The sequence below is a fragment of the Fringilla coelebs genome, assembly GCF_963513975.1.
Source record: "Fringilla coelebs genome assembly, chromosome: 9".
NCBI lineage: Eukaryota > Metazoa > Chordata > Aves > Passeriformes > Fringillidae > Fringilla > Fringilla coelebs.
In genome coordinates, this window is record NC_140067.1 from 31,933,180 (window position 1) to 32,000,493 (window position 67,314).

Here is a 67,314-nt window from a genome sequence, read left to right on the forward strand (position 1 = left end):
ATTTAGCAGCCAGAGCTTCAGGAGGAGCAGCAGCGAGCACAGCATCGCTTTTGCAGCAGCTCCTTCCATGTGCATGTTTTTGGGAGTGGAAAGGCTTGCAGAGTGTTCAAGTAGCTTTTTCTCTCCGCTGGAAAGCTGCAGGCTCAGTGCCAGTGTTCTGCAGCTTCTTTCTTCACGTTTCAGCAGCTAGCACGCTCTCCGTGTGCAGGAGAAGCGGCTGAGGCTTCCTTGCCGGAGAAGCGGCACCTTCGCCGGCAGAGAGCATCCTGCCGGCCGCGGTGCGCTCCGGAGCGGGGGCTTGTGCCGAAAGAGGCCGGCAACAGGCGCTTACCTTCGGACAGCTCCGGATGCCCGTCTAATGCGTCTCTTGTCGCCTACACGGCAGGGAAAAGCTTTTCCACTCTGTCTAGGAAGGAGAAAGTGTGCCAGCACAGCAAATGCCTCCCGGACTTTCCCTGCAATTCAGCAAGTGCTTTGCAGCTTGAAATTGGAAGGAAAGCCTCCGATTTAGCAGCCAGAGCTTCAGGAGGAGCAGCAGCGAGCACAGCATCGCTTTTGCAGCAGCTCCTTCCATGTGCATGTTTTTGGGAGTGGAAAGGCTTGCAGAGTGTTCAAGTAGCTTTTTCTCTCCGCTGGAAAGCTGCACGCTCAGTGCCAGTGTTCTGCAGCTTCTTTCTTCACGTTTCAGCAGCTAGCACGCTCTCCGTGTGCAGGAGAAGCGGCTGAGGCTTCCTTGCCGGAGAAGCGGCACCTTCGCCGGCAGAGAGCATCCTGCCGGCCGCGGTGCGCTCCGGAGCGGGGGCTTGTGCCGAAAGAGGCCGGCAAAAGGCGCTTACCTTCGGACAGCTCCGGATGCCCGTCTAATGCGTCTCTTGTCGCCTACACGGCAGGGAAAAGCTTTTCCACTCTGTCTAGGAAGGAGAAAGTGTGCCAGCACAGCAAATGCCTCCCGGACTTTCCCTGCAATTCAGCAAGTGCTTTGCAGCTTGAAATTGGAAGGAAAGCCTCCGATTTAGCAGCCAGAGCTTCAGGAGGAGCAGCAGCGAGCACAGCATCGCTTTTGCAGCAGCTCCTTCCATGTGCATGTTTTTGGGAGTGGAAAGGCTTGCAGAGTGTTCAAGTAGCTTTTTCTCTCCGCTGGAAAGCTGCACGCTCAGTGCCAGTGTTCTGCAGCTTCTTTCTTCACGTTTCAGCAGCTAGCACGCTCTCCGTGTGCAGAAGAAGCGGCTGAGGCTTCCTTGCCGGAGAAGCGGCACCTTCGCCGGCAGAGAGCATCCTGCCGGCCGCGGTGCGCTCCGGAGCGGGGGCTTGTGCCGAAAGAGGCCGGGAACAGGCGCTTACCTTCGGACAGCTCCGGATGCCCGTCTAATGCGTCTCTTGTCGCCTACACGGCAGGGAAAAGCTTTTCCACTCTGTCTAGGAAGGAGAAAGTGTGCCAGCACAGCAAATGCCTCCCGGACTTTCCCTGCAATTCAGCAAGTGCTTTGCAGCTTGAAATTGGAAGGAAAGCCTCCGATTTAGCAGCCAGAGCTTCAGGAGGAGCAGCAGCGAGCACCGCATCGGTTTTGCAGCAGCTCCTTCCATGTGCATGTTTCTGGGAGTGGAAAGGCTTGCAGAGTGTTCAAGTAGCTTTTTCTCTCCGCTGGAAAGCTGCACGCTCAGTGCCAGTGTTCTGCAGCTTCTTTCTTCACGTTTCAGCAGCTAGCACGCTCTCCGTGTGCTGGAGAAGCGGCTGAGGCTTCCTTGCCGGAGAAGCGGCACCTTCGCCGGCAGAGAGCATCCTGCCGGCCGCGGTGCGCTCCGGAGCGGGGGCTTGTGCCGAAAGAGGCCGGCAACAGGCGCTTACCTTCGGACAGCTCCGGATGCCCGTCTAATGCGTCTCTTGTCGCCTACACGGCAGGGAAAAGCTTTTCCACTCTGTCTAGGAAGGAGAAAGTGTGCCAGCACAGCAAATGCCTCCCGGACTTTCCCTGCAATTCAGCAAGTGCTTTGCAGCTTGAAATTGGAAGGAAAGCCTCAGATTTAGCAGCCAGAGCTTCAGGAGGAGCAGCAGCGAGCACAGCATCGCTTTTGCAGCAGCTCCTTCCATGTGCATGTTTTTGGGAGTGGAAAGGCTTGCAGAGTGTTCAAGTAGCTTTTTCTCTCCGCTGGAAAGCTGCACGCTCAGTGCCAGTGTTCTGCAGCTTCTTTCTTCACGTTTCAGCAGCTAGCACGCTCTCCGTGTGCAGGAGAAGCGGCTGAGGCTTCCTTGCCGGAGAAGCGGCACCTTCGCCGGCAGAGAGCATCCTGCCGGCCGCGGTGCGCTCCGGAGCGGGGGCTTGTGCCGAAAGAGGCCGGGAACAGGCGCTTACCTTCGGACAGCTCCGGATGCCCGTCTAATGCGTCTCTTGTCGCCTACACGGCAGGGAAAAGCTTTTCCACTCTGTCTAGCAAGGAGAAAGTGTGCCAGCACAGCAAATGCCTCCCGGACTTTCCCTGCAATTCAGCAAGTGCTTTGCAGCTTGAAATTGGAAGGAAAGCCTCCGATTTAGCAGCCAGAGCTTCAGGAGGAGCAGCAGCGAGCACAGCATCGCTTTTGCAGCAGCTCCTTCCATGTGCATGTTTTTGGGAGTGGGAAGGCTTGCAGAGTGTTCAAGTAGCTTTTTCTCTCCGCTGGAAAGCTGCACGCTCAGTGCCAGTGTTCTGCAGCTTCTTTCTTCACGTTTCAGCAGCTAGCACGCTCTCCGTGTGCAGGAGAAGCGGCTGAGGCTTCCTTGCCGGAGAAGCGGCACCTTCGCCGGCAGAGAGCATCCTGCCGGCCGCGGTGCGCTCCGGAGCGGGGGCTTGTGCCGAAAGAGGCCGGCAACAGGCGCTTACCTTCGGACAGCTCCGGATGCCCGTCTAATGCGTCTCTTGTCGCCTACACGGCAGGGAAAAGCTTTTCCACTCTGTCTAGCAAGGAGAAAGTGTGCCAGCACAGCAAATGCCTCCCGGACTTTCCCTGCAATTCAGCAAGTGCTTTGCAGCTTGAAATTGGAAGGAAAGCCTCCGATTTAGCAGCCAGAGCTTCAGGAGGAGCAGCAGCGAGCACAGCATCGCTTTTGCAGCAGCTCCTTCCATGTGCATGTTTTCGGGAGTGGAAAGGCTTGCAGAGTGTTCAAGTAGCTTTTTCTCTCCGCTGGAAAGCTGCACGCTCAGTGCCAGTGTTCTGCAGCTTCTTTCTTCACGTTTCAGCAGCTAGCACGCTCTCCGTGTGCAGGAGAAGCGGCTGAGGCTTCCTTGCCGGAGAAGCGGCACCTTCGCCGGCAGAGAGCATCCTGCCGGCCGCGGTGCGCTCCGGAGCGGGGGCTTGTGCCGAAAGAGGCCGGCAACAGGCGCTTACCTTCGGACAGCTCCGGATGCCCGTCTAATGCGTCTCTTGTCGCCTACACGGCAGGGAAAAGCTTTTCCACTCTGTCTAGGAAGGAGAAAGTGTGCCAGCACAGCAAATGCCTCCCGGACTTTCCCTGCAATTCAGCAAGTGCTTTGCAGCTTGAAATTGGAAGGAAAGCCTCCGATTTAGCAGCCAGAGCTTCAGGAGGAGCAGCAGCGAGCACAGCATCGCTTTTGCAGCAGCTCCTTCCATGTGCATGTTTTTGGGAGTGGAAAGGCTTGCAGAGTGTTCAAGTAGCTTTTTCTCTCCGCTGGAAAGCTGCACGCTCAGTGCCAGTGTTCTGCAGCTTCTTTCTTCACGTTTCAGCAGCTAGCACGCTCTCCGTGTGCAGGAGAAGCGGCTGAGGCTTCCTTGCCGGAGAAGCGGCACCTTCGCCGGCAGAGAGCATCCTGCCGGCCGCGGTGCGCTCCGGAGCGGGGGCTTGTGCCGAAAGAGGCCCGCAACAGGCGCTTACCTTCGGACAGCTCCGGATGCCCGTCTAATGCGTCTCTTGTCGCCTACACGGCAGGGAAAAGCTTTTCCACTCTGTCTAGGAAGGAGAAAGTGTGCCAGCACAGCAAATGCCTCCCGGACTTTCCCTGCAATTCAGCAAGTGCTTTGCAGCTTGAAATTGGAAGGAAAGCCTCCGATTTAGCAGCCAGAGCTTCAGGAGGAGCAGCAGCGAGCACAGCATCGCTTTTGCAGCAGCTCCTTCCATGTGCATGTTTTTGGGAGTGGAAAGGCTTGCAGAGTGTTCAAGTAGCTTTTTCTCTCCGCTGGAAAGCTGCACGCTCAGTGCCAGTGTTCTGCAGCTTCTTTCTTCACGTTTCAGCAGCTAGCACGCTCTCCGTGTGCAGGAGAAGCGGCTGAGGCTTCCTTGCCGGAGAAGCGGCACCTTCGCCGGCAGAGAGACTCCTGCCGGCCGCGGTGCGCTCCGGAGCGGGGGCTTGTGCCGAAAGAGGCCGGGAACAGGCGCTTACCTTCGGACAGCTCCGGATGCCCGTCTAATGCGTCTCTTGTCGCCTACACGGCAGGGAAAAGCTTTTCCACTCTGTCTAGGAAGGAGAAAGTGTGCCAGCACAGCAAATGCCTCCCGGACTTTCCCTGCAATTCAGCAAGTGCTTTGCAGCTTGAAATTGGAAGGAAAGCCTCCGATTTAGCAGCCAGAGCTTCAGGAGGAGCAGCAGCGAGCACAGCATCGCTTTTGCAGCAGCTCCTTCCATGTGCATGTTTTCGGGAGTTGGAAGGCTTGCAGAGTGTTCAAGTAGCTTTTTCTCTCCGCTGGAAAGCTGCACGCTCAGCGCCAGTGTTCTGCAGCTTCTTTCTTCACGTTTCAGCAGCTAGCACGCTCTCCGTGTGCAGAAGAAGCGGCTGAGGCTTCCTTGCCGGAGAAGCGGCACCTTCGCCGGCAGAGAGCATCCTGCCGGCCACGGTGCGCTCCGGAGCGGGGGCTTGTGCCGAAAGAGGCCGGCAACAGGCGCTTACCTTCGGACAGCTCCGGATGCCCGTCTAATGCGTCTCTTGTCGCCTACACGGCAGGGAAAAGCTTTTCCACTCTGTCTAGGAAGGAGAAAGTGTGCCAGCACAGCAAATGCCTCCCGGACTTTCCCTGCAATTCAGCAAGTGCTTTGCAGCTTGAAATTGGAAGGAAAGCCTCCGATTTAGCAGCCAGAGCTTCAGGAGGAGCAGCAGCGAGCACCGCATCGGTTTTGCAGCAGCTCCTTCCATGTGCATGTTTTTGGGAGTGGAAAGGCTTGCAGAGTGTTCAAGTAGCTTTTTCTCTCCGCTGGAAAGCTGCACGCTCAGTGCCAGTGTTCTGCAGCTTCTTTCTTCACGTTTCAGCAGCTAGCACGCTCTCCGTGTGCTGGAGAAGCGGCTGAGGCTTCCTTGCCGGAGAAGCGGCACCTTCGCCGGCAGAGAGCATCCTGCCGGCCGCGGTGCGCTCCGGAGCGGGGGCTTGTGCCGAAAGAGGCCGGCAACAGGCGCTTACCTTCGGACAGCTCCGGATGCCCGTCTAATGCGTCTCTTGTCGCCTACACGGCAGGGAAAAGCTTTTCCACTCTGTCTAGCAAGGAGAAAGTGTGCCAGCACAGCAAATGCCTCCCGGACTTTCCCTGCAATTCAGCAAGTGCTTTGCAGCTTGAAATTGGAAGGAAAGCCTCAGATTTAGCAGCCAGAGCTTCAGGAGGAGCAGCAGCGAGCACAGCATCGCTTTTGCAGCAGCTCCTTCCATGTGCATGTTTTCGGGAGTTGGAAGGCTTGCAGAGTAATCAAGTAGCTTTTTCTCTCCGCTGGAAAGCTGCAGGCTCAGTGCCAGTGTTCTGCAGCTTCTTTCTTCACGTTTCAGCAGCTAGCACGCTCTCCGTGTGCAGGAGAAGCGGCTGAGGCTTCCTTGCCGGAGAAGCGGCACCTTCGCCGGCAGAGAGCATCCTGCCGGCCGCGGTGCGCTCCGGAGCGGGGGCTTGTGCCGAAAGAGGCCGGGAACAGGCGCTTACCTTCGGACAGCTCCGGATGCCCGTCTAATGCGTCTCTTGTCGCCTACACGGCAGGGAAAAGCTTTTCCACTCTGTCTAGGAAGGAGAAAGTGTGCCAGCACAGCAAATGCCTCCCGGACTTTCCCTGCAATTCAGCAAGTGCTTTGCAGCTTGAAATTGGAAGGAAAGCCTCCGATTTAGCAGCCAGAGCTTCAGGAGGAGCAGCAGCGAGCACAGCATCGCTTTTGCAGCAGCTCCTTCCATGTGCATGTTTTTGGGAGTGGAAAGGCTTGCAGAGTGTTCAAGTAGCTTTTTCTCTCCGCTGGAAAGCTGCACGCTCAGTGCCAGTGTTCTGCAGCTTCTTTCTTCACGTTTCAGCAGCTAGCACGCTCTCCGTGTGCAGGAGAAGCGGCTGAGGCTTCCTTGCCGGAGAAGCGGCACCTTCGCCGGCAGAGAGCATCCTGCCGGCCGCGGTGCGCTCCGGAGCGGGGGCTTGTGCCGAAAGAGGCCGGCAACAGGCGCTTACCTTCGGACAGCTCCGGATGCCCGTCTAATGCGTCTCTTGTCGCCTACACGGCAGGGAAAAGCTTTTCCACTCTGTCTAGGAAGGAGAAAGTGTGCCAGCACAGCAAATGCCTCCCGGACTTTCCCTGCAATTCAGCAAGTGCTTTGCAGCTTGAAATTGGAAGGAAAGCCTCAGATTTAGCAGCCAGAGCTTCAGGAGGAGCAGCAGCGAGCACAGCATCGCTTTTGCAGCAGCTCCTTCCATGTGCATGTTTTCGGGAGTGGAAAGGCTTGCAGAGTGTTCAAGTAGCTTTTTCTCTCCGCTGGAAAGCTGCACGTTCAGTGCCAGTGTTCTGCAGCTTCTTTCTTCACGTTTCAGCAGCTAGCACGCTCTCCGTGTGCAGGAGAAGCGGCTGAGGCTTCCTTGCCGGAGAAGCGGCACCTTCGCCGGCAGAGAGCATCCTGCCGGCCGCGGTGCGCTCCGGAGCGGGGGCTTGTGCCGAAAGAGGCCGGCAACAGGCGCTTACCTTCGGACAGCTCCGGATGCCCGTCTAATGCGTCTCTTGTCGCCTACACGGCAGGGAAAAGCTTTTCCACTCTGTCTAGGAAGGAGAAAGTGTGCCAGCACAGCAAATGCCTCCCGGACTTTCCCTGCAATTCAGCAAGTGCTTTGCAGCTTGAAATTGGAAGGAAAGCCTCAGATTTAGCAGCCAGAGCTTCCGGAGGAGCAGCAGCGAGCACAGCATCGCTTTTGCAGCAGCTCCTTCCATGTGCATGTTTTCGGGAGTGGAAAGGCTTGCAGAGTGTTCAAGTAGCTTTTTCTCTCCGCTGGAAAGCTGCAGGCTCAGTGCCAGTGTTCTGCAGCTTCTTTCTTCACGTTTCAGCAGCTAGCACGCTCTCCGTGTGCAGGAGAAGCGGCTGAGGCTTCCTTGCCGGAGAAGCGGCACCTTCGCCGGCAGAGAGCATCCTGCCGGCCGCGGTGCGCTCCGGAGCGGGGGCTTGTGCCGAAAGAGGCCGGCAACAGGCGCTTACCTTCGGACAGCTCCGGATGCCCGTCTAATGCGTCTCTTGTCGCCTACACGGCAGGGAAAAGCTTTTCCACTCTGTCTAGCAAGGAGAAAGTGTGCCAGCACAGCAAATGCCTCCCGGACTTTCCCTGCAATTCAGCAAGTGCTTTGCAGCTTGAAATTGGAAGGAAAGCCTCCGATTTAGCAGCCAGAGCTTCAGGAGGAGCAGCAGCGAGCACAGCATCGCTTTTGCAGCAGCTCCTTCCATGTGCATGTTTCTGGGAGTGGAAAGGCTTGCAGAGTGTTCAAGTAGCTTTTTCTCTCCGCTGGAAAGCTGCACGCTCAGTGCCAGTGTTCTGCAGCTTCTTTCTTCACGTTTCAGCAGCTAGCACGCTCTCCGTGTGCAGGAGAAGCGGCTGAGGCTTCCTTGCCGGAGAAGCGGCACCTTCGCCGGCAGAGAGACTCCTGCCGGCCGCGGTGCGCTCCGGAGCGGGGGCTTGTGCCGAAAGAGGCCGGCAACAGGCGCTTACCTTCGGACAGCTCCGGATGCCCGTCTAATGCGTCTCTTGTCGCCTACACGGCAGGGAAAAGCTTTTCCACTCTGTCTAGGAAGGAGAAAGTGTGCCAGCACAGCAAATGCCTCCCGGACTTTCCCTGCAATTCAGCAAGTGCTTTGCAGCTTGAAATTGGAAGGAAAGCCTCCGATTTAGCAGCCAGAGCTTCAGGAGGAGCAGCAGCGAGCACAGCATCGCTTTTGCAGCAGCTCCTTCCATGTGCATGTTTTTGGGAGTGGGAAGGCTTGCAGAGTGTTCAAGTAGCTTTTTCTCTCCGCTGGAAAGCTGCACGCTCAGTGCCAGTGTTCTGCAGCTTCTTTCTTCACGTTTCAGCAGCTAGCACGCTCTCCGTGTGCAGGAGAAGCGGCTGAGGCTTCCTTGCCGGAGAAGCGGCACCTTCGCCGGCAGAGAGCATCCTGCCGGCCGCGGTGCGCTCCGGAGCGGGGGCTTGTGCCGAAAGAGGCCGGCAACAGGCGCTTACCTTCGGACAGCTCCGGATGCCCGTCTAATGCGTCTCTTGTCGCCTACACGGCAGGGAAAAGCTTTTCCATTCTGTCTAGCAAGGAGAAAGTGTGCCAGCACAGCAAATGCCTCCCGGACTTTCCCTGCAATTCAGCAAGTGCTTTGCAGCTTGAAATTGGCAGGAAAGCCTCCGATTTAGCAGCCAGAGCTTCAGGAGGAGCAGCAGCGAGCACCGCATCGCTTTTACAGCAGCTCCTTCCATGTGCATGTTTTTGGGAGTGGAAAGGCTTGCAGAGTGTTCAAGTAGCTTTTTCTCTCCGCTGGAAAGCTGCAGGCTCAGTGCCAGTGTTCTGCAGCTTCTTTCTTCACGTTTCAGCAGCTAGCACGCTCTCCGTGTGCAGGAGAAGCGGCTGAGGCTTCCTTGCCGGAGAAGCGGCACCTTCGCCGGCAGAGAGCATCCTGCCGGCCGCGGTGCGCTCCGGAGCGGGGGCTTGTGCCGAAAGAGGCCGGCAACAGGCGCTTACCTTCGGACAGCTCCGGATGCCCGTCTAATGCGTCTCTTGTCGCCTACACGGCAGGGAAAAGCTTTTCCACTCTGTCTAGCAAGGAGAAAGTGTGCCAGCACAGCAAATGCCTCCCGGACTTTCCCTGCAATTCAGCAAGTGCTTTGCAGCTTGAAATTGGAAGGAAAGCCTCCGATTTAGCAGCCAGAGCTTCAGGAGGAGCAGCAGCGAGCACAGCATCGCTTTTGCAGCAGCTCCTTCCATGTGCATGTTTTTGGGAGTGGGAAGGCTTGCAGAGTGTTCAAGTAGCTTTTTCTCTCCGCTGGAAAGCTGCACGCTCAGTGCCAGTGTTCTGCAGCTTCTTTCTTCACGTTTCAGCAGCTAGCACGCTCTCCGTGTGCAGGAGAAGCGGCTGAGGCTTCCTTGCCGGAGAAGCGGCACCTTCGCCGGCAGAGAGCATCCTGCCGGCCGCGGTGCGCTCCGGAGCGGGGGCTTGTGCCGAAAGAGGCCGGGAACAGGCGCTTACCTTCGGACAGCTCCGGATGCCCGTCTAATGCGTCTCTTGTCGCCTACACGGCAGGGAAAAGCTTTTCCACTCTGTCTAGGAAGGAGAAAGTGTGCCAGCACAGCAAATGCCTCCCGGACTTTCCCTGCAATTCAGCAAGTGCTTTGCAGCTTGAAATTGGAAGGAAAGCCTCCGATTTAGCAGCCAGAGCTTCAGGAGGAGCAGCAGCGAGCACAGCATCGCTTTTGCAGCAGCTCCTTCCATGTGCATGTTTTTGGGAGTTGGAAGGCTTGCAGAGTGTTCAAGTAGCTTTTTCTCTCCGCTGGAAAGCTGCACGCTCAGTGCCAGTGTTCTGCAGCTTCTTTCTTCACGTTTCAGCAGCTAGCACGCTCTCCGTGTGCAGGAGAAGCGGCTGAGGCTTCCTTGCCGGAGAAGCGGCACCTTCGCCGGCAGAGAGCATCCTGCCGGCCGCGGTGCGCTCCGGAGCGGGGGCTTGTGCCGAAAGAGGCCGGCAACAGGCGCTTACCTTCGGACAGCTCCGGATGCCCGTCTAATGCGTCTCTTGTCGCCTACACGGCAGGGAAAAGCTTTTCCACTCTGTCTAGGAAGGAGAAAGTGTGCCAGCACAGCAAATGCCTCCCGGACTTTCCCTGCAATTCAGCAAGTGCTTTGCAGCTTGAAATTGGCAGGAAAGCCTCCGATTTAGCAGCCAGAGCTTCAGGAGGAGCAGCAGCGAGCACCGCATCGCTTTTACAGCAGCTCCTTCCATGTGCATGTTTTTGGGAGTGGAAAGGCTTGCAGAGTGTTCAAGTAGCTTTTTCTCTCCGCTGGAAAGCTGCACGCTCAGTGCCAGTGTTCTGCAGCTTCTTTCTTCACGTTTCAGCAGCTAGCACGCTCTCCGTGTGCAGGAGAAGCGGCTGAGGCTTCCTTGCCGGAGAAGCGGCACCTTCGCCGGCAGAGAGCATCCTGCCGGCCGCGGTGCGCTCCGGAGCGGGGGCTTGTGCCGAAAGAGGCCGGCAACAGGCGCTTACCTTCGGACAGCTCCGGATGCCCGTCTAATGCGTCTCTTGTCGCCTACACGGCAGGGAAAAGCTTTTCCACTCTGTCTAGCAAGGAGAAAGTGTGCCAGCACAGCAAATGCCTCCCGGACTTTCCCTGCAATTCAGCAAGTGCTTTGCAGCTTGAAATTGGAAGGAAAGCCTCCGATTTAGCAGCCAGAGCTTCAGGAGGAGCAGCAGCGAGCACAGCATCGCTTTTGCAGCAGCTCCTTCCATGTGCATGTTTTTGGGAGTGGAAAGGCTTGCAGAGTGTTCAAGTAGCTTTTTCTCTCCGCTGGAAAGCTGCACGCTCAGTGCCAGTGTTCTGCAGCTTCTTTCTTCACGTTTCAGCAGCTAGCACGCTCTCCGTGTGCAGGAGAAGCGGCTGAGGCTTCCTTGCCGGAGAAGCGGCACCTTCGCCGGCAGAGAGCATCCTGCCGGCCGCGGTGCGCTCCGGAGCGGGGGCTTGTGCCGAAAGAGGCCGGGAACAGGCGCTTACCTTCGGACAGCTCCAGATGCCCGTCTAATGCGTCTCTTGTCGCCTACACGGCAGGGAAAAGCTTTTCCACTCTGTCTAGCAAGGAGAAAGTGTGCCAGCACAGCAAATGCCTCCCGGACTTTCCCTGCAATTCAGCAAGTGCTTTGCAGCTTGAAATTGGAAGGAAAGCCTCAGATTTAGCAGCCAGAGCTTCAGGAGGAGCAGCAGCGAGCACCGCATCGCTTTTGCAGCAGCTCCTTCCATGTGCATGTTTTTGGGAGTGGAAAGGCTTGCAGAGTGTTCAAGTAGCTTTTTCTCTCCGCTGGAAAGCTGCACGCTCAGTGCCAGTGTTCTGCAGCTTCTTTCTTCACGTTTCAGCAGCTAGCACGCTCTCCGTGTGCAGGAGAAGCGGCTGAGGCTTCCTTGCCGGAGAAGCGGCACCTTCGCCGGCAGAGAGCATCCTGCCGGCCGCGGTGCGCTCCGGAGCGGGGGCTTGTGCCGAAAGAGGCCGGGAACAGGCGCTTACCTTCGGACAGCTCCGGATGCCCGTCTAATGCGTCTCTTGTCGCCTACACGGCAGGGAAAAGCTTTTCCACTCTGTCTAGCAAGGAGAAAGTGTGCCAGCACAGCAAATGCCTCCCGGACTTTCCCTGCAATTCAGCAAGTGCTTTGCAGCTTGAAATTGGCAGGAAAGCCTCCGATTTAGCAGCCAGAGCTTCAGGAGGAGCAGCAGCGAGCACAGCATCGCTTTTGCAGCAGCTCCTTCCATGTGCATGTTTTTGGGAGTGGGAAGGCTTGCAGAGTGTTCAAGTAGCTTTTTCTCTCCGCTGGAAAGCTGCACGCTCAGTGCCAGTGTTCTGCAGCTTCTTTCTTCACGTTTCAGCAGCTAGCACGCTCTCCGTGTGCAGGAGAAGCGGCTGAGGCTTCCTTGCCGGAGAAGCGGCACCTTCGCCGGCAGAGAGCATCCTGCCGGCCGCGGTGCGCTCCGGAGCGGGGGCTTGTGCCGAAAGAGGCCGGCAACAGGCGCTTACCTTCGGACAGCTCCGGATGCCCGTCTAATGCGTCTCTTGTCGCCTACACGGCAGGGAAAAGCTTTTCCACTCTGTCTAGGAAGGAGAAAGTGTGCCAGCACAGCAAATGCCTCCCGGACTTTCCCTGCAATTCAGCAAGTGCTTTGCAGCTTGAAATTGGAAGGAAAGCCTCCGATTTAGCAGCCAGAGCTTCAGGAGGAGCAGCAGCGAGCACAGCATCGCTTTTGCAGCAGCTCCTTCCATGTGCATGTTTTTGGGAGTTGGAAGGCTTGCAGAGTGTTCAAGTAGCTTTTTCTCTCCGCTGGAAAGCTGCACGCTCAGTGCCAGTGTTCTGCAGCTTCTTTCTTCACGTTTCAGCAGCTAGCACGCTCTCCGTGTGCAGGAGAAGCGGCTGAGGCTTCCTTGCCGGAGAAGCGGCACCTTCGCCGGCAGAGAGCATCCTGCCGGCCGCGGTGCGCTCCGGAGCGGGGGCTTGTGCCGAAAGAGGCCGGCAACAGGCGCTTACCTTCGGACAGCTCCGGATGCCCGTCTAATGCGTCTCTTGTCGCCTACACGGCAGGGAAAAGCTTTTCCACTCTGTCTAGGAAGGAGAAAGTGTGCCAGCACAGCAAATGCCTCCCGGACTTTCCCTGCAATTCAGCAAGTGCTTTGCAGCTTGAAATTGGAAGGAAAGCCTCAGATTTAGCAGCCAGAGCTTCAGGAGGAGCAGCAGCGAGCACAGCATCGCTTTTGCAGCAGCTCCTTCCATGTGCATGTTTTTGGGAGTGGAAAGGCTTGCAGAGTGTTCAAGTAGCTTTTTCTCTCCGCTGGAAAGCTGCACGCTCAGTGCCAGTGTTCTGCAGCTTCTTTCTTCACGTTTCAGCAGCTAGCACGCTCTCCGTGTGCAGGAGAAGCGGCTGAGGCTTCCTTGCCGGAGAAGCGGCACCTTCGCCGGCAGAGAGCATCCTGCCGGCCGCGGTGCGCTCCGGAGCGGGGGCTTGTGCCGAAAGAGGCCGGCAACAGGCGCTTACCTTCGGACAGCTCCGGATGCCCGTCTAATGCGTCTCTTGTCGCCTACACGGCAGGGAAAAGCTTTTCCATTCTGTCTAGGAAGGAGAAAGTGTGCCAGCACAGCAAATGCCTCCCGGACTTTCCCTGCAATTCAGCAAGTGCTTTGCAGCTTGAAATTGGCAGGAAAGCCTCCGATTTAGCAGCCAGAGCTTCAGGAGGAGCAGCAGCGAGCACCGCATCGCTTTTACAGCAGCTCCTTCCATGTGCATGTTTTTGGGAGTGGAAAGGCTTGCAGAGTGTTCAAGTAGCTTTTTCTCTCCGCTGGAAAGCTGCACGCTCAGTGCCAGTGTTCTGCAGCTTCTTTCTTCACGTTTCAGCAGCTAGCACGCTCTCCGTGTGCAGGAGAAGCGGCTGAGGCTTCCTTGCCGGAGAAGCGGCACCTTCGCCGGCAGAGAGCATCCTGCCGGCCGCGGTGCGCTCCGGAGCGGGGGCTTGTGCCGAAAGAGGCCGGCAACAGGCGCTTACCTTCGGACAGCTCCGGATGCCCGTCTAATGCGTCTCTTGTCGCCTACACGGCAGGGAAAAGCTTTTCCACTCTGTCTAGGAAGGAGAAAGTGTGCCAGCACAGCAAATGCCTCCCGGACTTTCCCTGCAATTCAGCAAGTGCTTTGCAGCTTGAAATTGGAAGGAAAGCCTCCGATTTAGCAGCCAGAGCTTCAGGAGGAGCAGCAGCGAGCACAGCATCGCTTTTGCAGCAGCTCCTTCCATGTGCATGTTTTTGGGAGTGGGAAGGCTTGCAGAGTGTTCAAGTAGCTTTTTCTCTCCGCTGGAAAGCTGCACGCTCAGTGCCAGTGTTCTGCAGCTTCTTCCTTCACGTTTCAGCAGCTAGCACGCTCTCCGTGTGCAGGAGAAGCGGCTGAGGCTTCCTTGCCGGAGAAGCGGCACCTTCGCCGGCAGAGAGCATCCTGCCGGCCGCGGTGCGCTCCGGAGCGGGGGCTTGTGCCGAAAGAGGCCGGGAACAGGCGCTTACCTTCGGACAGCTCCAGATGCCCGTCTAATGCGTCTCTTGTCGCCTACACGGCAGGGAAAAGCTTTTCCACTCTGTCTAGCAAGGAGAAAGTGTGCCAGCACAGCAAATGCCTCCCGGACTTTCCCTGCAATTAAGCAAGTGCTTTGCAGCTTGAAATTGGAAGGAAAGCCTCAGATTTAGCAGCCAGAGCTTCAGGAGGAGCAGCAGCGAGCACCGCATCGCTTTTGCAGCAGCTCCTTCCATGTGCATGTTTCTGGGAGTGGGAAGGCTTGCAGAGTGTTCAAGTAGCTTTTTCTCTCCGCTGGAAAGCTGCAGGCTCAGTGCCAGTGTTCTGCAGCTTCTTTCTTCACGTTTCAGCAGCTAGCACGCTCTCCGTGTGCAGGAGAAGCGGCTGAGGCTTCCTTGCCGGAGAAGCGGCACCTTCGCCGGCAGAGAGCATCCTGCCGGCCGCGGTGCGCTCCGGAGCGGGGGCTTGTGCCGAAAGAGGCCGGGAACAGGCGCTTACCTTCGGACAGCTCCGGATGCCCGTCTAATGCGTCTCTTGTCGCCTACACGGCAGGGAAAAGCTTTTCCACTCTGTCTAGCAAGGAGAAAGTGTGCCAGCACAGCAAATGCCTCCCGGACTTTCCCTGCAATTCAGCAAGTGCTTTGCAGCTTGAAATTGGAAGGAAAGCCTCAGATTTAGCAGCCAGAGCTTCAGGAGGAGCAGCAGCGAGCACAGCATCGCTTTTGCAGCAGCTCCTTCCATGTGCATGTTTTTGGGAGTGGGAAGGCTTGCAGAGTGTTCAAGTAGCTTTTTCTCTCCGCTGGAAAGCTGCACGCTCAGTGCCAGTGTTCTGCAGCTTCTTTCTTCACGTTTCAGCAGCTAGCACGCTCTCCGTGTGCAGGAGAAGCGGCTGAGGCTTCCTTGCCGGAGAAGCGGCACCTTCGCCGGCAGAGAGCCTCCTGCCGGCCGCGGTGCGCTCCGGAGCGGGGGCTTGTGCCGAAAGAGGCCGGGAACAGGCGCTTACCTTCGGACAGCTCCGGATGCCCGTCTAATGCGTCTCTTGTCGCCTACACGGCAGGGAAAAGCTTTTCCACTCTGTCTAGGAAGGAGAAAGTGTGCCAGCACAGCAAATGCCTCCCGGACTTTCCCTGCAATTCAGCAAGTGCTTTGCAGCTTGAAATTGGAAGGAAAGCCTCCGATTTAGCAGCCAGAGCTTCAGGAGGAGCAGCAGCGAGCACAGCATCGCTTTTGCAGCAGCTCCTTCCATGTGCATGTTTCTGGGAGTGGAAAGGCTTGCAGAGTGTTCAAGTAGCTTTTTCTCTCCGCTGGAAAGCTGCACGCTCAGTGCCAGTGTTCTGCAGCTTCTTTCTTCACGTTTCAGCAGCTAGCACGCTCTCCGTGTGCAGGAGAAGCGGGAGAGGCTTCCTTGCCGGAGAAGCGGCACCTTCGCCGGCAGAGAGCATCCTGCCGGCCGCGGTGCGCTCCGGAGCGGGGGCTTGTGCCGAAAGAGGCCGGCAACAGGCGCTTACCTTCGGACAGCTCCGGATGCCCGTCTAATGCGTCTCTTGTCGCCTACACGGCAGGGAAAAGCTTTTCCACTCTGTCTAGGAAGGAGAAAGTGTGCCAGCACAGCAAATGCCTCCCGGACTTTCCCTGCAATTCAGCAAGTGCTTTGCAGCTTGAAATTGGAAGGAAAGCCTCCGATTTAGCAGCCAGAGCTTCAGGAGGAGCAGCAGCGAGCACAGCATCGCTTTTGCAGCAGCTCCTTCCATGTGCATGTTTTTGGGAGTTGGATAGCTTGCAGAGTGTTCAAGTAGCTTTTTCTCTCCGCTGGAAAGCTGCAGGCTCAGTGCCAGTGTTCTGCAGCTTCTTTCTTCACGTTTCAGCAGCTAGCACGCTCTCCGTGTGCAGGAGAAGCGGCTGAGGCTTCCTTGCCGGAGAAGCGGCACCTTCGCCGGCAGAGAGCATCCTGCCGGCCGCGGTGCGCTCCGGAGCGGGGGCTTGTGCCGAAAGAGGCCGGCAACAGGCGCTTACCTTCGGACAGCTCCGGATGCCCGTCTAATGCGTCTCTTGTCGCCTACACGGCAGGGAAAAGCTTTTCCACTCTGTCTAGGAAGGAGAAAGTGTGCCAGCACAGCAAATGCCTCCCGGACTTTCCCTGCAATTCAGCAAGTGCTTTGCAGCTTGAAATTGGAAGGAAAGCCTCCGATTTTGCAGCCAGAGCTTCAGGAGGAGCAGCAGCGAGCACCGCATCGCTTTTGCAGCAGCTCCTTCCATGTGCATGTTTTTGGGAGTGGAAAGGCTTGCAGAGTGTTCAAGTAGCTTTTTCTCTCCGCTGGAAAGCTGCACGCTCAGTGCCAGTGTTCTGCAGCTTCTTTCTTCACGTTTCAGCAGCTAGCACGCTCTCCGTGTGCAGGAGAAGCGGCTGAGGCTTCCTTGCCGGAGAAGCGGCACCTTCGCCGGCAGAGAGCATCCTGCCGGCCGCGGTGCGCTCCGGAGCGGGGGCTTGTGCCGAAAGAGGCCGGCAACAGGCGCTTACCTTCGGACAGCTCCGGATGCCCGTCTAATGCGTCTCTTGTCGCCTACACGGCAGGGAAAAGCTTTTCCACTCTGTCTAGGAAGGAGAAAGTGTGCCAGCACAGCAAATGCCTCCCGGACTTTGCCTGCAATTCAGCAAGTGCTTTGCAGCTTGAAATTGGAAGGAAAGCCTCAGATTTAGCAGCCAGAGCTTCAGGAGGAGCAGCAGCGAGCACAGCATCGCTTTTGCAGCAGCTCCTTCCATGTGCATGTTTTTGGGAGTGGAAAGGCTTGCAGAGTGTTCAAGTAGCTTTTTCTCTCCGCTGGAAAGCTGCACGCTCAGTGCCAGTGTTCTGCAGCTTCTTTCTTCACGTTTCAGCAGCTAGCACGCTCTCCGTGTGCAGGAGAAGCGGCTGAGGCTTCCTTGCCGGAGAAGCGGCACCTTCGCCGGCAGAGAGCATCCTGCCGGCCGCGGTGCGCTCCGGAGCGGGGGCTTGTGCCGAAAGAGGCCGGCAACAGGCGCTTACCTTCGGACAGCTCCGGATGCCCGTCTAATGCGTCTCTTGTCGCCTACACGGCAGGGAAAAGCTTTTCCACTCTGTCTAGCAAGGAGAAAGTGTGCCAGCACAGCAAATGCCTCCCGGACTTTCCCTGCAATTCAGCAAGTGCTTTGCAGCTTGAAATTGGAAGGAAAGCCTCCGATTTAGCAGCCAGAGCTTCAGGAGGAGCAGCAGCGAGCACAGCATCGCTTTTGCAGCAGCTCCTTCCATGTGCATGTTTTTGGGACTGGAAAGGCTTGCAGAGTGTTCAAGTAGCTTTTTCTCTCCGCTGGAAAGCTGCACGCTCAGTGCCAGTGTTCTGCAGCTTCTTTCTTCACGTTTCAGCAGCTAGCACGCTCTCCGTGTGCAGGAGAAGCGGCTGAGGCTTCCTTGCCGGAGAAGCGGCACCTTCGCCGGCAGAGAGCATCCTGCCGGCCGCGGTGCGCTCCGGAGCGGGGGCTTGTGCCGAAAGAGGCCGGCAACAGGCGCTTACCTTCGGACAGCTCCGGATGCCCGTCTAATGCGTCTCTTGTCGCCTACACGGCAGGGAAAAGCTTTTCCACTCTGTCTAGCAAGGAGAAAGTGTGCCAGCACAGCAAATGCCTCCCGGACTTTCCCTGCAATTCAGCAAGTGCTTTGCAGCTTGAAATTGGAAGGAAAGCCTCCGATTTAGCAGCCAGAGCTTCAGGAGGAGCAGCAGCGAGCACAGCATCGCTTTTGCAGCAGCTCCTTCCATGTGCATGTTTTTGGGAGTGGGAAGGCTTGCAGAGTGTTCAAGTAGCTTTTTCTCTCCGCTGGAAAGCTGCACGCTCAGTGCCAGTGTTCTGCAGCTTCTTTCTTCACGTTTCAGCAGCTAGCACGCTCTCCGTGTGCAGGAGAAGCGGCTGAGGCTTCCTTGCCGGAGAAGCGGCACCATCGCCGGCAGAGAGCATCCTGCCGGCCGCGGTGCGCTCCGGAGCGGGGGCTTGTGCCGAAAGAGGCCGGGAACAGGCGCTTACCTTCGGACAGCTCCGGATGCCCGTCTAATGCGTCTCTTGTCGCCTACACGGCAGGGAAAAGCTTTTCCATTCTGTCTAGGAAGGAGAAAGTGTGCCAGCACAGCAAATGCCTCCCGGACTTTCCCTGCAATTCAGCAAGTGCTTTGCAGCTTGAAATTGGAAGGAAAGCCTCAGATTTAGCAGCCAGAGCTTCAGGAGGAGCAGCAGCGAGCACAGCATCGCTTTTGCAGCAGCTCCTTCCATGTGCATGTTTTCGGGAGTTGGAAGGCTTGCAGAGTGCTCAAGTAGCTTTTTCTCTCCGCTGGAAAGCTGCACGCACAGTGCCAGTGTTCTGCAGCTTCTTTCTTCACGTTTCAGCAGCTAGCACGCTCTCCGTGTGCAGGAGAAGCGGCTGAGGCTTCCTTGCCGGAGAAGCGGCACCTTCGCCGGCAGAGAGCATCCTGCCGGCCGCGGTGCGCTCCGGAGCGGGGGCTTGTGCCGAAAGAGGCCGGCAACAGGCGCTTACCTTCGGACAGCTCCGGATGCCCGTCTAATGCGTCTCTTGTCGCCTACACGGCAGGGAAAAGCTTTTCCACTCTGTCTAGGAAGGAGAAAGTGTGCCAGCACAGCAAATGCCTCCCGGACTTTCCCTGCAATTCAGCAAGTGCTTTGCAGCTTGAAATTGGAAGGAAAGCCTCAGATTTAGCAGCCAGAGCTTCAGGAGGAGCAGCAGCGAGCACAGCATCGCTTTTGCAGCAGCTCCTTCCATGTGCATGTTTCTGGGAGTGGAAAGGCTTGCAGAGTGTTCAAGTAGCTTTTTCTCTCCGCTGGAAAGCTGCACGCTCAGTGCCAGTGTTCTGCAGCTTCTTTCTTCACGTTTCAGCAGCTAGCACGCTCTCCGTGTGCAGGAGAAGCGGCTGAAACTTCCTTGCCGGAGAAGCGGCACCTTCGCCGGCAGAGAGCATCCTGCCGGCCGCGGTGCGCTCCGGAGCGGGGGCTTGTGCCGAAAGAGGCCGGGAACAGGCGCTTACCTTCGGACAGCTCCGGATGCCCGTCTAATGCGTCTCTTGTCGCCTACACGGCAGGGAAAAGCTTTTCCACTCTGTCTAGCAAGGAGAAAGTGTGCCAGCACAGCAAATGCCTCCCGGACTTTCCCTGCAATTCAGCAAGTGCTTTGCAGCTTGAAATTGGAAGGAAAGCCTCAGATTTAGCAGCCAGAGCTTCAGGAGGAGCAGCAGCGAGCACCGCATCGCTTTTGCAGCAGCTCCTTCCATGTGCATGTTTTTGGGAGTGGAAAGGCTTGCAGAGTGTTCAAGTAGCTTTTTCTCTCCGCTGGTAAGCTGCACGCTCAGTGCCAGTGTTCTGCAGCTTCTTTCTTCACGTTTCAGCAGCTAGCACGCTCTCCGTGTGCAGGAGAAGCGGCTGAGGCTTCCTTGCCGGAGAAGCGGCACCTTCGCCGGCAGAGAGCATCCTGCCGGCCGCGGTGCGCTCCGGAGCGGGGGCTTGTGCCGAAAGAGGCCGGGAACAGGCGCTTACCTTCGGACAGCTCCGGATGCCCGTCTAATGCGTCTCTTGTCGCCTACACGGCGGGGAAAAGCTTTTCCACTCTGTCTAGCAAGGAGAAAGTGTGCCAGCACAGCAAATGCCTCCCGGACTTTCCCTGCAATTCAGCAAGTGCTTTGCAGCTTGAAATTGGAAGGAAAGCCTCCGATTTAGCAGCCAGAGCTTCAGGAGGAGCAGCAGCGAGCACAGCATCGCTTTTGCAGCAGCTCCTTCCATGTGCATGTTTTTGGGAGTGGAAAGGCTTGCCGAGTGTTCAAGTAGCTTTTTCTCTCCGCTGGAAAGCTGCACGCTCAGTGCCAGTGTTCTGCAGCTTCTTTCTTCACGTTTCAGCAGCTAGCACGCTCTCCGTGTGCAGGAGAAGCGGCTGAGGCTTCCTTGCCGGAGAAGCGGCACCTTCGCCGGCAGAGAGCATCCTGCCGGCCGCGGTGCGCTCCGGAGCGGGGGCTTGTGCCGAAAGAGGCCGGGAACAGGCGCTTACCTTCGGACAGCTCCGGATGCCCGTCTAATGCGTCTCTTGTCGCCTACACGGCAGGGAAAAGCTTTTCCACTCTGTCTAGGAAGGAGAAAGTGTGCCAGCACAGCAAATGCCTCCCGGACTTTCCCTGCAATTCAGCAAGTGCTTTGCAGCTTGAAATTGGAAGGAAAGCCTCCGATTTAGCAGCCAGAGCTTCAGGAGGAGCAGCAGCGAGCACAGCATCGCTTTTGCAGCAGCTCCTTCCATGTGCATGTTTTTGGGAGTGGAAAGGCTTGCAGAGTGTTCAAGTAGCTTTTTCTCTCCGCTGGAAAGCTGCACGCTCAGTGCCAGTGTTCTGCAGCTTCTTTCTTCACGTTTCAGCAGCTAGCACGCTCTCCGTGTGCAGGAGAAGCGGCTGAGGCTTCCTTGCCGGAGAAGCGGCACCTTCGCCGGCAGAGAGCATCCTGCCGGCCGCGGTGCGCTCCGGAGCGGGGGCTTGTGCCGAAAGAGGCCGGCAACAGGCGCTTACCTTCGGACAGCTCCGGATGCCCGTCTAATGCGTCTCTTGTCGCCTACACGGCGGGGAAAAGCTTTTCCACTCTGTCTAGCAAGGAGAAAGTGTGCCAGCACAGCAAATGCCTCCCGGACTTTCCCTGCAATTCAGCAAGTGCTTTGCAGCTTGAAATTGGAAGGAAAGCCTCAGATTTAGCAGCCAGAGCTTCAGGAGGAGCAGCAGCGAGCACAGCATCGCTTTTGCAGCAGCTCCTTCCATGTGCATGTTTTTGGGAGTGGAAAGGCTTGCAGAGTGTTCAAGTAGCTTTTTCTCTCCGCTGGAAAGCTGCACGCTCAGTGCCAGTGTTCTGCAGCTTCTTTCTTCACGTTTCAGCAGCTAGCACGCTCTCCGTGTGCAGGAGAAGCGGCTGAGGCTTCCTTGCCGGAGAAGCGGCACCTTCGCCGGCAGAGAGCATCCTGCCGGCCGCGGTGCGCTCCGGAGCGGGGGCTTGTGCCGAAAGAGGCCGGCAACAGGCGCTTACCTTCGGACAGCTCCGGATGCCCGTCTAATGCGTCTCTTGTCGCCTACACGGCAGGGAAAAGCTTTTCCACTCTCTCTAGGAAGAAGAAAGTGAGCCAGCACAGCAAATGCCTCCCGGACTTTCCCTGCAATTCAGCAAGTGCTTTGCAGCTTGAAATTGGAAGGAAAGCCTCCGATTTAGCAGCCAGAGCTTCAGGAGGAGCAGCAGCGAGCACAGCATCGCTTTTGCAGCAGCTCCTTCCATGTGCATGTTTTTGGGAGTGGAAAGGCTTGCAGAGTGTTCAAGTAGCTTTTTCTCTCCGCTGGAAAGCTGCAGGCTCAGTGCCAGTGTTCTGCAGCTTCTTTCTTCACGTTTCAGCAGCTAGCACGCTCTCCGTGTGCAGGAGAAGCGGCTGAGGCTTCCTTGCCGGAGAAGCGGCACCTTCGCCGGCAGAGAGCATCCTGCCGGCCGCGGTGCGCTCCGGAGCGGGGGCTTGTGCCGAAAGAGGCCGGCAACAGGCGCTTACCTTCGGACAGCTCCGGATGCCCGTCTAATGCGTCTCTTGTCGCCTACACGGCAGGGAAAAGCTTTTCCACTCTGTCTAGCAAGGAGAAAGTGTGCCAGCACAGCAAATGCCTCCCGGACTTTCCCTGCAATTCAGCAAGTGCTTTGCAGCTTGAAATTGGAAGGAAAGCCTCCGATTTAGCAGCCAGAGCTTCAGGAGGAGCAGCAGCGAGCACAGCATCGCTTTTGCAGCAGCTCCTTCCATGTGCATGTTTTTGGGAGTGGGAAGGCTTGCAGAGTGTTCAAGTAGCTTTTTCTCTCCGCTGGAAAGCTGCACGCTCAGTGCCAGTGTTCTGCAGCTTCTTTCTTCACGTTTCAGCAGCTAGCACGCTCTCCGTGTGCAGGAGAAGCGGCTGAGGCTTCCTTGCCGGAGAAGCGGCACCATCGCCGGCAGAGAGCATCCTGCCGGCCGCGGTGCGCTCCGGAGCGGGGGCTTGTGCCGAAAGAGGCCGGGAACAGGCGCTTACCTTCGGACAGCTCCGGATGCCCGTCTAATGCGTCTCTTGTCGCCTACACGGCAGGGAAAAGCTTTTCCATTCTGTCTAGCAAGGAGAAAGTGTGCCAGCACAGCAAATGCCTCCCGGACTTTCCCTGCAATTCAGCAAGTGCTTTGCAGCTTGAAATTGGAAGGAAAGCCTCAGATTTAGCAGCCAGATCTTCAGGAGGAGCAGCAGCGAGCACAGCATCGCTTTTGCAGCAGCTCCTTCCATGTGCATGTTTTCGGGAGTTGGAAGGCTTGCAGAGTGTTCAAGTAGCTTTTTCTCTCCGCTGGAAAGCTGCACGCTCAGTGCCAGTGTTCTGCAGCTTCTTTCTTCACGTTTCAGCAGCTAGCACGCTCTCCGTGTGCAGGAGAAGCGGCTGAGGCTTCCTTGCCGGAGAAGCGGCACCTTCGCCGGCAGAGAGCATCCTGCCGGCCGCGGTGCGCTCCGGAGCGGGGGCTTGTGCCGAAAGAGGCCGGCAACAGGCGCTTACCTTCGGACAGCTCCGGATGCCCGTCTAATGCGTCTCTTGTCGCCTACACGGCAGGGAAAAGCTTTTCCACTCTGTCTAGGAAGGAGAAAGTGTGCCAGCACAGCAAATGCCTCCCGGACTTTCCCTGCAATTCAGCAAGTGCTTTGCAGCTTGAAATTGGAAGGAAAGCCTCCGATTTAGCAGCCAGAGCTTCAGGAGGAGCAGCAGCGAGCACAGCATCGCTTTTGCAGCAGCTCCTTCCATGTGCATGTTTCTGGGAGTGGGAAGGCTTGCAGAGTGTTCAAGTAGCTTTTTCTCTCCGCTGGAAAGCTGCACGCTCAGCGCCAGTGTTCTGCAGCTTCTTTCTTCACGTTTCAGCAGCTAGCACGCTCTCCGTGTGCAGGAGAAGCGGCTGAGGCTTCCTTGCCGGAGAAGCGGCACCTTCGCCGGCAGAGAGCATCCTGCCGGCCGCGGTGCGCTCCGGAGCGGGGGCTTGTGCCGAAAGAGGCCGGCAACAGGCGCTTACCTTCGGACAGCTCCGGATGCCCGTCTAATGCGTCTCTTGTCGCCTACACGGCAGGGAAAAGCTTTTCCACTCTGTCTAGAAAGGAGAAAGTGTGCCAGCACAGCAAATGCCTCCCGGACTTTCCCTGCAATTCAGCAAGTGCTTTGCAGCTTGAAATTGGAAGGAAAGCCTCAGATTTAGCAGCCAGAGCTTCAGGAGGAGCAGCAGCGAGCACCGCATCGGTTTTGCAGCAGCTCCTTCCATGTGCATGTTTCTGGGAGTGGAAAGGCTTGCAGAGTGTTCAAGTAGCTTTTTCTCTCCGCTGGAAAGCTGCACGCACAGTGCCAGTGTTCTGCAGCTTCTTTCTTCACGTTTCAGCAGCTAGCACGCTCTCCGTGTGCAGGAGAAGCGGCTGAGGCTTCCTTGCCGGAGAAGCGGCACCTTCGCCGGCAGAGAGCATCCTGCCGGCCGCGGTGCGCTCCGGAGCGGGGGCTTGTGCCGAAAGAGGCCGGCAACAGGCGCTTACCTTCGGACAGCTCCGGATGCCCGTCTAATGCGTCTCTTGTCGCCTACACGGCAGGGAAAAGCTTTTCCACTCTGTCTAGGAAGGAGAAAGTGTGCCAGCACAGCAAATGCCTCCCGGACTTTCCCTGCAATTCAGCAAGTGCTTTGCAGCTTGAAATTGGAAGGAAAGCCTCAGATTTAGCAGCCAGAGCTTCAGGAGGAGCAGCAGCGAGCACCGCATCGCTTTTGCAGCAGCTCCTTCCATGTGCATGTTTCTGGGAGTGGAAAGGCTTGCAGAGTGTTCAAGTAGCTTTTTCTCTCCGCTGGAAAGCTGCACGCTCAGTGCCAGTGTTCTGCAGCTTCTTTCTTCACGTTTCAGCAGCTAGCACGCTCTCCGTGTGCAGGAGAAGCGGCTGAAACTTCCTTGCCGGAGAAGCGGCACCTTCGCCGGCAGAGAGCATCCTGCCGGCCGCGGTGCGCTCCGGAGCGGGGGCTTGTGCCGAAAGAGGCCGGCAACAGGCGCTTACCTTCGGACAGCTCCGGATGCCCGTCTAATGCGTCTCTTGTCGCCTACACGGCAGGGAAAAGCTTTTCCACTCTGTCTAGCAAGGAGAAAGTGTGCCAGCACAGCAAATGCCTCCCGGACTTTCCCTGCAATTCAGCAAGTGCTTTGCAGCTTGAAATTGGAAGGAAAGCCTCAGATTTAGCAGCCAGAGCTTCAGGAGGAGCAGCAGCGAGCACCGCATCGCTTTTGCAGCAGCTCCTTCCATGTGCATGTTTTTGGGACTGGAAAGGCTTGCAGAGTGTTCAAGTAGCTTTTTCTCTCCGCTGGTAAGCTGCACGCTCAGTGCCAGTGTTCTGCAGCTTCTTTCTTCACGTTTCAGCAGCTAGCACGCTCTCCGTGTGCAGGAGAAGCGGCTGAGGCTTCCTTGCCGGAGAAGCGGCACCTTCGCCGGCAGAGAGCATCCTGCCGGCCGCGGTGCGCTCCGGAGCGGGGGCTTGTGCCGAAAGAGGCCGGGAACAGGCGCTTACCTTCGGACAGCTCCGGATGCCCGTCTAATGCGTCTCTTGTCGCCTACACGGCGGGGAAAAGCTTTTCCACTCTGTCTAGCAAGGAGAAAGTGTGCCAGCACAGCAAATGCCTCCCGGACTTTCCCTGCAATTCAGCAAGTGCTTTGCAGCTTGAAATTGGAAGGAAAGCCTCAGATTTAGCAGCCAGAGCTTCAGGAGGAGCAGCAGCGAGCACAGCATCGCTTTTGCAGCAGCTCCTTCCATGTGCATGTTTTTGGGAGTGGAAAGGCTTGCCGAGTGTTCAAGTAGCTTTTTCTCTCCGCTGGAAAGCTGCACGCTCAGTGCCAGTGTTCTGCAGCTTCTTTCTTCACGTTTCAGCAGCTAGCACGCTCTCCGTGTGCAGGAGAAGCGGCTGAGGCTTCCTTGCCGGAGAAGCGGCACCTTCGCCGGCAGAGAGCATCCTGCCGGCCGCGGTGCGCTCCGGAGCGGGGGCTTGTGCCGAAAGAGGCCGGCAACAGGCGCTTACCTTCGGACAGCTCCGGATGCCCGTCTAATGCGTCTCTTGTCGCCTACACGGCAGGGAAAAGCTTTTCCACTCTGTCTAGGAAGGAGAAAGTGTGCCAGCACAGCAAATGCCTCCCGGACTTTCCCTGCAATTCAGCAAGTGCTTTGCAGCTTGAAATTGGAAGGAAAGCCTCCGATTTAGCAGCCAGAGCTTCAGGAGGAGCAGCAGCGAGCACAGCATCGCTTTTGCAGCAGCTCCTTCCATGTGCATGTTTTTGGGAGTGGAAAGGCTTGCAGAGTGTTCAAGTAGCTTTTTCTCTCCGCTGGAAAGCTGCAGGCTCAGTGCCAGTGTTCTGCAGCTTCTTTCTTCACGTTTCAGCAGCTAGCACGCTCTCCGTGTGCAGGAGAAGCGGCTGAGGCTTCCTTGCCGGAGAAGCGGCACCTTCGCCGGCAGAGAGCATCCTGCCGGCCGCGGTGCGCTCCGGAGCGGGGGCTTGTGCCGAAAGAGGCCGGCAACAGGCGCTTACCTTCGGACAGCTCCGGATGCCCGTCTAATGCGTCTCTTGTCGCCTACACGGCGGGGAAAAGCTTTTCCACTCTGTCTAGCAAGGAGAAAGTGTGCCAGCACAGCAAATGCCTCCCGGACTTTCCCTGCAATTCAGCAAGTGCTTTGCAGCTTGAAATTGGAAGGAAAGCCTCAGATTTAGCAGCCAGAGCTTCAGGAGGAGCAGCAGCGAGCACAGCATCGCTTTTGCAGCAGCTCCTTCCATGTGCATGTTTTTGGGAGTGGAAAGGCTTGCAGAGTGTTCAAGTAGCTTTTTCTCTCCGCTGGAAAGCTGCACGCTCAGTGCCAGTGTTCTGCAGCTTCTTTCTTCACGTTTCAGCAGCTAGCACGCTCTCCGTGTGCAGGAGAAGCGGCTGAGGCTTCCTTGCCGGAGAAGCGGCACCTTCGCCGGCAGAGAGCATCCTGCCGGCCGCGGTGCGCTCCGGAGCGGGGGCTTGTGCCGAAAGAGGCCGGGAACAGGCGCTTACCTTCGGACAGCTCCGGATGCCCGTCTAATGCGTCTCTTGTCGCCTACACGGCAGGGAAAAGCTTTTCCACTCTCTCTAGGAAGAAGAAAGTGAGCCAGCACAGCAAATGCCTCCCGGACTTTCCCTGCAATTCAGCAAGTGCTTTGCAGCTTGAAATTGGAAGGAAAGCCTCAGATTTAGCAGCCAGAGCTTCAGGAGGAGCAGCAGCGAGCACAGCATCGCTTTTGCAGCAGCTCCTTCCATGTGCATGTTTTTGGGAGTGGAAAGGCTTGCAGAGTGTTCAAGTAGCTTTTTCTCTCCGCTGGAAAGCTGCAGGCTCAGTGCCAGTGTTCTGCAGCTTCTTTCTTCACGTTTCAGCAGCTAGCACGCTCTCCGTGTGCAGGAGAAGCGGCTGAGGCTTCCTTGCCGGAGAAGCGGCACCTTCGCCGGCAGAGAGCATCCTGCCGGCCGCGGTGCGCTCCGGAGCGGGGGCTTGTGCCGAAAGAGGCCGGGAACAGGCGCTTACCTTCGGACAGCTCCGGATGCCCGTCTAATGCGTCTCTTGTCGCCTACACGGCAGGGAAAAGCTTTTCCACTCTGTCTAGAAAGGAGAAAGTGTGCCAGCACAGCAAATGCCTCCCGGACTTTCCCTGCAATTCAGCAAGTGCTTTGCAGCTTGAAATTGGAAGGAAAGCCTCCGATTTAGCAGCCAGAGCTTCAGGAGGAGCAGCACCGAGCACCGCATCGCTTTTGCAGCAGCTCCTTCCATGTGCATCTTTCTGGGAGTGGGAAGGCTTGCAGAGTGTTCAAGTAGCTTTTTCTCTCCGCTGGAAAGCTGCACGCTCAGTGCCAGTGTTCTGCAGCTTCTTTCTTCACGTTTCAGCAGCTAGCACGCTCTCCGTGTGCAGGAGAAGCGGCTGAGGCTTCCTTGCCGGAGAAGCGGCACCTTCGCCGGCAGAGAGCATCCTGCCGGCCGCGGTGCGCTCCGGAGCGGGGGCTTGTGCCGAAAGAGGCCGGCAACAGGCGCTTACCTTCGGACAGCTCCGGATGCCCGTCTAATGCGTCTCTTGTCGCCTAAACGGCAGGGAAAAGCTTTTCCACTCTGTCTAGGAAGGAGAAAGTGTGCCAGCACAGCAAATGCCTCCCGGACTTTCCCTGCAATTCAGCAAGTGCTTTGCAGCTTGAAATTGGAAGGAAAGCCTCAGATTTAGCAGCCAGAGCTTCAGGAGGAGCAGCAGCGAGCACAGCATCGCTTTTGCAGCAGCTCCTTCCATGTGCATGTTTTTGGGAGTGGAAAGGCTTGCAGAGTGTTCAAGTAGCTTTTTCTCTCCGCTGGAAAGCTGCACGCTCAGTGCCAGTGTTCTGCAGCTTCTTTCTTCACGTTTCAGCAGCTAGCACGCTCTCCGTGTGCAGGAGAAGCGGCTGAGGCTTCCTTGCCGGAGAAGCGGCACCTTCGCCGGCAGAGAGCATCCTGCCGGCCGCGGTGCGCTCCGGAGCGGGGGCTTGTGCCGAAAGAGGCCGGCAACAGGCGCTTACCTTCGGACAGCTCCGGATGCCCGTCTAATGCGTCTCTTGTCGCCTACACGGCAGGGAAAAGCTTTTCCATTCTGTCTAGCAAGGAGAAAGTGTGCCAGCACAGCAAATGCCTCCCGGACTTTCCCTGCAATTCAGCAAGTGCTTTGCAGCTTGAAATTAGAAGGAAAGCCTCCGATTTAGCAGCCAGAGCTTCAGGAGGAGCAGCAGCGAGCACAGCATCGCTTTTGCAGCAGCTCCTTCCATGTGCATGTTTTTGGGAGTGGAAAGGCTTGCAGAGTGTTCAAGTAGCTTTTTCTCTCCGCTGGAAAGCTGCACGCTCAGTGCCAATGTTCTGCAGCTTCTTTCTTCACGTTTCAGCAGCTAGCACGCTCTCCGTGTGCAGGAGAAGCGGCTGAGGCTTCCTTGCCGGAGAAGCGGCACCTTCGCCGGCAGAGAGCATCCTGCCGGCCGCGGTGCGCTCCGGAGCGGGGGCTTGTGCCGAAAGAGGCCGGGAACAGGCGCTTACCTTCGGACAGCTCCGGATGCCCGTCTAATGCGTCTCTTGTCGCCTACACGGCAGGGAAAAGCTTTTCCACTCTGTCTAGCAAGGAGAAAGTGTGCCAGCACAGCAAATGCCTCCCGGACTTTCCCTGCAATTCAGCAAGTGCTTTGCAGCTTGAAATTGGAAGGAAAGCCTCCGATTTAGCAGCCAGAGCTTCAGGAGGAGCAGCAGCGAGCACAGCATCGCTTTTGCAGCAGCTCCTTCCATGTGCATGTTTTTGGGACTGGAAAGGCTTGCAGAGTGTTCAAGTAGCTTTTTCTCTCCGCTGGAAAGCTGCACGCTCAGTGCCAATGTTCTGCAGCTTCTTTCTTCACGTTTCAGCAGCTAGCACGCTCTCCGTGTGCAGGAGAAGCGGCTGAGGCTTCCTTGCCGGAGAAGCGGCACCTTCGCCGGCAGAGAGCATCCTGCCGGCCGCGGTGCGCTCCGGAGCGGGGGCTTGTGCCGAAAGAGGCCGGCAACAGGCGCTTACCTTCGGACAGCTCCGGATGCCCGTCTAATGCGTCTCTTGTCGCCTACACGGCAGGGAAAAGCTTTTCCACTCTGTCTAGGAAGGAGAAAGTGTGCCAGCACAGCAAATGCCTCCCGGACTTTCCCTGCAATTCAGCAAGTGCTTTGCAGCTTGAAATTGGAAGGAAAGCCTCCGATTTAGCAGCCAGAGCTTCAGGAGGAGCAGCAGCGAGCACAGCATCGCTTTTGCAGCAGCTCCTTCCATGTGCATGTTTTTGGGAGTGGAAAGGCTTGCAGAGTGTTCAAGTAGCTTTTTCTCTCCGCTGGAAAGCTGCACGCTCAGTGCCAGTGTTCTGCAGCTTCTTTCTTCACGTTTCAGCAGCTAGCACGCTCTCCGTGTGCAGGAGAAGCGGCTGAGGTTTCCTTGCCGGAGAAGCGGCACCTTCGCCGGCAGAGAGCATCCTGCCGGCCGCGGTGCGCTCCGGAGCGGGGGCTTGTGCCGAAAGAGGCCGGCAACAGGCGCTTACCTTCGGACAGCTCCGGATGCCCGTCTAATGCGTCTCTTGTCGCCTACACGGCAGGGAAAAGCTTTTCCACTCTCTCTAGGAAGAAGAAAGTGAGCCAGCACAGCAAATGCCTCCCGGACTTTCCCTGCAATTCAGCAAGTGCTTTGCAGCTTGAAATTGGAAGGAAAGCCTCCGATTTAGCAGCCAAAGCTTCAGGAGGAGCAGCAGCGAGCACAGCATCGCTTTTGCAGCAGCTCCTTCCATGTGCATGTTTTTGGGAGTGGAAAGGCTTGCAGAGTGTTCAAGTAGCTTTTTCTCTCCGCTGGAAAGCTGCACGCTCAGTGCCAGTGTTCTGCAGCTTCTTTCTTCACGTTTCAGCAGCTAGCACGCTCTCCGTGTGCGGGAGTAGCGGCTGAGGCTTCCTTGCCGGAGAAGCGGCACCTTCGCCGGCAGAGAGCATCCTGCCGGCCGCGGTGCGCTCCGGAGCGGGGGCTTGTGCCGAAAGAGGCCGGCAACAGGCGCTTACCTTCGGACAGCTCCGGATGCCCGTCTAATGCGTCTCTTGTCGCCTACACGGCAGGGAAAAGCTTTTCCACTCTGTCTAGCAAGGAGAAAGTGTGCCAGCACAGCAAATGCCTCCCGGACTTTCCCTGCAATTCAGCAAGTGCTTTGCAGCTTGAAATTGGAAGGAAAGCCTCCGATTTAGCAGCCAGAGCTTCAGGAGGAGCAGCAGCGAGCACAGCATCGCTTTTGCAGCAGCTCCTTCCATGTGCATGTTTCTGGGAGTGGGAAGGCTTGCAGAGTGTTCAAGTAGCTTTTTCTCTCCGCTGGAAAGCTGCACGCTCAGTGCCAGTGTTCTGCAGCTTCTTTCTTCACGTTTCAGCAGCTAGCACGCTCTCCGTGTGCAGGAGAAGCGGCTGAGGCTTCCTTGCCGGAGAAGCGGCACCTTCGCCGGCAGAGAGCATCCTGCCGGCCGCGGTGCGCTCCGGAGCGGGGGCTTGTGCCGAAAGAGGCCGGCAACAGGCGCTTACCTTCGGACAGCTCCGGATGCCCGTCTAATGCGTCTCTTGTCGCCTACACGGCAGGGAAAAGCTTTTCCATTCTGTCTAGCAAGGAGAAAGTGTGCCAGCACAGCAAATGCCTCCCGGACTTTCCCTGCAATTCAGCAAGTGCTTTGCAGCTTGAAATTGGAAGGAAAGCCTCAGATTTAGCAGCCAGAGCTTCAGGAGGAGCAGCAGCGAGCACCGCATCGCTTTTGCAGCAGCTCCTTCCATGTGCATGTTTCTGGGAGTGGGAAGGCTTGCAGAGTGTTCAAGTAGCTTTTTCTCTCCGCTGGAAAGCTGCACGCTCAGTGCCAGTGTTCTGCAGCTTCTTTCTTCACGTTTCAGCAGCTAGCACGCTCTCCGTGTGTAGGAGAAGCGGCTGAGGCTTCCTTGCCGGAGAAGCGGCACCTTCGCCGGCAGAGAGCATCCTGCCGGCCGCGGTGCGCTCCGGAGCGGGGGCTTGTGCCGAAAGAGGCCGGCAACAGGCGCTTACCTTCGGACAGCTCCGGATGCCCGTCTAATGCGTCTCTTGTCGCCTACACGGCAGGGAAAAGCTTTTCCACTCTGTCTAGGAAGGAGAAAGTGTGCCAGCACAGCAAATGCCTCCCGGACTTTCCCTGCAATTCAGCAAGTGCTTTGCAGCTTGAAATTGGAAGGAAAGCCTCCGATTTAGCAGCCAGAGCTTCAGGAGGAGCAGCAGCGAGCACAGCATCGCTTTTGCAGCAGCTCCTTCCATGTGCATGTTTTTGGGAGTGGAAAGGCTTGCAGAGTGTTCAAGTAGCTTTTTCTCTCCGCTGGAAAGCTGCAGGCTCAGTGCCAGTGTTCTGCAGCTTCTTTCTTCACGTTTCAGCAGCTAGCACGCTCTCCGTGTGCAGGAGAAGCGGGAGAGGCTTCCTTGCCGGAGAAGCGGCACCTTCGCCGGCAGAGAGCATCCTGCCGGCCGCGGTGCGCTCCGGAGCGGGGGCTTGTGCCGAAAGAGGCCGGCAACAGGCGCTTACCTTCGGACAGCTCCGGATGCCCGTCTAATGCGTCTCTTGTCGCCTACACGGCAGGGAAAAGCTTTTCCACTCTGTCTAGCAAGGAGAAAGTGTGCCAGCACAGCAAATGCCTCCCGGACTTTCCCTGCAATTCAGCAAGTGCTTTGCAGCTTGAAATTGGAAGGAAAGCCTCCGATTTAGCAGCCAGAGCTTCAGGAGGAGCAGCAGCGAGCACCGCATCGCTTTTGCAGCAGCTCCTTCCATGTGCATGTTTCTGGGAGTGGGAAGGCTTGCAGAGTGTTCAAGTAGCTTTTTCTCTCCGCTGGAAAGCTGCACGCTCAGTGCCAGTGTTCTGCAGCTTCTTTCTTCACGTTTCAGCAGCTAGCACGCTCTCCGTGTGCAGGAGAAGCGGGAGAGGCTTCCTTGCCGGAGAAGCGGCACCTTCGCCGGCAGAGAGCATCCTGCCGGCCGCGGTGCGCTCCGGAGCGGGGGCTTGTGCCGAAAGAGGCCGGCAACAGGCGCTTACCTTCGGACAGCTCCGGATGCCCGTCTAATGCGTCTCTTGTCGCCTACACGGCAGGGAAAAGCTTTTCCATTCTGTCTAGCAAGGAGAAAGTGTGCCAGCACAGCAAATGCCTCCCGGACTTTCCCTGCAATTCAGCAAGTGCTTTGCAGCTTGAAATTGGAAGGAAAGCCTCAGATTTAGCAGCCAGAGCTTCAGGAGGAGCAGCAGCGAGCACCGCATCGCTTTTGCAGCAGCTCCTTCCATGTGCATGTTTCTGGGAGTGGGAAGGCTTGCAGAGTGTTCAAGTAGCTTTTTCTCTCCGCTGGAAAGCTGCACGCTCAGTGCCAGTGTTCTGCAGCTTCTTTCTTCACGTTTCAGCAGCTAGCACGCTCTCCGTGTGTAGGAGAAGCGGCTGAGGCTTCCTTGCCGGAGAAGCGGCACCTTCGCCGGCAGAGAGCATCCTGCCGGCCGCGGTGCGCTCCGGAGCGGGGGCTTGTGCCGAAAGAGGCCGGCAACAGGCGCTTACCTTCGGACAGCTCCGGATGCCCGTCTAATGCGTCTCTTGTCGCCTACACGGCAGGGAAAAGCTTTTCCACTCTGTCTAGCAAGGAGAAAGTGTGCCAGCACAGCAAATGCCTCCCGGACTTTCCCTGCAATTCAGCAAGTGCTTTGCAGCTTGAAATTGGAAGGAAAGCCTCAGATTTAGCAGCCAGAGCTTCAGGAGGAGCAGCAGCGAGCACCGCATCGCTTTTGCAGCAGCTCCTTCCATGTGCATGTTTCTGGGAGTGGGAAGGCTTGCAGAGTGTTCAAGTAGCTTTTTCTCTCCGCTGGAAAGCTGCACGCTCAGTGCCAGTGTTCTGCAGCTTCTTTCTTCACGTTTCAGCAGCTAGCACGCTCTCCGTGTGTAGGAGAAGCGGCTGAGGCTTCCTTGCCGGAGAAGCGGCACCTTCGCCGGCAGAGAGCATCCTGCCGGCCGCGGTGCGCTCCGGAGCGGGGGCTTGTGCCGAAAGAGGCCGGGAACAGGCGCTTACCTTCGGACAGCTCCGGATGCCCGTCTAATGCGTCTCTTGTCGCCTACACGGCAGGGAAAAGCTTTTCCACTCTGTCTAGGAAGGAGAAAGTGTGCCAGCACAGCAAATGCCTCCCGGACTTTCCCTGCAATTCAGCAAGTGCTTTGCAGCTTGAAATTGGAAGGAAAGCCTCCGATTTAGCAGCCAGAGCTTCAGGAGGAGCAGCAGCGAGCACCGCATCGCTTTTGCAGCAGCTCCTTCCATGTGCATGTTTCTGGGAGTGGGAAGGCTTGCAGAGTGTTCAAGTAGCTTTTTCTCTCCGCTGGAAAGCTGCACGCTCAGTGCCAGTGTTCTGCAGCTTCTTTCTTCACGTTTCAGCAGCTAGCACGCTCTCCGTGTGCAGGAGAAGCGGGAGAGGCTTCCTTGCCGGAGAAGCGGCACCTTCGCCGGCAGAGAGCATCCTGCCGGCCGCGGTGCGCTCCGGAGCGGGGGCTTGTGCCGAAAGAGGCCGGCAACAGGCGCTTACCTTCGGACAGCTCCGGATGCCCGTCTAATGCGTCTCTTGTCGCCTACACGGCAGGGAAAAGCTTTTCCACTCTGTCTAGGAAGGAGAAAGTGTGCCAGCACAGCAAATGCCTCCCGGACTTTCCCTGCAATTCAGCAAGTGCTTTGCAGCTTGAAATTGGAAGGAAAGCCTCAGATTTAGCAGCCAGAGCTTCAGGAGGAGCAGCAGCGAGCACCGCATCGCTTTTGCAGCAGCTCCTTCCATGTGCATGTTTCTGGGAGTGGGAAGGCTTGCAGAGTGTTCAAGTAGCTTTTTCTCTCCGCTGGAAAGCTGCACGCTCAGTGCCAGTGTTCTGCAGCTTCTTTCTTCACGTTTCAGCAGCTAGCACGCTCTCCGTGTGTAGGAGAAGCGGCTGAGGCTTCCTTGCCGGAGAAGCGGCACCTTCGCCGGCAGAGAGCATCCTGCCGGCCGCGGTGCGCTCCGGAGCGGGGGCTTGTGCCGAAAGAGGCCGGCAACAGGCGCTTACCTTCGGACAGCTCCGGATGCCCGTCTAATGCGTCTCTTGTCGCCTACACGGCAGGGAAAAGCTTTTCCACTCTGTCTAGGAAGGAGAAAGTGTGCCAGCACAGCAAATGCCTCCCGGACTTTCCCTGCAATTCAGCAAGTGCTTTGCAGCTTGAAATTGGAAGGAAAGCCTCCGATTTAGCAGCCAGAGCTTCAGGAGGAGCAGCAGCGAGCACAGCATCGCTTTTGCAGCAGCTCCTTCCATGTGCATGTTTTTGGGAGTGGAAAGGCTTGCCGAGTGTTCAAGTAGCTTTTTCTCTCCGCTGGAAAGCTGCACGCTCAGTGCCAGTGTTCTGCAGCTTCTTTCTTCACGTTTCAGCAGCTAGCACGCTCTCCGTGTGCAGGAGAAGCGGCTGAGGCTTCCTTGCCGGAGAAGCGGCACCTTCGCCGGCAGAGAGCATCCTGCCGGCCGCGGTGCGCTCCGGAGCGGGGGCTTGTGCCGAAAGAGGCCGGCAACAGGCGCTTACCTTCGGACAGCTCCGGATGCCCGTCTAATGCGTCTCTTGTCGCCTACACGGCAGGGAAAAGCTTTTCCACTCTGTCTAGCAAGGAGAAAGTGTGCCAGCACAGCAAATGCCTCCCGGACTTTCCCTGCAATTCAGCAAGTGCTTTGCAGCTTGAAATTGGAAGGAAAGCCTCAGATTTAGCAGCCAGAGCTTCAGGAGGAGCAGCAGCGAGCACCGCATCGCTTTTGCAGCAGCTCCTTCCATGTGCATGTTTCTGGGACTGGAAAGGCTTGCAGAGTGTTCAAGTAGCTTTTTCTCTCCGCTGGAAAGCTGCAGGCTCAGTGCCAGTGTTCTGCAGCTTCTTTCTTCACGTTTCAGCAGCTAGCACGCTCTCCGTGTGCAGGAGAAGCGGCTGAGGCTTCCTTGCCGGAGAAGCGGCACCTTCGCCGGCAGAGAGCATCCTGCCGGCCGCGGTGCGCTCCGGAGCGGGGGCTTGTGCCGAAAGAGGCCGGGAACAGGCGCTTACCTTCGGACAGCTCCGGATGCCCGTCTAATGCGTCTCTTGTCGCCTACACGGCAGGGAAAAGCTTTTCCACTCTGTCTAGCAAGGAGAAAGTGTGCCAGCACAGCAAATGCCTCCCGGACTTTCCCTGCAATTCAGCAAGTGCTTTGCAGCTTGAAATTGGAAGGAAAGCCTCAGATTTAGCAGCCAGAGCTTCAGGAGGAGCAGCAGCGAGCACAGCATCGCTTTTGCAGCAGCTCCTTCCATGTGCATGTTTCTGGGAGTGGAAAGGCTTGCAGAGTGTTCAAGTAGCTTTTTCTCTCCGCTGGAAAGCTGCACGCTCAGTGCCAGTGTTCTGCAGCTTCTTTCTTCACGTTTCAGCAGCTAGCACGCTCTCCGTGTGCAGGAGAAGCGGCTGAGTCTTCCTTGCCGGAGAAGCGGCACCTTCGCCGGCAGAGAGCATCCTGCCGGCCGCGGTGCGCTCCGGAGCGGGGGCTTGTGCCGAAAGAGGCCGGCAACAGGCGCTTACCTTCGGACAGCTCCGGATGCCCGTCTAATGCGTCTCTTGTCGCCTACACGGCAGGGAAAAGCTTTTCCACTCTGTCTAGGAAGGAGAAAGTGTGCCAGCACAGCAAATGCCTCCCGGACTTTCCCTGCAATTCAGCAAGTGCTTTGCAGCTTGAAATTGGAAGGAAAGCCTCCGATTTAGCAGCCAGAGCTTCAGGAGGAGCAGCAGCGAGCACAGCATCGCTTTTGCAGCAGCTCCTTCCATGTGCATGTTTTTGGGAGTGGAAAGGCTTGCCGAGTGTTCAAGTAGCTTTTTCTCTCCGCTGGAAAGCTGCAGGCTCAGTGCCAGTGTTCTGCAGCTTCTTTCTTCACGTTTCAGCAGCTAGCACGCTCTCCGTGTGCAGGAGAAGCGGCTGAGGCTTCCTTGCCGGAGAAGCGGCACCTTCGCCGGCAGAGAGCATCCTGCCGGCCGCGGTGCGCTCCGGAGCGGGGGCTTGTGCCGAAAGAGGCCGGCAACAGGCGCTTACCTTCGGACAGCTCCGGATGCCCGTCTAATGCGTCTCTTGTCGCCTACACGGCAGGGAAAAGCTTTTCCATTCTGTCTAGCAAGGAGAAAGTGTGCCAGCACAGCAAATGCCTCCCGGACTTTCCCTGCAATTCAGCAAGTGCTTTGCAGCTTGAAATTGGACGGAAAGCCTCAGATTTAGCAGCCAGAGCTTCAGGAGGAGCAGCAGCGAGCACCGCATCGCTTTTGCAGCAGCTCCTTCCATGTGCATGTTTCTGGGAGTGGAAAGGCTTGCAGAGTGTTCAAGTAGCTTTTTCTCTCCGCTGGAAAGCTGCACGCTCAGTGCCAGTGTTCTGCAGCTTCTTTCTTCACGTTTCAGCAGCTAGCACGCTCTCCGTGTGCAGGAGAAGCGGCTGAGGCTTCCTTGCCGGAGAAGCGGCACCTTCGCCGGCAGAGAGCATCCTGCCGGCCGCGGTGCGCTCCGGAGCGGGGGCTTGTGCCGAAAGAGGCCGGCAACAGGCGCTTACCTTCGGACAGCTCCGGATGCCCGTCTAATGCGTCTCTTGTCGCCTACACGGCAGGGAAAAGCTTTTCCACTCTGTCTAGCAAGGAGAAAGTGTGCCAGCACAGCAAATGCCTCCCGGACTTTCCCTGCAATTCAGCAAGTGCTTTGCAGCTTGAAATTGGAAGGAAAGCCTCAGATTTAGCAGCCAGAGCTTCAGGAGGAGCAGCAGCGAGCACCGCATCGCTTTTGCAGCAGCTCCTTCCATGTGCATGTTTCTGGGACTGGAAAGGCTTGCAGAGTGTTCAAGTAGCTTTTTCTCTCCGCTGGAAAGCTGCAGGCTCAGTGCCAGTGTTCTGCAGCTTCTTTCTTCACGTTTCAGCAGCTAGCACGCTCTCCGTGTGCAGGAGAAGCGGCTGAGGCTTCCTTGCCGGAGAAGCGGCACCTTCGCCGGCAGAGAGCATCCTGCCGGCCGCGGTGCGCTCCGGAGCGGGGGCTTGTGCCGAAAGAGGCCGGCAACAGGCGCTTACCTTCGGACAGCTCCGGATGCCCGTCTAATGCGTCTCTTGTCGCCTACACGGCAGGGAAAAGCTTTTCCACTCTGTCTAGCAAGGAGAAAGTGTGCCAGCACAGCAAATGCCTCCCGGACTTTCCCTGCAATTCAGCAAGTGCTTTGCAGCTTGAAATTGGAAGGAAAGCCTCAGATTTAGCAGCCAGAGCTTCAGGAGGAGCAGCAGCGAGCACAGCATCGCTTTTGCAGCAGCTCCTTCCATGTGCATGTTTCTGGGAGTGGAAAGGCTTGCAGAGTGTTCAAGTAGCTTTTTCTCTCCGCTGGAAAGCTGCAGGCTCAGTGCCAGTGTTCTGCAGCTTCTTTCTTCACGTTTCAGCAGCTAGCACGCTCTCCGTGTGCAGGAGAAGCGGCTGAGGCTTCCTTGCCGGAGAAGCGGCACCTTCGCCGGCAGAGAGCATCCTGCCGGCCGCGGTGCGCTCCGGAGCGGGGGCTTGTGCCGAAAGAGGCCGGCAACAGGCGCTTACCTTCGGACAGCTCCGGATGCCCGTCTAATGCGTCTCTTGTCGCCTACACGGCAGGGAAAAGCTTTTCCACTCTGTCTAGCAAGGAGAAAGTGTGCCAGCACAGCAAATGCCTCCCGGACTTTCCCTGCAATTCAGCAAGTGCTTTGCAGCTTGAAATTGGAAGGAAAGCCTCCGATTTAGCAGCCAGAGCTTCAGGAGGAGCAGCAGCGAGCACAGCATCGCTTTTGCAGCAGCTCCTTCCATGTGCATGTTTCTGGGAGTGGGAAGGCTTGCAGAGTGTTCAAGTAGCTTTTTCTCTCCGCTGGAAAGCTGCACGCTCAGTGCCAGTGTTCTGCAGCTTCTTTCTTCACGTTTCAGCAGCTAGCACGCTCTCCGTGTGTAGGAGAAGCGGCTGAGGCTTCCTTGCCGGAGAAGCGGCACCTTCGCCGGCAGAGAGCATCCTGCCGGCCGCGGTGCGCTCCGGAGCGGGGGCTTGTGCCGAAAGAGGCCGGGAACAGGCGCTTACCTTCGGACAGCTCCGGATGCCCGTCTAATGCGTCTCTTGTCGCCTACACGGCAGGGAAAAGCTTTTCCACTCTGTCTAGGAAGGAGAAAGTGTGCCAGCACAGCAAATGCCTCCCGGACTTTCCCTGCAATTCAGCAAGTGCTTTGCAGCTTGAAATTGGAAGGAAAGCCTCCGATTTAGCAGCCAGAGCTTCAGGAGGAGCAGCAGCGAGCACAGCATCGCTTTTGCAGCAGCTCCTTCCATGTGCATGTTTTTGGGAGTGGAAAGGCTTGCCGAGTGTTCAAGTAGCTTTTTCTCTCCGCTGGAAAGCTGCACGCTCAGTGCCAGTGTTCTGCAGCTTCTTTCTTCACGTTTCAGCAGCTAGCACGCTCTCCGTGTGCAGGAGAAGCGGCTGAGGCTTCCTTGCCGGAGAAGCGGCACCTTCGCCGGCAGAGAGCATCCTGCCGGCCGCGGTGCGCTCCGGAGCGGGGGCTTGTGCCGAAAGAGGCCGGCAACAGGCGCTTACCTTCGGACAGCTCCGGATGCCCGTCTAATGCGTCTCTTGTCGCCTACACGGCAGGGAAAAGCTTTTCCACTCTGTCTAGGAAGGAGAAAGTGTGCCAGCACAGCAAATGCCTCCCGGACTTTCCCTGCAATTCAGCAAGTGCTTTGCAGCTTGAAATTGGACGGAAAGCCTCAGATTTAGCAGCCAGAGCTTCAGGAGGAGCAGCAGCGAGCACCGCATCGCTTTTGCAGCAGCTCCTTCCATGTGCATGTTTCTGGGAGTGGAAAGGCTTGCAGAGTGTTCAAGTAGCTTTTTCTCTCCGCTGGAAAGCTGCACGCTCAGTGCCAGTGTTCTGCAGCTTCTTTCTTCACGTTTCAGCAGCTAGCACGCTCTCCGTGTGCAGGAGAAGCGGCTGAGGCTTCCTTGCCGGAGAAGCGGCACCTTCGCCGGCAGAGAGCATCCTGCCGGCCGCGGTGCGCTCCGGAGCGGGGGCTTGTGCCGAAAGAGGCCGGCAACAGGCGCTTACCTTCGGACAGCTCCGGATGCCCGTCTAATGCGTCTCTTGTCGCCTACACGGCAGGGAAAAGCTTTTCCACTCTGTCTAGCAAGGAGAAAGTGTGCCAGCACAGCAAATGCCTCCCGGACTTTCCCTGCAATTCAGCAAGTGCTTTGCAGCTTGAAATTGGAAGGAAAGCCTCAGATTTAGCAGCCAGAGCTTCAGGAGGAGCAGCAGCGAGCACAGCATCGCTTTTGCAGCAGCTCCTTCCATGTGCATGTTTCTGGGAGTGGAAAGGCTTGCAGAGTGTTCAAGTAGCTTTTTCTCTCCGCTGGAAAGCTGCACGCTCAGTGCCAGTGTTCTGCAGCTTCTTTCTTCACGTTTCAGCAGCTAGCACGCTCTCCGTGTGCAGGAGAAGCGGCTGAGGCTTCCTTGCCGGAGAAGCGGCACCTTCGCCGGCAGAGAGCATCCTGCCGGCCGCGGTGCGCTCCGGAGCGGGGGCTTGTGCCGAAAGAGGCCGGCAACAGGCGCTTACCTTCGGACAGCTCCGGATGCCCGTCTAATGCGTCTCTTGTCGCCTACACGGCAGGGAAAAGCTTTTCCACTCTGTCTAGGAAGGAGAAAGTGTGCCAGCACAGCAAATGCCTCCCGGACTTTCCCTGCAATTCAGCAAGTGCTTTGCAGCTTGAAATTGGAAGGAAAGCCTCCGATTTAGCAGCCAGAGCTTCAGGAGGAGCAGCAGCGAGCACAGCATCGCTTTTGCAGCAGCTCCTTCCATGTGCATGTTTTTGGGAGTGGAAAGGCTTGCAGAGTGTTCAAGTAGCTTTTTCTCTCCGCTGGAAAGCTGCAGGCTCAGTGCCAGTGTTCTGCAGCTTCTTCCTTGACGTTTCAGCAGCTAGCACGCTCTCCGTGTGCAGGAGAAGCGGCTGAGGCTTCCTTGCCGGAGAAGCGGCACCTTCGCCGGCAGAGAGCATCCTGCCGGCCGCGGTGCGCTCCGGAGCGGGGGCTTGTGCCGAAAGAGGCCGGCAACAGGCGCTTACCTTCGGACAGCTCCGGATGCCCGTCTAATGCGTCTCTTGTCGCCTACACGGCAGGGAAAAGCTTTTCCACTCTGTCTAGGAAGGAGAAAGTGTGCCAGCACAGCAAATGCCTCCCGGACTTTCCCTGCAATTCAGCATGTGCTTTGCAGCTTGAAATTGGAAGGAAAGCCTCAGATTTAGCAGCCAGAGCTTCAGGAGGAGCAGCAGCGAGCACAGCATCGCTTTTGCAGCAGCTCCTTCCATGTGCATGTTTTTGGGAGTGGAAAGGCTTGCAGAGTGTTCAAGTAGCTTTTTCTCTCCGCTGGAAAGCTGCACGCTCAGTGCCAGTGTTCTGCAGCTTCTTTCTTCACGTTTCAGCAGCTAGCACGCTCTCCGTGTGCAGGAGAAGCGGCTGAGGCTTCCTTGCCGGAGAAGCGGCACCTTCGCCGGCAGAGAGCATCCTGCCGGCCGCGGTGCGCTCCGGAGCGGGGGCTTGTGCCGAAAGAGGCCGGCAACAGGCGCTTACCTTCGGACAGCTCCGGATGCCCGTCTAATGCGTCTCTTGTCGCCTACACGGCAGGGAAAAGCTTTTCCACTCTGTCTAGGAAGGAGAAAGTGTGCCAGCAGAGCAAATGCCTCCCGGACTTTCCCTGCAATTCAGCAAGTGCTTTGCAGCTTGAAATTGGAAGGAAAGCCTCAGATTTAGCAGCCAGAGCTTCAGGAGGAGCAGCAGCGAGCACAGCATCGCTTTTGCAGCAGCTCCTTCCATGTGCATGTTTTTGGGAGTGGAAAGGCTTGCAGAGTGTTCAAGTAGCTTTTTCTCTCCGCTGGAAAGCTGCAGGCTCAGTGCCAGTGTTCTGCAGCTTCTTTCTTCACGTTTCAGCAGCTAGCACGCTCTCCGTGTGCAGGAGAAGCGGCTGAGGCTTCCTTGCCGGAGAAGCGGCACCTTCGCCGGCAGAGAGCATCCTGCCGGCCGCGGTGCGCTCCGGAGCGGGGGCTTGTGCCGAAAGAGGCCGGCAACAGGCGCTTACCTTCGGACAGCTCCGGATGCCCGTCTAATGCGTCTCTTGTCGCCTACACGGCAGGGAAAAGCTTTTCCACTCTGTCTAGGAAGGAGAAAGTGTGCCAGCACAGCAAATGCCTCCCGGACTTTCCCTGCAATTCAGCATGTGCTTTGCAGCTTGAAATTGGAAGGAAAGCCTCAGATTTAGCAGCCAGAGCTTCAGGAGGAGCAGCAGCGAGCACAGCATCGCTTTTGCAGCAGCTCCTTCCATGTGCATGTTTTTGGGAGTGGAAAGGCTTGCAGAGTGTTCAAGTAGCTTTTTCTCTCCGCTGGAAAGCTGCACGCTCAGTGCCAGTGTTCTGCAGCTTCTTTCTTCACGTTTCAGCAGCTAGCACGCTCTCCGTGTGCAGGAGAAGCGGCTGAGGCTTCCTTGCCGGAGAAGCGGCACCTTCGCCGGCAGAGAGCATCCTGCCGGCCGCGGTGCGCTCCGGAGCGGGGGCTTGTGCCGAAAGAGGCCGGCAACAGGCGCTTACCTTCGGACAGCTCCGGATGCCCGTCTAATGCGTCTCTTGTCGCCTACACGGCAGGGAAAAGCTTTTCCACTCTGTCTAGGAAGGAGAAAGTGTGCCAGCACAGCAAATGCCTCCCGGACTTTGCCTGCAATTCAGCAAGTGCTTTGCAGCTTGAAATTGGAAGGAAAGCCTCAGATTTAGCAGCCAGAGCTTCAGGAGGAGCAGCAGCGAGCACAGCATCGCTTTTGCAGCAGCTCCTTCCATGTGCATGTTTTTGGGAGTGGAAAGGCTTGCAGAGTGTTCAAGTAGCTTTTTCTCTCCGCTGGAAAGCTGCACGCTCAGTGCCAGTGTTCTGCAGCTTCTTTCTTCACGTTTCAGCAGCTAGCACGCTCTCCGTGTGCAGGAGAAGCGGCTGAGGCTTCCTTGCCGGAGAAGCGGCACCTTCGCCGGCAGAGAGCATCCTGCCGGCCGCGGTGCGCTCCGGAGCGGGGGCTTGTGCCGAAAGAGGCCGGCAACAGGCGCTTACCTTCGGACAGCTCCGGATGCCCGTCTAATGCGTCTCTTGTCGCCTACACGGCAGGGAAAAGCTTTTCCACTCTGTCTAGGAAGGAGAAAGTGTGCCAGCACAGCAAATGCCTCCCGGACTTTCCCTGCAATTCAGCAAGTGCTTTGCAGCTTGAAATTGGAAGGAAAGCCTCAGATTTAGCAGCCAGAGCTTCAGGAGGAGCAGCAGCGAGCACAGCATCGCTTTTGCAGCAGCTCCTTCCATGTGCATGTTTTTGGGAGTGGTAAGGCTTGCAGAGTTTTCAAGTAGCTTTTTCTCTCCGCTGGAAAGCTGCACGCTCAGTGCCAGTGTTCTGCAGCTTCTTTCTTCACGTTTCAGCAGCTAGCACGCTCTCCGTGTGCAGGAGAAGCGGCTGAGGCTTCCTTGCCGGAGAAGCGGCACCTTCGCCGGCAGAGAGCATCCTGCCGGCCGCGGTGCGCTCCGGAGCGGGGGCTTGTGCCGAAAGAGGCCGGCAACAGGCGCTTACCTTCGGACAGCTCCGGATGCCCGTCTAATGCGTCTCTTGTCGCCTACACGGCAGGGAAAAGCTTTTCCACTCTGTCTAGCAAGGAGAAAGTGTGCCAGCACAGCAAATGCCTCCCGGACTTTCCCTGCAATTCAGCAAGTGCTTTGCAGCTTGAAATTGGAAGGAAAGCCTCAGATTTAGCAGCCAGAGCTTCAGGAGGAGCAGCAGCGAGCACAGCATCGCTTTTGCAGCAGCTCCTTCCATGTGCATGTTTTTGGGAGTGGAAAGGCTTGCAGAGTGTTCAAGTAGCTTTTTCTCTCCGCTGGAAAGCTGCACGCTCAGTGCCAGTGTTCTGCAGCTTCTTTCTTCACGTTTCAGCAGCTAGCACGCTCTCCGTGTGCAGGAGAAGCGGCTGAGGCTTCCTTGCCGGAGAAGCGGCACCTTCGCCGGCAGAGAGCATCCTGCCGGCCGCGGTGCGCTCCGGAGCGGGGGCTTGTGCCGAAAGAGGCCGGGAACAGGCGCTTACCTTCGGACAGCTCCGGATGCCCGTCTAATGCGTCTCTTGTCGCCTACACGGCAGGGAAAAGCTTTTCCACTCTGTCTAGGAAGGTGAAAGTGTGCCAGCACAGCAAATGCCTCCCGGACTTTCCCTGCAATTCAGCAAGTGCTTTGCAGCTTGAAATTGGAAGGAAAGCCTCCGATTTAGCAGCCAGAGCTTCAGGAGGAGCAGCAGCGAGCACAGCATCGCTTTTGCAGCAGCTCCTTCCATGTGCATGTTTTTGGGAGTGGAAAGGCTTGCAGAGTTTTCAAGTAGCTTTTTCTCTCCGCTGGAAAGCTGCAGGCTCAGTGCCAGTGTTCTGCAGCTTCTTTCTTCACGTTTCAGCAGCTAGCACGCTCTCCGTGTGCAGGAGAAGCGGCTGAGGCTTCCTTGCCGGAGAAGCGGCACCTTCGCCGGCAGAGAGCCTCCTGCCGGCCGCGGTGCGCTCCGGAGCGGGGGCTTGTGCCGAAAGAGGCCGGCAACAGGCGCTTACCTTCGGACAGCTCCGGATGCCCGTCTAATGCGTCTCTTGTCGCCTACACGGCAGGGAAAAGCTTTTCCACTCTGTCTAGCAAGGAGAAAGTGTGCCAGCACAGCAAATGCCTCCCGGACTTTCCCTGCAATTCAGCAAGTGCTTTGCAGCTTGAAATTGGAAGGAAAGCCTCAGATTTAGCAGCCAGAGCTTCAGGAGGAGCAGCAGCGAGCACAGCATCGCTTTTGCAGCAGCTCCTTCCATGTGCATGTTTTTGGGAGTGGAAAGGCTTGCAGAGTGTTCAAGTAGCTTTTTCTCTCCGCTGGAAAGCTGCACGCTCAGTGCCAGTGTTCTGCAGCTTCTTTCTTCACGTTTCAGCAGCTAGCACGCTCTCCGTGTGCAGGAGAAGCGGCTGAGGCTTCCTTGCCGGAGAAGCGGCACCTTCGCCGGCAGAGAGCCTCCTGCCGGCCGCGGTGCGCTCCGGAGCGGGGGCTTGTGCCGAAAGAGGCCGGCAACAGGCGCTTACCTTCGGACAGCTCCGGATGCCCGTCTAATGCGTCTCTTGTCGCCTACACGGCAGGGAAAAGCTTTTCCACTCTGTCTAGGAAGGAGAAAGTGTGCCAGCACAGCAAATGCCTCCCGGACTTTCCCTGCAATTCAGCAAGTGCTTTGCAGCTTGAAATTGGAAGGAAAGCCTCAGATTTAGCAGCCAGAGCTTCAGGAGGAGCAGCAGCGAGCACAGCATCGCTTTTGCAGCAGCTCCTTTCATGTGCATGTTTTTGGGAGTGGAAAGGCTTGCAGAGTGTTCAAGTAGCTTTTTCTCTCCGCTGGAAAGCTGCACGCTCAGTGCCAGTGTTCTGCAGCTTCTTTCTTCACGTTTCAGCAGCTAGCACGCTCTCCGTGTGCAGGAGAAGCGGGAGAGGCTTCCTTGCCGGAGAAGCGGCACCTTCGCCGGCAGAGAGCATCCTGCCGGCCGCGGTGCGCTCCGGAGCGGGGGCTTGTGCCGAAAGAGGCCGGCAACAGGCGCTTACCTTCGGACAGCTCCGGATGCCCGTCTAATGCGTCTCTTGTCGCCTACACGGCAGGGAAAAGCTTTTCCACTCTGTCTAGGAAGGAGAAAGTGTGCCAGCACAGCAAATGCCTCCCGGACTTTCCCTGCAATTCAGCAAGTGCTTTGCAGCTTGAAATTGGAAGGAAAGCCTCCGATTTAGCAGCCAGAGCTTCAGGAGGAGCAGCAGCGAGCACAGCATCGCTTTTGCAGCAGCTCCTTCCATGTGCATGTTTTTGGGAGTGGAAAGGCTTGCAGAGTGTTCAAGTAGCTTTTTCTCTCCGCTGGAAAGCTGCAGGCTCAGTGCCAGTGTTCTGCAGCTTCTTTCTTCACGTTTCAGCAGCTAGCACGCTCTCCGTGTGCAAGAGAAGCGGCTGAGGCTTCTTTGCCGGAGAAGCGGCACCTTCGCCGGCAGAGAGCATCCTGCCGGCCGCGGTGCGCTCCGGAGCGGGGGCTTGTGCCGAAAGAGGCCGGGAACAGGCGCTTACCTTCGGACAGCTCCGGATGCCCGTCTAATGCGTCTCTTGTCGCCTACACGGCAGGGAAAAGCTTTTCCACTCTGTCTAGGAAGGTGAAAGTGTGCCAGCACAGCAAATGCCTCCCGGACTTTCCCTGCAATTCAGCAAGTGCTTTGCAGCTTGAAATTGGAAGGAAAGCCTCCGATTTAGCAGCCAGAGCTTCAGGAGGAGCAGCAGCGAGCACAGCATCGCTTTTGCAGCAGCTCCTTCCATGTGCATGTTTTTGGGAGTGGAAAGGCTTGCAGAGTTTTCAAGTAGCTTTTTCTCTCCGCTGGAAAGCTGCAGGCTCAGTGCCAGTGTTCTGCAGCTTCTTTCTTCACGTTTCAGCAGCTAGCACGCTCTCCGTGTGCAGGAGAAGCGGCTGAGGCTTCCTTGCCGGAGAAGCGGCACCTTCGCCGGCAGAGAGCCTCCTGCCGGCCGCGGTGCGCTCCGGAGCGGGGGCTTGTGCCGAAAGAGGCCGGGAACAGGCGCTTACCTTCGGACAGCTCCGGATGCCCGTCTAATGCGTCTCTTGTCGCCTACACGGCAGGGAAAAGCTTTTCCACTCTGTCTAGGAAGGAGAAAGTGTGCCAGCACAGCAAATGCCTCCCGGACTTTCCCTGCAATTCAGCAAGTGCTTTGCAGCTTGAAATTGGAAGGAAAGCCTCAGATTTAGCAGCCAGAGCTTCAGGAGGAGCAGCAGCGAGCACAGCATCGCTTTTGCAGCAGCTCCTTTCATGTGCATGTTTTTGGGAGTGGAAAGGCTTGCAGAGTGTTCAAGTAGCTTTTTCTCTCCGCTGGAAAGCTGCAGGCTCAGTGCCAGTGTTCTGCAGCTTCTTTCTTCACGTTTCAGCAGCTAGCACGCTCTCCGTGTGCAGGAGAAGCGGCTGAGGCTTCCTTGCCGGAGAAGCGGCACCTTCGCCGGCAGAGAGCATCCTGCCGGCCGCGGTGCGCTCCGGAGCGGGAGCTTGTGCCGAAAGAGCCTGGCAACAGGCGCTTACCTTCGGACAGCTCCGGATGCCCGTCTAATGCGTCTCTTGTCGCCTACACGGCAGGGAAAAGCTTTTCCACTCTGTCTAGCAAGGAGAAAGTGTGCCAGCACAGCAAATGCCTCCCGGACTTTCCCTGCAATTCAGCAAGTGCTTTGCAGCTTGAAATTGGAAGGAAAGCCTCAGATTTAGCAGCCAGAGCTTCAGGAGGAGCAGCAGCGAGCACAGCATCGCTTTTGCAGCAGCTCCTTCCATGTGCATGTTTTTGGGAGTGGAAAGGCTTGCAGAGTGTTCAAGTAGCTTTTTCTCTCCGCTGGAAAGCTGCACGCTCAGTGCCAGTGTTCTGCAGCTTCTTTCTTCACGTTTCAGCAGCTAGCACGCTCTCCGTGTGCAGGAGAAGCGGCTGAGGCTTCCTTGCCGGAGAAGCGGCACCTTCGCCGGCAGAGAGCATCCTGCCGGCCGCGGTGCGCTCCGGAGCGGGGGCTTGTGCCGAAAGAGGCCGGCAACAGGCGCTTACCTTCGGACAGCTCCGGATGCCCGTCTAATGCGTCTCTTGTCGCCTACACGGCAGGGAAAAGCTTTTCCACTCTGTCTAGGAAGGAGAAAGTGTGCCAGCACAGCAAATGCCTCCCGGACTTTCCCTGCAATTCAGCAAGTGCTTTGCAGCTTGAAATTGGAAGGAAAGCCTCCGATTTAGCAGCCAGAGCTTCAGGAGGAGCAGCAGCGAGCACAGCATCGCTTTTGCAGCAGCTCCTTCCATGTGCATGTTTTTGGGAGTGGAAAGGCTTGCAGAGTGTTCAAGTAGCTTTTTCTCTCCGCTGGAAAGCTGCAGGCTCAGTGCCAGTGTTCTGCAGCTTCTTTCTTCACGTTTCAGCAGCTAGCACGCTCTCCGTGTGCAAGAGAAGCGGCTGAGGCTTCTTTGCCGGAGAAGCGGCACCTTCGCCGGCAGAGAGCATCCTGCCGGCCGCGGTGCGCTCCGGAGCGGGGGCTTGTGCCGAAAGAGGCCGGCAACAGGCGCTTACCTTCGGACAGCTCCGGATGCCCGTCTAATGCGTCTCTTGTCGCCTACACGGCAGGGAAAAGCTTTTCCACTCTGTCTAGGAAGGTGAAAGTGTGCCAGCACAGCAAATGCCTCCCGGACTTTCCCTGCAATTCAGCAAGTGCTTTGCAGCTTGAAATTGGAAGGAAAGCCTCCGATTTAGCAGCCAGAGCTTCAGGAGGAGCAGCAGCGAGCACAGCATCGCTTTTGCAGCAGCTCCTTCCATGTGCATGTTTTTGGGAGTGGAAAGGCTTGCAGAGTTTTCAAGTAGCTTTTTCTCTCCGCTGGAAAGCTGCAGGCTCAGTGCCAGTGTTCTGCAGCTTCTTTCTTCACGTTTCAGCAGCTAGCACGCTCTCCGTGTGCAGGAGAAGCGGCTGAGGCTTCCTTGCCGGAGAAGCGGCACCTTCGCCGGCAGAGAGCCTCCTGCCGGCCGCGGTGCGCTCCGGAGCGGGGGCTTGTGCCGAAAGAGGCCGGGAACAGGCGCTTACCTTCGGACAGCTCCGGATGCCCGTCTAATGCGTCTCTTGTCGCCTACACGGCAGGGAAAAGCTTTTCCACTCTGTCTAGGAAGGAGAAAGTGTGCCAGCACAGCAAATGCCTCCCGGACTTTCCCTGCAATTCAGCAAGTGCTTTGCAGCTTGAAATTGGAAGGAAAGCCTCAGATTTAGCAGCCAGAGCTTCAGGAGGAGCAGCAGCGAGCACAGCATCGCTTTTGCAGCAGCTCCTTTCATGTGCATGTTTTTGGGAGTGGAAAGGCTTGCAGAGTGTTCAAGTAGCTTTTTCTCTCCGCTGGAAAGCTGCAGGCTCAGTGCCAGTGTTCTGCAGCTTCTTTCTTCACGTTTCAGCAGCTAGCACGCTCTCCGTGTGCAGGAGAAGCGGCTGAGGCTTCCTTGCCGGAGAAGCGGCACCTTCGCCGGCAGAGAGCATCCTGCCGGCCGCGGTGCGCTCCGGAGCGGGAGCTTGTGCCGAAAGAGCCTGGCAACAGGCGCTTACCTTCGGACAGCTCCGGATGCCCGTCTAATGCGTCTCTTGTCGCCTACACGGCAGGGAAAAGCTTTTCCACTCTGTCTAGCAAGGAGAAAGTGTGCCAGCACAGCAAATGCCTCCCGGACTTTCCCTGCAATTCAGCAAGTGCTTTGCAGCTTGAAATTGGAAGGAAAGCCTCAGATTTAGCAGCCAGAGCTTCAGGAGGAGCAGCAGCGAGCACAGCATCGCTTTTGCAGCAGCTCCTTCCATGTGCATGTTTTTGGGAGTGGAAAGGCTTGCAGAGTGTTCAAGTAGCTTTTTCTCTCCGCTGGAAAGCTGCACGCTCAGTGCCAGTGTTCTGCAGCTTCTTTCTTCACGTTTCAGCAGCTAGCACGCTCTCCGTGTGCAGGAGAAGCGGCTGAGGCTTCCTTGCCGGAGAAGCGGCACCTTCGCCGGCAGAGAGCATCCTGCCGGCCGCGGTGCGCTCCGGAGCGGGGGCTTGTGCCGAAAGAGGCCGGCAACAGGCGCTTACCTTCGGACAGCTCCGGATGCCCGTCTAATGCGTCTCTTGTCGCCTACACGGCAGGGAAAAGCTTTTCCACTCTGTCTAGGAAGGAGAAAGTGTGCCAGCACAGCAAATGCCTCCCGGACTTTCCCTGCAATTCAGCAAGTGCTTTGCAGCTTGAAATTGGAAGGAAAGCCTCAGATTTAGCAGCCAGAGCTTCAGGAGGAGCAGCAGCGAGCACAGCATCGCTTTTGCAGCAGCTCCTTTCATGTGCATGTTTTTGGGAGTGGAAAGGCTTGCAGAGTGTTCAAGTAGCTTTTTCTCTCCGCTGGAAAGCTGCACGCTCAGTGCCAGTGTTCTGCAGCTTCTTTCTTCACGTTTCAGCAGCTAGCACGCTCTCCGTGTGCAGGAGAAGCGGGAGAGGCTTCCTTGCCGGAGAAGCGGCACCTTCGCCGGCAGAGAGCATCCTGCCGGCCGCGGTGCGCTCCGGAGCGGGGGCTTGTGCCGAAAGAGGCCGGCAACAGGCGCTTACCTTCGGACAGCTCCGGATGCCCGTCTAATGCGTCTCTTGTCGCCTACACGGCAGGGAAAAGCTTTTCCACTCTGTCTAGGAAGGAGAAAGTGTGCCAGCACAGCAAATGCCTCCCGGACTTTCCCTGCAATTCAGCAAGTGCTTTGCAGCTTGAAATTGGAAGGAAAGCCTCAGATTTAGCAGCCAGAGCTTCAGGAGGAGCAGCAGCGAGCACAGCATCGCTTTTGCAGCAGCTCCTTCCATGTGCATGTTTTTGGGAGTGGAAAGGCTTGCAGAGTGTTCAAGTAGCTTTTTCTCTCCGCTGGAAAGCTGCAGGCTCAGTGCCAGTGTTCTGCAGCTTCTTTCTTCACGTTTCAGCAGCTAGCACGCTCTCCGTGTGCAAGAGAAGCGGCTGAGGCTTCTTTGCCGGAGAAGCGGCACCTTCGCCGGCAGAGAGCATCCTGCCGGCCGCGGTGCGCTCCGGAGCGGGGGCTTGTGCCGAAAGAGGCCGGCAACAGGCGCTTACCTTCGGACAGCTCCGGATGCCCGTCTAATGCGTCTCTTGTCGCCTACACGGCAGGGAAAAGCTTTTCCACTCTGTCTAGGAAGGAGAAAGTGTGCCAGCACAGCAAATGCCTCCCGGACTTTCCCTGCAATTCAGCAAGTGCTTTGCAGCTTGAAATTGGAAGGAAAGCCTCAGATTTAGCAGCCAGAGCTTCAGGAGGAGCAGCAGCGAGCACAGCATCGCTTTTGCAGCAGCTCCTTTCATGTGCATGTTTTTGGGAGTGGAAAGGCTTGCAGAGTGTTCAAGTAGCTTTTTCTCTCCGCTGGAAAGCTGCAGGCTCAGTGCCAGTGTTCTGCAGCTTCTTTCTTCACGTTTCAGCAGCTAGCACGCTCTCCGTGTGCAGGAGAAGCGGGAGAGGCTTCCTTGCCGGAGAAGCGGCACCTTCGCCGGCAGAGAGCATCCTGCCGGCCGCGGTGCGCTCCGGAGCGGGGGCTTGTGCCGAAAGAGGCCGGGAACAGGCGCTTACCTTCGGACAGCTCCGGATGCCCGTCTAATGCGTCTCTTGTCGCCTACACGGCAGGGAAAAGCTTTTCCACTCTGTCTAGGAAGGAGAAAGTGTGCCAGCACAGCAAATGCCTCCCGGACTTTCCCTGCAATTCAGCAAGTGCTTTGCAGCCTTAAATTGGAAGGAAAGCCTCCGATTTAGCAGCCAGAGCTTCAGGAGGAGCAGCAGCGAGCACAGCATCGCTTTTGCAGCAGCTCCTTCCATGTGCATGTTTTTGGGAGTGGAAAGGCTTGCAGAGTGTTCAAGTATCTTTTTCTCTCCGCTGGAAAGCTGCAGGCTCAGTGCCAGTGTTCTGCAGCTTCTTTCTTCACGTTTCAGCAGCTAGCACGCTCTCCGTGTGCAGGAGAAGCGGCTGAGGCTTCCTTGCCGGAGAAGCGGCACCTTCGCCGGCAGAGAGCATCCTGCCGGCCGCGGTGCGCTCCGGAGCGGGGGCTTGTGCCGAAAGAGGCCGGCAACAGGCGCTTACCTTCGGACAGCTCCGGATGCCCGTCTAATGCGTCTCTTGTCGCCTACACGGCAGGGAAAAGCTTTTCCACTCTGTCTAGCAAGGAGAAAGTGTGCCAGCACAGCAAATGCCTCCCGGACTTTCCCTGCAATTCAGCAAGTGCTTTGCAGCTTGAAATTGGAAGGAAAGCCTCAGATTTAGCAGCCAGAGCTTCAGGAGGAGCAGCAGCGAGCACAGCATCGCTTTTGCAGCAGCTCCTTCCATGTGCATGTTTTTGGGAGTGGAAAGGTTGCAGAGTGTTCAAGTAGCTTTTTCTCTCCGCTGGAAAGCTGCACGCTCAGTGCCAGTGTTCTGCAGCTTCTTTCTTCACGTTTCAGCAGCTAGCACGCTCTCCGTGTGCAGGAGAAGCGGCTGATGCTTCCTTGCCGGAGAAGCGGCACCTTCGCCGGCAGAGAGCATCCTGCCGGCCGCGGTGCGCTCCGGAGCGGGGGCTTGTGCCGAAAGAGGCCGGGAACAGGCGCTTACCTTCGGACAGCTCCGGATGCCCGTCTAATGCGTCTCTTGTCGCCTACACGGCAGGGAAAAGCTTTTCCACTCTGTCTAGGAAGGTGAAAGTGTGCCAGCACAGCAAATGCCTCCCGGACTTTCCCTGCAATTCAGCAAGTGCTTTGCAGCTTGAAATTGGAAGGAAAGCCTCAGATTTAGCAGCCAGAGCTTCAGGAGGAGCAGCAGCGAGCACAGCATCGCTTTTGCAGCAGCTCCTTCCATGTGCATGTTTTTGGGAGTGGAAAGGCTTGCAGAGTTTTCAAGTAGCTTTTTCTCTCCGCTGGAAAGCTGCAGGCTCAGTGCCAGTGTTCTGCAGCTTCTTTCTTCACGTTTCAGCAGCTAGCACGCTCTCCGTGTGCAGGAGAAGCGGCTGAGGCTTCCTTGCCGGAGAAGCGGCACCTTCGCCGGCAGAGAGCCTCCTGCCGGCCGCGGTGCGCTCCGGAGCGGGGGCTTGTGCCGAAAGAGGCCGGGAACAGGCGCTTACCTTCGGACAGCTCCGGATGCCCGTCTAATGCGTCTCTTGTCGCCTACACGGCAGGGAAAAGCTTTTCCACTCTGTCTAGCAAGGAGAAAGTGTGCCAGCACAGCAAATGCCTCCCGGACTTTCCCTGCAATTCAGCAAGTGCTTTGCAGCTTGAAATTGGAAGGAAAGCCTCAGATTTAGCAGCCAGAGCTTCAGGAGGAGCAGCAGCGAGCACAGCATCGCTTTTGCAGCAGCTCCTTTCATGTGCATGTTTTTGGGAGTGGAAAGGCTTGCAGAGTGTTCAAGTAGCTTTTTCTCTCCGCTGGAAAGCTGCAGGCTCAGTGCCAGTGTTCTGCAGCTTCTTTCTTCACGTTTCAGCAGCTAGCACGCTCTCCGTGTGCAGGAGAAGCGGCTGAGGCTTCCTTGCCGGAGAAGCGGCACCTTCGCCGGCAGAGAGCATCCTGCCGGCCGCGGTGCGCTCCGGAGCGGGAGCTTGTGCCGAAAGAGGCCGGCAACAGGCGCTTACCTTCGGACAGCTCCGGATGCCCGTCTAATGCGTCTCTTGTCGCCTACACGGCAGGGAAAAGCTTTTCCACTCTGTCTAGCAAGGAGAAAGTGTGCCAGCACAGCAAATGCCTCCCGGACTTTCCCTGCAATTCAGCAAGTGCTTTGCAGCTTGAAATTGGAAGGAAAGCCTCAGATTTAGCAGCCAGAGCTTCAGGAGGAGCAGCAGCGAGCACAGCATCGCTTTTGCAGCAGCTCCTTCCATGTGCATGTTTTTGGGAGTGGAAAGGCTTGCAGAGTGTTCAAGTAGCTTTTTCTCTCCGCTGGAAAGCTGCACGCTCAGTGCCAGTGTTCTGCAGCTTCTTTCTTCACGTTTCAGCAGCTAGCACGCTCTCCGTGTGCAGGAGAAGCGGCTGAGGCTTCCTTGCCGGAGAAGCGGCACCTTCGCCGGCAGAGAGCATCCTGCCGGCCGCGGTGCGCTCCGGAGCGGGGGCTTGTGCCGAAAGAGGCCGGCAACAGGCGCTTACCTTCGGACAGCTCCGGATGCCCGTCTAATGCGTCTCTTGTCGCCTACACGGCAGGGAAAAGCTTTTCCACTCTGTCTAGGAAGGAGAAAGTGTGCCAGCACAGCAAATGCCTCCCGGACTTTCCCTGCAATTCAGCAAGTGCTTTGCAGCTTGAAATTGGAAGGAAAGCCTCAGATTTAGCAGCCAGAGCTTCAGGAGGAGCAGCAGCGAGCACAGCATCGCTTTTGCAGCAGCTCCTTTCATGTGCATGTTTTTGGGAGTGGAAAGGCTTGCAGAGTGTTCAAGTAGCTTTTTCTCTCCGCTGGAAAGCTGCAGGCTCAGTGCCAGTGTTCTGCAGCTTCTTTCTTCACGTTTCAGCAGCTAGCACGCTCTCCGTGTGCAGGAGAAGCGGGAGAGGCTTCCTTGCCGGAGAAGCGGCACCTTCGCCGGCAGAGAGCATCCTGCCGGCCGCGGTGCGCTCCGGAGCGGGGGCTTGTGCCGAAAGAGGCCGGCAACAGGCGCTTACCTTCGGACAGCTCCGGATGCCCGTCTAATGCGTCTCTTGTCGCCTACACGGCAGGGAAAAGCTTTTCCACTCTGTCTAGGAAGGAGAAAGTGTGCCAGCACAGCAAATGCCTCCCGGACTTTCCCTGCAATTCAGCAAGTGCTTTGCAGCTTGAAATTGGAAGGAAAGCCTCAGATTTAGCAGCCAGAGCTTCAGGAGGAGCAGCAGCGAGCACAGCATCGCTTTTGCAGCAGCTCCTTTCATGTGCATGTTTTTGGGAGTGGAAAGGCTTGCAGAGTTTTCAAGTAGCTTTTTCTCTCCGCTGGAAAGCTGCAGGCTCAGTGCCAGTGTTCTGCAGCTTCTTTCTTCACGTTTCAGCAGCTAGCACGCTCTCCGTGTGCAGGAGAAGCGGGAGAGGCTTCCTTGCCGGAGAAGCGGCACCTTCGCCGGCAGAGAGCATCCTGCCGGCCGCGGTGCGCTCCGGAGCGGGGGCTTGTGCCGAAAGAGGCCGGCAACAGGCGCTTACCTTCGGACAGCTCCGGATGCCCGTCTAATGCGTCTCTTGTCGCCTACACGGCAGGGAAAAGCTTTTCCACTCTGTCTAGGAAGGAGAAAGTGTGCCAGCACAGCAAATGCCTCCCGGACTTTCCCTGCAATTCAGCAAGTGCTTTGCAGCTTGAAATTGGAAGGAAAGCCTCCGATTTAGCAGCCAGAGCTTCAGGAGGAGCAGCAGCGAGCACAGCATCGCTTTTGCAGCAGCTCCTTCCATGTGCATGTTTTTGGGAGTGGAAAGGCTTGCAGAGTGTTCAAGTAGCTTTTTCTCTCCGCTGGAAAGCTGCAGGCTCAGTGCCAGTGTTCTGCAGCTTCTTTCTTCACGTTTCAGCAGCTAGCACGCTCTCCGTGTGCAAGAGAAGCGGCTGAGGCTTCTTTGCCGGAGAAGCGGCACCTTCGCCGGCAGAGAGCATCCTGCCGGCCGCGGTGCGCTCCGGAGCGGGGGCTTGTGCCGAAAGAGGCCGGCAACAGGCGCTTACCTTCGGACAGCTCCGGATGCCCGTCTAATGCGTCTCTTGTCGCCTACACGGCAGGGAAAAGCTTTTCCACTCTGTCTAGGAAGGAGAAAGTGTGCCAGCACAGCAAATGCCTCCCGGACTTTCCCTGCAATTCAGCAAGTGCTTTGCAGCTTGAAATTGGAAGGAAAGCCTCAGATTTAGCAGCCAGAGCTTCAGGAGGAGCAGCAGCGAGCACAGCATCGCTTTTGCAGCAGCTCCTTCCATGTGCATGTTTTTGGGAGTGGAAAGGCTTGCAGAGTGTTCAAGTAGCTTTTTCTCTCCGCTGGAAAGCTGCACGCTCAGTGCCAGTGTTCTGCAGCTTCTTTCTTCACGTTTCAGCAGCTAGCACGCTCTCCGTGTGCAGGAGAAGCGGCTGAGGCTTCCTTGCCGGAGAAGCGGCACCTTCGCCGGCAGAGAGCCTCCTGCCGGCCGCGGTGCGCTCCGGAGCGGGGGCTTGTGCCGAAAGAGGCCGGGAACAGGCGCTTACCTTCGGACAGCTCCGGATGCCCGTCTAATGCGTCTCTTGTCGCCTACACGGCAGGGAAAAGCTTTTCCACTCTGTCTAGCAAGGAGAAAGTGTGCCAGCACAGCAAATGCCTCCCGGACTTTCCCTGCAATTCAGCAAGTGCTTTGCAGCTTGAAATTGGAAGGAAAGCCTCAGATTTAGCAGCCAGAGCTTCAGGAGGAGCAGCAGCGAGCACAGCATCGCTTTTGCAGCAGCTCCTTTCATGTGCATGTTTTTGGGAGTGGAAAGGCTTGCAGAGTGTTCAAGTAGCTTTTTCTCTCCGCTGGAAAGCTGCAGGCTCAGTGCCAGTGTTCTGCAGCTTCTTTCTTCACGTTTCAGCAGCTAGCACGCTCTCCGTGTGCAGGAGAAGCGGCTGAGGCTTCCTTGCCGGAGAAGCGGCACCTTCGCCGGCAGAGAGCATCCTGCCGGCCGCGGTGCGCTCCGGAGCGGGAGCTTGTGCCGAAAGAGGCCGGCAACAGGCGCTTACCTTCGGACAGCTCCGGATGCCCGTCTAATGCGTCTCTTGTCGCCTACACGGCAGGGAAAAGCTTTTCCACTCTGTCTAGCAAGGAGAAAGTGTGCCAGCACAGCAAATGCCTCCCGGACTTTCCCTGCAATTCAGCAAGTGCTTTGCAGCTTGAAATTGGAAGGAAAGCCTCAGATTTAGCAGCCAGAGCTTCAGGAGGAGCAGCAGCGAGCACAGCATCGCTTTTGCAGCAGCTCCTTCCATGTGCATGTTTTTGGGAGTGGAAAGGCTTGCAGAGTGTTCAAGTAGCTTTTTCTCTCCGCTGGAAAGCTGCACGCTCAGTGCCAGTGTTCTGCAGCTTCTTTCTTCACGTTTCAGCAGCTAGCACGCTCTCCGTGTGCAGGAGAAGCGGCTGAGGCTTCCTTGCCGGAGAAGCGGCACCTTCGCCGGCAGAGAGCATCCTGCCGGCCGCGGTGCGCTCCGGAGCGGGGGCTTGTGCCGAAAGAGGCCGGCAACAGGCGCTTACCTTCGGACAGCTCCGGATGCCCGTCTAATGCGTCTCTTGTCGCCTACACGGCAGGGAAAAGCTTTTCCACTCTGTCTAGGAAGGAGAAAGTGTGCCAGCACAGCAAATGCCTCCCGGACTTTCCCTGCAATTCAGCAAGTGCTTTGCAGCTTGAAATTGGAAGGAAAGCCTCAGATTTAGCAGCCAGAGCTTCAGGAGGAGCAGCAGCGAGCACAGCATCGCTTTTGCAGCAGCTCCTTTCATGTGCATGTTTTTGGGAGTGGAAAGGCTTGCAGAGTGTTCAAGTAGCTTTTTCTCTCCGCTGGAAAGCTGCAGGCTCAGTGCCAGTGTTCTGCAGCTTCTTTCTTCACGTTTCAGCAGCTAGCACGCTCTCCGTGTGCAGGAGAAGCGGGAGAGGCTTCCTTGCCGGAGAAGCGGCACCTTCGCCGGCAGAGAGCATCCTGCCGGCCGCGGTGCGCTCCGGAGCGGGGGCTTGTGCCGAAAGAGGCCGGCAACAGGCGCTTACCTTCGGACAGCTCCGGATGCCCGTCTAATGCGTCTCTTGTCGCCTACACGGCAGGGAAAAGCTTTTCCACTCTGTCTAGGAAGGAGAAAGTGTGCCAGCACAGCAAATGCCTCCCGGACTTTCCCTGCAATTCAGCAAGTGCTTTGCAGCTTGAAATTGGAAGGAAAGCCTCAGATTTAGCAGCCAGAGCTTCAGGAGGAGCAGCAGCGAGCACAGCATCGCTTTTGCAGCAGCTCCTTTCATGTGCATGTTTTTGGGAGTGGAAAGGCTTGCAGAGTTTTCAAGTAGCTTTTTCTCTCCGCTGGAAAGCTGCAGGCTCAGTGCCAGTGTTCTGCAGCTTCTTTCTTCACGTTTCAGCAGCTAGCACGCTCTCCGTGTGCAGGAGAAGCGGGAGAGGCTTCCTTGCCGGAGAAGCGGCACCTTCGCCGGCAGAGAGCATCCTGCCGGCCGCGGTGCGCTCCGGAGCGGGGGCTTGTGCCGAAAGAGGCCGGCAACAGGCGCTTACCTTCGGACAGCTCCGGATGCCCGTCTAATGCGTCTCTTGTCGCCTACACGGCAGGGAAAAGCTTTTCCACTCTGTCTAGGAAGGAGAAAGTGTGCCAGCACAGCAAATGCCTCCCGGACTTTCCCTGCAATTCAGCAAGTGCTTTGCAGCTTGAAATTGGAAGGAAAGCCTCCGATTTAGCAGCCAGAGCTTCAGGAGGAGCAGCAGCGAGCACAGCATCGCTTTTGCAGCAGCTCCTTCCATGTGCATGTTTTTGGGAGTGGAAAGGCTTGCAGAGTGTTCAAGTAGCTTTTTCTCTCCGCTGGAAAGCTGCAGGCTCAGTGCCAGTGTTCTGCAGCTTCTTTCTTCACGTTTCAGCAGCTAGCACGCTCTCCGTGTGCAAGAGAAGCGGCTGAGGCTTCTTTGCCGGAGAAGCGGCACCTTCGCCGGCAGAGAGCATCCTGCCGGCCGCGGTGCGCTCCGGAGCGGGGGCTTGTGCCGAAAGAGGCCGGCAACAGGCGCTTACCTTCGGACAGCTCCGGATGCCCGTCTAATGCGTCTCTTGTCGCCTACACGGCAGGGAAAAGCTTTTCCACTCTGTCTAGGAAGGAGAAAGTGTGCCAGCACAGCAAATGCCTCCCGGACTTTCCCTGCAATTCAGCAAGTGCTTTGCAGCTTGAAATTGGAAGGAAAGCCTCAGATTTAGCAGCCAGAGCTTCAGGAGGAGCAGCAGCGAGCACAGCATCGCTTTTGCAGCAGCTCCTTCCATGTGCATGTTTTTGGGAGTGGAAAGGCTTGCAGAGTGTTCAAGTAGCTTTTTCTCTCCGCTGGAAAGCTGCACGCTCAGTGCCAGTGTTCTGCAGCTTCTTTCTTCACGTTTCAGCAGCTAGCACGCTCTCCGTGTGCAGGAGAAGCGGCTGAGGCTTCCTTGCCGGAGAAGCGGCACCTTCGCCGGCAGAGAGCATCCTGCCGGCCGCGGTGCGCTCCGGAGCGGGGGCTTGTGCCGAAAGAGGCCGGCAACAGGCGCTTACCTTCGGACAGCTCCGGATGCCCGTCTAATGCGTCTCTTGTCGCCTACACGGCAGGGAAAAGCTTTTCCACTCTGTCTAGCAAGGAGAAAGTGTGCCAGCACAGCAAATGCCTCCCGGACTTTCCCTGCAATTCAGCAAGTGCTTTGCAGCTTGAAATTGGAAGGAAAGCCTCAGATTTAGCAGCCAGAGCTTCAGGAGGAGCAGCAGCGAGCACAGCATCGCTTTTGCAGCAGCTCCTTCCATGTGCATGTTTTTGGGAGTGGAAAGGTTGCAGAGTGTTCAAGTAGCTTTTTCTCTCCGCTGGAAAGCTGCACGCTCAGTGCCAGTGTTCTGCAGCTTCTTTCTTCACGTTTCAGCAGCTAGAACGCTCTCCGTGTGCAGGAGAAGCGGCTGAGGCTTCCTTGCCGGAGAAGCGGCACCTTCGCCGGCAGAGAGCATCCTGCCGGCCGCGGTGCGCTCCGGAGCGGGGGCTTGTGCCGAAAGAGGCCGGCAACAGGCGCTTACCTTCGGACAGCTCCGGATGCCCGTCTAATGCGTCTCTTGTCGCCTACACGGCAGGGAAAAGCTTTTCCACTCTGTCTAGCAAGGAGAAAGTGTGCCAGCACAGCAAATGCCTCCCGGACTTTCCCTGCAATTCAGCAAGTGCTTTGCAGCTTGAAATTGGAAGGAAAGCCTCAGATTTAGCAGCCAGAGCTTCAGGAGGAGCAGCAGCGAGCACAGCATCGCTTTTGCAGCAGCTCCTTCCATGTGCATGTTTTTGGGAGTGGAAAGGCTTGCCGAGTTTTCAAGTAGCTTTTTCTCTCCGCTGGAAAGCTGCAGGCTCAGTGCCAGTGTTCTGCAGCTTCTTTCTTCACGTTTCAGCAGCTAGCACGCTCTCCGTGTGCAGGAGAAGCGGCTGAGGCTTCCTTGCCGGAGAAGCGGCACCTTCGCCGGCAGAGAGCATCCTGCCGGCCGCGGTGCGCTTCGGAGCGGGGGCTTGTGCCGAAAGAGGCCGGCAACAGGCGCTTACCTTCGGACAGCTCCGGATGCCCGTCTAATGCGTCTCTTGTCGCCTACACGGCAGGGAAAAGCTTTTCCACTCTGTCTAGCAAGGAGAAAGTGTGCCAGCACAGCAAATGCCTCCCGGACTTTCCCTGCAATTCAGCAAGTGCTTTGCAGCTTGAAATTGGAAGGAAAGCCTCAGATTTTGCAGCCAGAGCTTCAGGAGGAGCAGCAGCGAGCACAGCATCGCTTTTGCAGCAGCTCCTTTCATGTGCATGTTTTTGGGAGTGGAAAGGCTTGCAGAGTGTTCAAGTAGCTTTTTCTCTCCGCTGGAAAGCTGCACGCTCAGTGCCAGTGTTCTGCAGCTTCTTTCTTCACGTTTCAGCAGCTAGCACGCTCTCCGTGTGCAGGAGAAGCGGGAGAGGCTTCCTTGCCGGAGAAGCGGCACCTTCGCCGGCAGAGAGCATCCTGCCGGCCGCGGTGCGCTCCGGAGCGGGGGCTTGTGCCGAAAGAGGCCGGCAACAGGCGCTTACCTTCGGACAGCTCCGGATGCCCGTCTAATGCGTCTCTTGTCGCCTACACGGCAGGGAAAAGCTTTTCCACTCTGTCTAGGAAGGAGAAAGTGTGCCAGCACAGCAAATGCCTCCCGGACTTTCCCTGCAATTCAGCAAGTGCTTTGCAGCTTGAAATTGGAAGGAAAGCCTCAGATTTAGCAGCCAGAGCTTCAGGAGGAGCAGCAGCGAGCACAGCATCGCTTTTGCAGCAGCTCCTTCCATGTGCATGTTTTTGGGAGTGGAAAGGCTTGCAGAGTGTTCAAGTAGCTTTTTCTCTCCGCTGGAAAGCTGCAGGCTCAGTGCCAGTGTTCTGCAGCTTCTTTCTTCACGTTTCAGCAGCTAGCACGCTCTCCGTGTGCAGGAGAAGCGGGAGAGGCTTCCTTGCCGGAGAAGCGGCACCTTCGCCGGCAGAGAGCATCCTGCCGGCCGCGGTGCGCTCCGGAGCGGGGGCTTGTGCCGAAAGAGGCCGGCAACAGGCGCTTACCTTCGGACAGCTCCGGATGCCCGTCTAATGCGTCTCTTGTCGCCTACACGGCAGGGAAAAGCTTTTCCACTCTGTCTAGGAAGGAGAAAGTGTGCCAGCACAGCAAATGCCTCCCGGACTTTCCCTGCAATTCAGCAAGTGCTTTGCAGCTTGAAATTGGAAGGAAAGCCTCAGATTTAGCAGCCAGAGCTTCAGGAGGAGCAGCAGCGAGCACAGCATCGCTTTTGCAGCAGCTCCTTCCATGTGCATGTTTTTGGGACTGGAAAGGCTTGCAGAGTGTTCAAGTAGCTTTTTCTCTCCGCTGGAAAGCTGCAGGCTCAGTGCCAGTGTTCTGCAGCTTCTTTCTTCACGTTTCAGCAGCTAGCACGCTCTCCGTGTGCAGGAGAAGCGGCTGAGGCTTCCTTGCCGGAGAAGCGGCACCTTCGCCGGCAGAGAGCATCCTGCCGGCCGCGGTGCGCTCCGGAGCGGGGGCTTGTGCCGAAAGAGGCCGGGAACAGGCGCTTACCTTCGGACAGCTCCGGATGCCCGTCTAATGCGTCTCTTGTCGCCTACACGGCAGGGAAAAGCTTTTCCACTCTGTCTAGGAAGGAGAAAGTGTGCCAGCACAGCAAATGCCTCCCGGACTTTCCCTGCAATTCAGCAAGTGCTTTGCAGCTTGAAATTGGAAGGAAAGCCTCAGATTTAGCAGCCAGAGCTTCAGGAGGAGCAGCAGCGAGCACAGCATCGCTTTTGCAGCAGCTCCTTCCATGTGCATGTTTTTGGGAGTGGAAAGGCTTGCAGAGTGTTCAAGTAGCTTTTTCTCTCCGCTGGAAAGCTGCACGCTCAGTGCCAGTGTTCTGCAGCTTCTTTCTTCACGTTTCAGCAGCTAGCACGCTCTCCGTGTGCAGGAGAAGCGGCTGAGGCTTCCTTGCCGGAGAAGCGGCACCTTCGCCGGCAGAGAGCATCCTGCCGGCCGCGGTGCGCTCCGGAGCGGGGGCTTGTGCCGAAAGAGGCCGGCAACAGGCGCTTACCTTCGGACAGCTCCGGATGCCCGTCTAATGCGTCTCTTGTCGCCTACACGGCAGGGAAAAGCTTTTCCACTCTGTCTAGCAAGGAGAAAGTGTGCCAGCACAGCAAATGCCTCCCGGACTTTCCCTGCAATTCAGCAAGTGCTTTGCAGCTTGAAATTGGAAGGAAAGCCTCAGATTTAGCAGCCAGAGCTTCAGGAGGAGCAGCAGCGAGCACAGCATCGCTTTTGCAGCAGCTCCTTCCATGTGCATGTTTTTGGGAGTGGAAAGGCTTGCAGAGTGTTCAAGTAGCTTTTTCTCTCCGCTGGAAAGCTGCAGGCTCAGTGCCAGTGTTCTGCAGCTTCTTTCTTCACGTTTCAGCAGCTAGCACGCTCTCCGTGTGCAGGAGAAGCGGGAGAGGCTTCCTTGCCGGAGAAGCGGCACCTTCGCCGGCAGAGAGCATCCTGCCGGCCGCGGTGCGCTCCGGAGCGGGGGCTTGTGCCGAAAGAGGCCGGCAACAGGCGCTTACCTTCGGACAGCTGCGGATGCCCGTCTAATGCGTCTCTTGTCGCCTACACGGCAGGGAAAAGCTTTTCCACTCTGTCTAGGAAGGAGAAAGTGTGCCAGCACAGCAAATGCCTCCCGGACTTTCCCTGCAATTCAGCATGTGCTTTGCAGCTTGAAATTGGAAGGAAAGCCTCAGATTTAGCAGCCAGAGCTTCAGGAGGAGCAGCAGCGAGCACAGCATCGCTTTTGCAGCAGCTCCTTCCATGTGCATGTTTTTGGGAGTGGAAAGGCTTGCAGAGTGTTCAAGTAGCTTTTTCTCTCCGCTGGAAAGCTGCAGGCTCAGTGCCAGTGTTCTGCAGCTTCTTTCTTCACGTTTCAGCAGCTAGCACGCTCTCCGTGTGCAGGAGAAGCGGGAGAGGCTTCCTTGCCGGAGAAGCGGCACCTTCGCCGGCAGAGAGCATCCTGCCGGCCGCGGTGCGCTCCGGAGCGGGGGCTTGTGCCGAAAGAGGCCGGCAACAGGCGCTTACCTTCGGACAGCTCCGGATGCCCGTCTAATGCGTCTCTTGTCGCCTACACGGCAGGGAAAAGCTTTTCCACTCTGTCTAGCAAGGAGAAAGTGTGCCAGCACAGCAAATGCCTCCCGGACTTTCCCTGCAATTCAGCAAGTGCTTTGCAGCTTGAAATTGGAAGGAAAGCCTCAGATTTAGCAGCCAGAGCTTCAGGAGGAGCAGCAGCGAGCACAGCATCGCTTTTGCAGCAGCTCCTTCCATGTGCATGTTTTTGGGAGTGGAAAGGCTTGCAGAGTGTTCAAGTAGCTTTTTCTCTCCGCTGGAAAGCTGCACGCTCAGTGCCAGTGTTCTGCAGCTTCTTTCTTCACGTTTCAGCAGCTAGCACGCTCTCCGTGTGCAGGAGAAGCGGCTGAGGCTTCCTTGCCGGAGAAGCGGCACCTTCGCCGGCAGAGAGCATCCTGCCGGCCGCGGTGCGCTCCGGAGCGGGGGCTTGTGCCGAAAGAGGCCGGCAACAGGCGCTTACCTTCGGACAGCTCCGGATGCCCGTCTAATGCGTCTCTTGTCGCCTACACGGCAGGGAAAAGCTTTTCCACTCTGTCTAGCAAGGAGAAAGTGTGCCAGCACAGCAAATGCCTCCCGGACTTTCCCTGCAATTCAGCAAGTGCTTTGCAGCTTGAAATTGGAAGGAAAGCCTCCGATTTAGCAGCCAGAGCTTCAGGAGGAGCAGCAGCGAGCACAGCATCGCTTTTGCAGCAGCTCCTTCCATGTGCATGTTTTTGGGAGTGGAAAGGCTTGCAGAGTTTTCAAGTAGCTTTTTCTCTCCGCTGGAAAGCTGCAGGCTCAGTGCCAGTGTTCTGCAGCTTCTTTCTTCACGTTTCAGCAGCTAGCACGCTCTCCGTGTGCAGGAGAAGCGGCTGAGGCTTCCTTGCCGGAGAAGCGGCACCTTCGCCGGCAGAGAGCCTCCTGCCGGCCGCGGTGCGCTCCGGAGCGGGGGCTTGTGCCGAAAGAGGCCGGCAACAGGCGCTTACCTTCGGACAGCTCCGGATGCCCGTCTAATGCGTCTCTTGTCGCCTACACGGCAGGGAAAAGCTTTTCCACTCTGTCTAGGAAGGAGAAAGTGTGCCAGCACAGCAAATGCCTCCCGGACTTTCCCTGCAATTCAGCAAGTGCTTTGCAGCTTGAAATTGGAAGGAAAGCCTCCGATTTAGCAGCCAGAGCTTCAGGAGGAGCAGCAGCGAGCACAGCATCGCTTTTGCAGCAGCTCCTTCCATGTGCATGTTTTTGGGAGTGGAAAGGCTTGCAGAGTGTTCAAGTAGCTTTTTCTCTCCGCTGGAAAGCTGCAGGCTCAGTGCCAGTGTTCTGCAGCTTCTTTCTTCACGTTTCAGCAGCTAGCACGCTCTCCGTGTGCAGGAGAAGCGGCTGAGGCTTCCTTGCCGGAGAAGCGGCACCTTCGCCGGCAGAGAGCATCCTGCCGGCCGCGGTGCGCTCCGGAGCGGGAGCTTGTGCCGAAAGAGGCCGGCAACAGGCGCTTACCTTCGGACAGCTCCGGATGCCCGTCTAATGCGTCTCTTGTCGCCTACACGGCAGGGAAAAGCTTTTCCACTCTGTCTAGGAAGGAGAAAGTGTGCCAGCACAGCAAATGCCTCCCGGACTTTCCCTGCAATTCAGCAAGTGCTTTGCAGCTTGAAATTGGAAGGAAAGCCTCAGATTTAGCAGCCAGAGCTTCAGGAGGAGCAGCAGCGAGCACAGCATCGCTTTTGCAGCAGCTCCTTCCATGTGCATGTTTTTGGGAGTGGAAAGGCTTGCAGAGTGTTCAAGTAGCTTTTTCTCTCCGCTGGAAAGCTGCACGCTCAGTGCCAGTGTTCTGCAGCTTCTTTCTTCACGTTTCAGCAGCTAGCACGCTCTCCGTGTGCAGGAGAAGCGGCTGAGGCTTCCTTGCCGGAGAAGCGGCACCTTCGCCGGCAGAGAGCATCCTGCCGGCCGCGGTGCGCTCCGGAGCGGGGGCTTGTGCCGAAAGAGGCCGGCAACAGGCGCTTACCTTCGGACAGCTCCGGATGCCCGTCTAATGCGTCTCTTGTCGCCTACACGGCAGGGAAAAGCTTTTCCACTCTGTCTAGCAAGGAGAAAGTGTGCCAGCACAGCAAATGCCTCCCGGACTTTCCCTGCAATTCAGCAAGTGCTTTGCAGCTTGAAATTGGAAGGAAAGCCTCAGATTTAGCAGCCAGAGCTTCAGGAGGAGCAGCAGCGAGCACAGCATCGCTTTTGCAGCAGCTCCTTCCATGTGCATGTTTTTGGGAGTGGAAAGGCTTGCAGAGTGTTCAAGTAGCTTTTTCTCTCCGCTGGAAAGCTGCAGGCTCAGTGCCAGTGTTCTGCAGCTTCTTTCTTCACGTTTCAGCAGCTAGCACGCTCTCCGTGTGCAGGAGAAGCGGCTGAGGCTTCCTTGCCGGAGAAGCGGCACCTTCGCCGGCAGAGAGCATCCTGCCGGCCGCGGTGCGCTCTGGAGCGGGGGCTTGTGCCGAAAGAGGCCGGCAACAGGCGCTTACCTTCGGACAGCTCCGGATGCCCGTCTAATGCGTCTCTTGTCGCCTACACGGCAGGGAAAAGCTTTTCCACTCTGTCTAGGAAGGAGAAAGTGTGCCAGCACAGCAAATGCCTCCCGGACTTTCCCTGCAATTCAGCAAGTGCTTTGCAGCTTGAAATTGGAAGGAAAGCCTCCGATTTAGCAGCCAGAGCTTCAGGAGGAGCAGCAGCGAGCACAGCATCGCTTTTGCAGCAGCTCCTTCCATGTGCATGTTTTTGGGAGTGGAAAGGCTTGCAGAGTTTTCAAGTAGCTTTTTCTCTCCGCTGGAAAGCTGCAGGCTCAGTGCCAGTGTTCTGCAGCTTCTTTCTTCACGTTTCAGCAGCTAGCACGCTCTCCGTGTGCAGGAGAAGCGGCTGAGGCTTCCTTGCCGGAGAAGCGGCACCTTCGCCGGCAGAGAGCCTCCTGCCGGCCGCGGTGCGCTCCGGAGCGGGGGCTTGTGCCGAAAGAGGCCGGGAACAGGCGCTTACCTTCGGACAGCTCCGGATGCCCGTCTAATGCGTCTCTTGTCGCCTACACGGCAGGGAAAAGCTTTTCCACTCTGTCTAGGAAGGAGAAAGTGTGCCAGCACAGCAAATGCCTCCCGGACTTTCCCTGCAATTCAGCAAGTGCTTTGCAGCCTTAAATTGGAAGGAAAGCCTCAGATTTAGCAGCCAGAGCTTCAGGAGGAGCAGCAGCGAGCACAGCATCGCTTTTGCAGCAGCTCCTTCCATGTGCATGTTTTTGGGAGTGGAAAGGCTTGCAGAGTGTTCAAGTAGCTTTTTCTCTCCGCTGGAAAGCTGCACGCTCAGTGCCAGTGTTCTGCAGCTTCTTTCTTCACGTTTCAGCAGCTAGCACGCTCTCCGTGTGCAGGAGAAGCGGCTGAGGCTTCCTTGCCGGAGAAGCGGCACCTTCGCCGGCAGAGAGCATCCTGCCGGCCGCGGTGCGCTCCGGAGCGGGGGCTTGTGCCGAAAGAGGCCGGGAACAGGCGCTTACCTTCGGACAGCTCCGGATGCCCGTCTAATGCGTCTCTTGTCGCCTACACGGCAGGGAAAAGCTTTTCCACTCTGTCTAGGAAGGAGAAAGTGTGCCAGCACAGCAAATGCCTCCCGGACTTTCCCTGCAATTCAGCAAGTGCTTTGCAGCTTGAAATTGGAAGGAAAGCCTCCGATTTAGCAGCCAGAGCTTCAGGAGGAGCAGCAGCGAGCACAGCATCGCTTTTGCAGCAGCTCCTTTCATGTGCATGTTTTTGGGAGTGGAAAGGCTTGCAGAGTGTTCAAGTAGCTTTTTCTCTCCGCTGGAAAGCTGCAGGCTCAGTGCCAGTGTTCTGCAGCTTCTTTCTTCACGTTTCAGCAGCTAGCACGCTCTCCGTGTGCAGGAGAAGCGGGAGAGGCTTCCTTGCCGGAGAAGCGGCACCTTCGCCGGCAGAGAGCATCCTGCCGGCCGCGGTGCGCTCCGGAGCGGGGGCTTGTGCCGAAAGAGGCCGGCAACAGGCGCTTACCTTCGGACAGCTCCGGATGCCCGTCTAATGCGTCTCTTGTCGCCTACACGGCAGGGAAAAGCTTTTCCACTCTGTCTAGCAAGGAGAAAGTGTGCCAGCACAGCAAATGCCTCCCGGACTTTCCCTGCAATTCAGCAAGTGCTTTGCAGCTTGAAATTGGAAGGAAAGCCTCAGATTTAGCAGCCAGAGCTTCAGGAGGAGCAGCAGCGAGCACAGCATCGCTTTTGCAGCAGCTCCTTCCATGTGCATGTTTTTGGGAGTGGAAAGGCTTGCAGAGTGTTCAAGTAGCTTTTTCTCTCCGCTGGAAAGCTGCACGCTCAGTGCCAGTGTTCTGCAGCTTCTTTCTTCACGTTTCAGCAGCTAGCACGCTCTCCGTGTGCAGGAGAAGCGGCTGAGGCTTCCTTGCCGGAGAAGCGGCACCTTCGCCGGCAGAGAGCATCCTGCCGGCCGCGGTGCGCTCCGGAGCGGGGGCTTGTGCCGAAAGAGGCCGGCAACAGGCGCTTACCTTCGGACAGCTCCGGATGCCCGTCTAATGCGTCTCTTGTCGCCTACACGGCAGGGAAAAGCTTTTCCACTCTGTCTAGGAAGGAGAAAGTGTGCCAGCACAGCAAATGCCTCCCGGACTTTCCCTGCAATTCAGCAAGTGCTTTGCAGCTTGAAATTGGAAGGAAAGCCTCAGATTTAGCAGCCAGAGCTTCAGGAGGAGCAGCAGCGAGCACAGCATCGCTTTTGCAGCAGCTCCTTCCATGTGCATGTTTTTGGGAGTGGAAAGGCTTGCAGAGTTTTCAAGTAGCTTTTTCTCTCCGCTGGAAAGCTGCACGCTCAGTGCCAGTGTTCTGCAGCTTCTTTCTTCACGTTTCAGCAGCTAGCACGCTCTCCGTGTGCAGGAGAAGCGGCTGAGGCTTCCTTGCCGGAGAAGCGGCACCTTCGCCGGCAGAGAGCATCCTGCCGGCCGCGGTGCGCTCCGGAGCGGGGGCTTGTGCCGAAAGAGGCCGGCAACAGGCGCTTACCTTCGGACAGCTCCGGATGCCCGTCTAATGCGTCTCTTGTCGCCTACACGGCAGGGAAAAGCTTTTCCACTCTGTCTAGGAAGGTGAAAGTGTGCCAGCACAGCAAATGCCTCCCGGACTTTCCCTGCAATTCAGCAAGTGCTTTGCAGCTTGAAATTGGAAGGAAAGCCTCCGATTTAGCAGCCAGAGCTTCAGGAGGAGCAGCAGCGAGCACAGCATCGCTTTTGCAGCAGCTCCTTCCATGTGCATGTTTTTGGGAGTGGAAAGGCTTGCAGAGTTTTCAAGTAGCTTTTTCTCTCCGCTGGAAAGCTGCAGGCTCAGTGCCAGTGTTCTGCAGCTTCTTTCTTCACGTTTCAGCAGCTAGCACGCTCTCCGTGTGCAGGAGAAGCGGCTGAGGCTTCCTTGCCGGAGAAGCGGCACCTTCGCCGGCAGAGAGCCTCCTGCCGGCCGCGGTGCGCTCCGGAGCGGGGGCTTGTGCCGAAAGAGGCCGGGAACAGGCGCTTACCTTCGGACAGCTCCGGATGCCCGTCTAATGCGTCTCTTGTCGCCTACACGGCAGGGAAAAGCTTTTCCACTCTGTCTAGGAAGGAGAAAGTGTGCCAGCACAGCAAATGCCTCCCGGACTTTCCCTGCAATTCAGCAAGTGCTTTGCAGCTTGAAATTGGAAGGAAAGCCTCAGATTTAGCAGCCAGAGCTTCAGGAGGAGCAGCAGCGAGCACAGCATCGCTTTTGCAGCAGCTCCTTTCATGTGCATGTTTTTGGGAGTGGAAAGGCTTGCAGAGTGTTCAAGTAGCTTTTTCTCTCCGCTGGAAAGCTGCAGGCTCAGTGCC